Source organism: Arachis stenosperma, chromosome 6, assembly GCF_014773155.1.
Source record: "Arachis stenosperma cultivar V10309 chromosome 6, arast.V10309.gnm1.PFL2, whole genome shotgun sequence".
Classification (NCBI taxonomy): domain Eukaryota; kingdom Viridiplantae; phylum Streptophyta; class Magnoliopsida; order Fabales; family Fabaceae; genus Arachis; species Arachis stenosperma.
This window is the reverse complement of record NC_080382.1, coordinates 143,269,365-143,326,398: the sequence shown is the minus strand read 5'-3', so window position 1 is coordinate 143,326,398 and position 57,034 is coordinate 143,269,365. Positions and strand designations below refer to the sequence as shown.

At 31.5% G+C, this 57,034-nt stretch overlaps 5 protein-coding genes across 5 annotated transcripts; 2 read left to right on the top strand and 3 right to left on the bottom strand.

Moving 5' to 3' along the window:
• The first annotated feature begins 16,097 nt into the window (after positions 1-16,097).
• LOC130936716 (60S ribosomal protein L10a) lies at positions 16,098-18,212 on the top strand. Its single transcript, XM_057866855.1, has 6 exons — positions 16,098-16,165; positions 16,299-16,343; positions 16,526-16,745; positions 17,210-17,375; positions 17,607-17,812; positions 18,033-18,212. Exons 2-6 carry the CDS (start codon positions 16,339-16,341, stop codon positions 18,084-18,086), a joined length of 651 nt encoding a protein of 216 aa, XP_057722838.1. The 5' UTR covers positions 16,098-16,165; positions 16,299-16,338; the 3' UTR covers positions 18,087-18,212.
• A 7,438-nt stretch (positions 18,213-25,650) lies between these two features.
• On the top strand, positions 25,651-27,954 carry LOC130933944 (uncharacterized). The gene is made up of 3 exons (XM_057863541.1): positions 25,651-25,933; positions 26,408-26,478; positions 27,511-27,954. The coding sequence occupies exons 2-3, from the start codon at positions 26,445-26,447 to the stop codon at positions 27,918-27,920; spliced, it is 444 nt and encodes a 147-aa protein (XP_057719524.1). The 5' UTR covers positions 25,651-25,933; positions 26,408-26,444; the 3' UTR covers positions 27,921-27,954.
• Positions 27,955-28,068: 114 nt separating this feature from the next.
• Positions 28,069-37,493, bottom strand: LOC130933943 (pre-mRNA-processing protein 40A). Its single transcript, XM_057863540.1, has 28 exons — positions 37,381-37,493; positions 36,994-37,042; positions 36,419-36,757; positions 36,146-36,331; positions 35,298-35,365; positions 35,062-35,131; positions 34,107-34,159; positions 33,921-33,978; positions 33,525-33,835; positions 33,378-33,444; positions 32,825-32,923; positions 32,643-32,711; positions 32,491-32,568; positions 32,291-32,377; positions 32,185-32,219; positions 31,977-32,082; positions 31,346-31,426; positions 31,145-31,237; positions 31,014-31,067; positions 30,812-30,928; positions 30,629-30,727; positions 30,235-30,282; positions 30,044-30,136; positions 29,365-29,472; positions 29,207-29,271; positions 28,997-29,099; positions 28,521-28,829; positions 28,069-28,430 (listed from the first exon to the last, which is right to left on the bottom strand). Exons 2-28 carry the CDS (start codon positions 37,024-37,026, stop codon positions 28,296-28,298), a joined length of 2,964 nt encoding a protein of 987 aa, XP_057719523.1. The 5' UTR covers positions 37,027-37,042; positions 37,381-37,493; the 3' UTR covers positions 28,069-28,295.
• Positions 37,494-39,823: 2,330 nt separating this feature from the next.
• On the bottom strand, positions 39,824-40,643 carry LOC130935742 (uncharacterized). The gene has a single exon (XM_057865626.1). The coding sequence runs from the start codon at positions 40,561-40,563 to the stop codon at positions 39,967-39,969; it is 597 nt and encodes a 198-aa protein (XP_057721609.1). The 5' UTR covers positions 40,564-40,643; the 3' UTR covers positions 39,824-39,966.
• Positions 40,644-51,763: 11,120 nt separating this feature from the next.
• LOC130935403 (growth-regulating factor 7-like) lies at positions 51,764-56,642 on the bottom strand. The gene is made up of 4 exons (XM_057865133.1): positions 56,142-56,642; positions 54,603-54,854; positions 53,608-54,022; positions 51,764-52,513 (listed from the first exon to the last, which is right to left on the bottom strand). Exons 1-4 carry the CDS (start codon positions 56,623-56,625, stop codon positions 51,865-51,867), a joined length of 1,800 nt encoding a protein of 599 aa, XP_057721116.1. The 5' UTR covers positions 56,626-56,642; the 3' UTR covers positions 51,764-51,864.
• Between the last annotated feature and the right edge of the window lie 392 nt (positions 56,643-57,034).

Below are 57,034 nucleotides of genomic sequence, written 5' to 3'. Positions count from 1 at the left end.
AAGAGAAGGGAGGGTTGAATCTTAGCCCCCTTTTTTTGCTTGCTGAAACTTGCTGGACTTAGAGAAAGCTTTTCTGTTTTTAGCTCGTCCCTAGGCACGAGACATTTTCATTTTGTCTCGTCATTTGACACGAGACATTTTTGATGTTGCATCTTGAATAATAAAAACAGATTTGAGGTAGGAAGAGGGAGAAGAGAACACCCAGATATATCCTGGTTCAGCTGCTAAGTGCAGTGCAGCCTACATCCAGTCTCCATCACAACAATGATGGAATTTCACTATAATCATCCAGATTACAACTTGTAAAGTGCTAACCCAACTTACAAGGGGATTCCCACAGAATCATGAAACACAACACAGATGTACAAAGGAACTCTAAGACATCTATGGCTTTTTCTTTTAATTTTGCACTCTCTGCCTTTTTCTGCTCTATGGCTTTTTCTTACAAACCTCACTGTTTGCCTTTTTCCATGAGACTCAAGACATGACAAAATTAAACAGAAAAATACAAAACAGAAAATATTGAAGGAGAAGAAGAACTGCTAGCTTAGGTAGCTCTGAGAACTCTGTGCCTTGCACTCTCAAATCTTACTCCTTGAATCAAACCATGACTATTCACCTCTTTTATAGAGAAGTGAAGCCTTCATAGTTGAGACCCAAACCCGAGCTCAGCTTCTTTTCCTTCAACCAAAAACCGGTTCGGCCATACAGAGAGAAGAGGTAACTCATGCAGAAACCAACATGCAAATACCTCTAGTCCTTCCTTGATCATCACTCTTCATCAATCCGAGCGCTCCATCCTTGGCTTCCTCTCCAAGATGGATTTCTGGCCCTTGATGCTTCATGATGATGATGACTTCATCTGCTTCAATCTCTGCCTTCAACCATCACTTCGCCACTCTAGCTACTCCCTGTGGTGGTTGAGCAGAATCAAAGACAAGCCATGCCTCCAAGGATCTTCCCTACTGGCCGAATCTTCTTCCTTCTTTTTGTGTATGAAGGATCCGAGATTACCTCACCAAATCTAACCATATTTGGTGATTATCTCAGCCACTACATACTTTTTGTTTTCTTGCCATCATTGTGATGGACTTGTAGCTTGTCCTCTCCTTGCTTTGGTAGCTCCATTTTGCTTTCATGGAAGCCATTGTTTCCTGTGTATTAACCGAAGAGAGGAGAAAAGAGATGAGAGAGAAGAGAGATGGTGAAGAAAAGCAATAAAGTGAGTTTGAATAAATTAATCAAAATGAGTTGCTTTTACTTCCCTTTGCTTTGAGTAGCGTATAATCATAATGATTCCCATCAAATCAAAGTCAATTTCTCTCTCATAGTTCCAAAGCTAGCATATTAAATTTGAAATCCATTCTTAGCAAGCAATGGAATCCGTTGGAAGCTTCATGGATTCGGATAATGCATGGAAGCATTCAATAATTTTGGGCTTGGTTGCAATAAGGATTATTCTTGGCCCAAATAAAAGCATTTGCTTTCCTGATGCATATTGGATTCGGATCATACAAGTTGGTTATACACCAACAATATATTTTTGGGCTTGCTAGTATAAGACTGGCCCAAACCAAATCAGCTTTAATAAAAACCATTTGTATTAATGCTGAATAATCTTTAATCAAACTGGGCTTGCTGTATGTTTTTATTTTCGGCCCAATTGATAACCTACATTACAAAATTATTAGTTAGCATATAATTTATGAAGATTGAACTAATAATTTGCAATTAAATATATTTTAATAATGTTTGTTCATCACAAAATTAATTTGGAGTTTTCCAAACTCATCAATCTCCCCCTTGATGACAAACATTATTAAAATTGAAATGGAAAGAAATTAAAGAATAGAGTACAAGTACTCCCTTTGAGAATTGAATTTCTTCCCTTTCAAAATGTCATATGGCTCCCCCTTAATATGTGCTACTTTTACCAAGGGAAGCATAAACCTGTAACATTTTAATCAAGCTCCAAAAATAACAATGTTATTCAACATATTTATTTGAGAATGTTGAATGCTTGATTTATGAGCAGAGTTTGGTGATAATCAAAACTCATTTGTTATCATAATTGATTTTCTGCTCAAACAAAAAATTACAAACTTCAAAAAATCCAAACATTTTCCTGTTCAACATATCAGAGCAGAATAACATGAAGAAAAATATTTGTAGAGCAAAATGAGGCAGTTTTTGATACTTTATACAATTTACAGGAACTGCCAAAAATACATTTTCAAACCAATAAGTCTATCAATGATTAATCAAGCATTATAAATCAGATGCCAAATCAGAATTAACTAAACATGATAAACCAAATGCAGTTTGAACAATGCAAATATTATCATCAACTAATACGCATTTTTTGAACAAGGGAGATCATGAATTTTTGAAAATTTCATCCCTGTTCTTATCCTTCTTATCCCCTGTTTTTCTTTATTTCCTATTTCAATTTTGGAAACTTATTTTCCTCCCCCTTTTGTCATCATGGGGGCACCTGCACAAAATATGAAGAATACCACAAAATAACCACAACAACAAAGTAACAACAAAAGATAACAGGAGTGTATCAAAGTATCACAGAGCAGGGAGTTTGAAGTTACGCTCATACAAAAAACAGATTGAGCCTAATAGAGCCAATATCAAGTAAAGGAAAAGAGTCATTAATCATCAGACAAATTGTAATCAGAGTCTGCAGCATCTTCTTCACTGCCAGCGCCCAGATCCTTTTCCAAATTTTCCAGCATCATACCCACTCGCTCTTTACATCTCCCCCAGGCACGTTCATTTTCATAGGCTAGCTTGCGAGCAGCTCTATGGAATTGAATCATGAGAGTGGACATATTAGAGAATTCGGTGAGGATTTCCCTTGTTGACTCAGTTGCTTTAGAAGACTCAAACTGGCTTTCAAGATCACTGTCCATTGGCATTGGTTTCTTGCTCTTTGTTCCTTTTACCGCACCACCACCTTTGATCATGGAAATTTTGTTCTCCACAGACTCATTTGTTAAATCTACCTTATAGTACTCAAAAATACACGTGAGAAACATTCCATAAGGTAAATTAGCTTTTTTTTGTACTTCTTACACAGTCCCACATATGTCTGATCATAAGATAAGCAAATGAAATAGGAGTAGAAGTAACAAGGGCAAAAATTATTAAGGAATCAGATACAGTTACCCTATTGTGAGAACCACTCTGTGGAGTTAAAATGTGGGTAATAATGCGATGCAGCAATGAATTAGTTGGTCCAAGAGCTTTATGAGTAGGGACCGTGCCATCTAATCCAGACATGTTTGCACAAATATGGGAGAGAACCTGTTTGTAAGTAATCCCAACATGATCATCCCATTTGTCATTCATGTATACCCTTGGTCCCTCGTCCGTGTACCCAAGGGCAGCACTGATGGTTTCCGTGTTCAGAATCATATGCACACGTTTCACATAAGAGTGAAGAGCACCATCAATCATTCTGAGATTCGCATAAAATTGCCTAGCCAATTTTGGGTATACCATTTTGTGAGTGTGTAGCAGTGGAGTCCACTTGAGGTTATCAAACAGGGGTTGCAAAATAATTCCTTTAGTTGACAGTTGATCAAGATTCACCAGGTAGGAAAGACAGATATGCCTCTTTTCCAGAATTTCTTGATGAAATTCATAAAATGCACATGTCAGGAATCTGGATGGATCAAAATGAGAATGAGGCTTGTGAAACCTGTTCTTGAACTCCAGTGACTCAAGATTTGCTGGTTCCCTGGTTTCATGCAACACGAAACCTTTGGGCTTCTGAGAGCTTTTTCCTGATGTGTGTGGTGTTGCCTTCTTTGGTGATCGCGGCGGTGGAGAAGGAACGGGTGAGGTTTGAGACGACTCTTCATCAACACTGGGCTCCTTGTTTTTGCCACGGCCAGAACTCTTGTGAGCAATCTTATTTCTCATGGTTGGTGTGTGCTTGACAGATTGAGAGGGAGAGGAAGAAGATGTAGAGTGAATGTGTATATGAGTGTGTGTTTGTGGAGTGAACGGTTTTTGAGAGAGATTGATTCTTCCACTCTTTCTTGATGCAGTTTTCTTTTTCATTATGGAGAGAGAGATAATGGGGGTGGAAGAAGAGAGGTTGGCCGAAGGAGGGAGGTTAAGGAAGCATTAAATGTTGATTGGAGAGAGATGATGGGAGTGGTTAATAGTCATTATGTGCGGTTATTAACCAGGGCGGTTTCCCAAGGATTTGAAAAGAAGATTCCTTAAATCAAGGGATTAGTTGGAGAGAGAAAGATTTGATTTGACACTAACTACTTCCAATGAGATTTGAAATGACACTCAAAAGATTTGATCATCATAAAGTGAGGAACCATTAAAAATTCAATGAGGGGTCAAACTTGATTATGTGGGGCCCATTAGAAGCTAAGTCCGCGCAGCCTCCCCCTTAATCATAGCTCCTCCATCATGCCTTGTTTTTATCTCGTCCATTCCTTATTCTTGTCAAATTGAGCAAGCTCCTCTTGCATGGCCTTGACCCATGATGGATCTTCAAGAGCTTGTTTGACATTGTTGGGCTCTATTTGTGACAAGAGAGCAAGGTTGCTAGGTTCGGTTTGCTTTTTGGTGGAGGATCTTGTGGTTACACCTTGAGAGGGATCACCAATGATGAAATCATGAGGATAACCCCTCATGGATTTCCATTCTCTAGGCTTTCGGACAGGTGTTGAGCTTTGATGAACTTCTGATGGTCTCACTGTTTCAGTTTCTCGTGTCTGCTCAGGAGACAAAATGGAAGTTTCTCCTTCATTCTGAAGAGATAAAACAGGGCTGACAGATTCTTCATTTTCCACAGTTTTGGAATTTTCTTTACTTGTTCCATCCTCTTCACAGTCTGAATCATTTTCCTTTACAATACTGGGAATTAAGTTAGAATCACAAAAGGTAACATGTATGGATTCCTCTATGGTCCTATGTTCTTTGAGATAAACTCTATAGGCCTTGCTTGTGGTGGAATATCCAACAAACATTCCTTCATATGATTTTGGATCAAATTTTCCAAGGTTTTCCTTATTGTTAAGTACAAAGCATTTACATCCAAAAACATGAAAGTACTTAAGATTTGGAGGAGTTCCTTTCCATAGCTCATAAGGAGTTTTCTTTAACCCTTTTCTAATGATTGTTCTATTCAAAATATAACATGCTGTGTTCACAGCTTCAGCCCATAAAAATTTGGAAATTTCATTCTCACATAGCATGGCCCTAGTCATTTCTTGAAGGCTTCGATTCCTTCTTTCAACCACCCCATTTTGTTGGGGGGTTCTAGGGCATGAAAAATTATGAGAAATTCCTAAGTCATCACAGAATTTTTCAAAATCTTGATTTTCAAATTCTCTTCCGTGATCACTTCTCAAATGGGCAATTTTCAAATCCTTTTCATTTTGAATTTTCTTACAAAGGGTGGAGAAGGCATAAAATGCATCATTCTTATGAGCAAGGAAAAGTACCCAACCAAATCTAGAGTAATCATCAACCACCACAAGACCATAGTGTTTACCTCCCAAACTTTGAGTTCTAGTAGGACCAAAAAGATCAATATGTAACATTTTCAATGGCCTTTTGGTTGAGATTCCATCTTTTGATTTAAAAGAGGATTTTACTTGTTTGCCCAATTGGCAAGCATCACAAGTAAGATCCTTATCAAGCTTGATGTTTGGAATTCCTCTAACCAAATTCTTTTTGACTAACTTAGAAATTTGGTACATGCTAGCATGACCCAACTTTCTATGCCAAAGACATTTTTCAGATTCAAGAGAGGTAAAGCATGTTACATTTTGTTCCTTTAAATCCTCAAGAGTTAATCCATACACATTATTACATCTTTTAGCTTCAAATAGAACATCCCCAGTTTTCTCACAAACCACTAAGCAAACAAGTTTCTTAAAAATAACTTCAAAACCCAAATCACACAATTGACTAACACTAAGCAAGTTATGTTTCAATCCATGTACAAGAAGGACATCATTTATACAAGATGAGAGATTTTTACCCACTTTCCCAACAGCTACTATTTTTCCTTTTGCATCATCACCGAATGTGACAAATCCTCCATCATATTCATCAAGCTTTATAAAGAAGGTTGTCTTTCCGGTCATATGCCTAGAGCATCCGCTATCCATGTACCACGTGTTCTCTTTTCTTTTGGATGCTAGGCACACCTGCAAAACAATGCTTAAGAGCCCTTAGGTATCCAAATTTTTTTGGATCCTTTAACGTTAAACCATCTTCTATGTCCTAAGCCATTGTAATCAAAGACAACTTTACAAACTTTGTCACAAATCATTCTTTCACCAAAGAAACATTGGATAGGAAAGTGTCCATTTCGATTGCATAGTCTACAAAATCTTGGAGTTGTTGTTTTGTTAAAGCAAGTTGGGTCTTGATACTTTGCATCATTTGAAGATGAAGCAATGTTTTCAAAATGTGATTTTTCAGATTTATAAAAGCCCAACCCAGCTTTATCATAAAGAGGTTTTTGACTAGCCAAGATTTGATTCAAATTTTCAGAACTTTGGGTGAACTTGGCTAAGTCTTCTTTAAGTCTGTTAACCTCTTTAAGCAACTCTTCATTTTGCTTAAAACAATTCACATATGCAAGGACTGAATGGTTACTTTCACAACTTTTAATTTGGGCTCTTAACTGCTTATTCTCTTCAACAAGATCACAAGCAGTTTCGGCCTCTCTCACTTTTTCTTTTAGAAAATTGTTTTCAGCTTGAAGAATGGTGACTTGTTGTTCAAGTTCTTGATTTTCCAGTAGAAAACATCTTATTTTTTCAGAAAGGTGGTCTATCATAAGATGAAGATCTTCAGTGTCAGGGTTATGAAAGACTACCTGATGTACATGATCTGCCATAAGGCACTGTTGGGACTTGGTTTCAGATTTTTCATCATCATCATCTGAGTCATTTTCCAACTCTTCCCATGAAGCCATTAGTCCTTTCTTCTTTCCTTTTTTCGGCCTTTCTTCCTTCTTCAATTTGGGACAGTCAGATTTGAAATGCCCCATTTCCTTGCAATTGAAACAGGTTACATTGCTAAGATCTTTCTTTGTTCTCCTGGAGCTGCCGCCTTTGCCTTTGAGCTTTGCCATTTTCCTGAATTTTTTTGCAAACAACACAAACTCATTTTCAGAAGAGTTATCACTGGATTCATCATCCAGAGGGTTAGTCACAGAAGAAAATGCAATTCCTTTCTTTTTTGAATCTTTTTTCAAATAGGAGTTTTCAAAAGCAAGTAAGTTTCCTCTCAAATCATCAAGTGTCATGGAATCTAAGTTACTACTATCAGAAATAATTAAAGCTTTTGTTTCCCACTCTTTTGTGAGACACCTCAACACTCTTCTCACTAGCACAGATTCTGAATGTGTGATTCCAAGAGCATCTAAGCCAATAGTGATGGCATTGAACCGTTCGAACAGTTCATCGATGGACTCTCCTTCCTTCATTGTAAACATTTCATATTCCCTGTTTAACATGTCTGTCCGAGTCTTTTTTACAATGGTAGTTCCTTCATGAGTGATTTGCAACTTGTCCCAGATTTCCTTTGCCGTTGTGCATCGTGATACTCGTCGGTACTCCTCAAAGCTGATAGCACAATTGAGCAGATTGGTTGCCTTGGCATTTAACTCCACCTTCTTCCTATCTTCCTCGGTCCAGCTTGCTTCTGGTTTGATAGAGGTTACTCCTTGAGCATTTGTGGTAGTAGGAAATTTAGGACCTTCCAAGATGATCTTCCAAAGTCTGTAATCTACAGCTTGTACAAATATCTTCATCCTCTCCTTCCAATAGGTATAATTTTTCCCATTGAAAAGAGGAGGTCTGTTGCTTGATTGTCCTTCGGTCAGATTATAAGACACCACATTTCCGCCACTGTTTTCCGCCATTAGGATCTTTACTCCAAGCTGCAAAGCTTGATCTCTTTGAGACCAAGCTCTGATACCAATTGATGGTTTTAGTGGCTAAGAGAAGGGGGGGTTGAATCTTAGCCCCCTTTTTTTTGCTTGCTGAAACTTGCTGGACTTAGAGAAAGCTTTTCTGTTTTTAGCTCGTCCCTAGGCACGAGACATTTTCATTTTGTCTCGTCATTTGACACGAGACATTTTTGATGTTGCATCTTGAATAATAAAAACAGATTTGAGGTAGGAAGAGGGAGAAGAGAACACCCAGATATATCCTGGTTCAGCTGCTAAGTGCAGTGCAGCCTACATCCAGTCTCCATCACAACAATGATGGAATTTCACTATAATCATCCAGATTACAACTTGTAAAGTGCTAACCCAACTTACAAGGGGATTCCCACAGAATCATGAAACACAACACAGATGTACAAATGAACTCTAAGACATCTATGGCTTTTTCTTTTAATTTTGCACTCTCTGCCTTTTTCCGCTCTATGGCTTTTTCTTACAAACCTCACTGTTTGTCTTTTTCCATGAGACTCAAGACATGACAAAATTAAACAGAAAAATACAAAACAGAAAACATTGAAGGAGAAGAAGAACTGCTAGCTTAGGTAGCTCTGAGAACTCTGTGCCTTGCACTCTCAAATCTTACTCCTTGAATCAAACCATGACTGTTCACCTCTTTTATAGAGAAGTGAAGCCTTCATAGTTGAGACCCAAACCCGAGCTCAGCTTCTTTTCCTTCAACAAAAAACCGGTTCGGCCATACAGAGAGAAGAGGTAACTCATGCAGAAACCAACATGCAAATACCTCTAGTCCTTCCTTGATCATCACTCTTCATCAATCCGAGCGCTCCATCCTTGGCTTCCTCTCCAAGATGGATTTCTGGCCCTTGATGCTTCATGATGATGATGACTTCATCTGCTTCAATCTCTGCCTTCAACCATCACTTCGCCACTCTAGCTACTCCCTGTGGTGGTTGAGCAGAATCAAAGACAAGCCATGCCTCCAAGGATCTTTCCTACTGGCCGTATCTTCTTCCTTCTTTTTGTGTATGAAGGATCCGAGATTACCTCACCAAATCTAACCATATTTGGTGATTATCTCAGCCACTACATACTTTTTGTTTTCTTGCTATCATTGTGATGGACTTGTAGCTTGTCCTCTCCTTGCTTTGGTAGCTCCATTTTGCTTTCATGGAAGCCATTGTTTCCTGTGTATTAACCGAAGAGAGGAGGAAAGAGATGAGAGAGAAGAGAGATGGTGAAGAAAAGCAATAAAGTGAGTTTGAATAAATTAATCAAAATGAGTTGCTTTTACTTCCCTTTGCTTTGAGTAGCGTATAATCATAATGATTCCCATCAAATCAAAGTCAATTTCTCTCTCATAGTTCCAAAGCTAGCATATTAAATTTGAAATCCATTCTTAGCGAGCAATGGAATCCGTTGGAAGCTTCATGGATTCGGGTAATGCATGGAAGCATTCAATAATTTTGGGCTTGGTTGCAATAAGGATTATTCTTGGCCCAAATAAAAGCATTTGCTTTCCTGATGTATATTGGATTCGGATCATACAAGTTGGTTATACACCAACAATATATTTTTGGACTTGCTAGTATAAGACTGGCCCAAACCAAATCAGCTTTAATAAAAACCATTTGTATTAATGCTGAATAATCTTTAATCAAACTGGGCTTGCTGTATGTTTTTATTTTCGGCCCAATTGATAACCTGCATTACAAAATTATTAGTTAGCATATAATTTATGAAGATTGAACTAATAATTTGCAATTAAATATATTTTAATAATGTTTGTTCATCACAAAATTAATTTGGAGTTTTCCAAACTCATCACATGTCTATCACATTATATATTTATTTATATTAGTAAGATCTAAACTAATCAAATTTACGAAATTAAAATATTAAAACTGTATGCAAAGTAGGCTATTGCAGAAATATAATCACATAAATATATTGTTTCCTTTTATACCTTTTCCAACATAATATATATATATATATATATATATATATATATATATATATACTATTTTAATTAAAATACAGATAAGTTATTATATGTAATTACATCTATATATATGGATTTGTCTAAAAAAATTTAAAAAATTGAAAAAAAAGTTAATATTGCCATGTATTATAGATAATTTTTTAAATAAATTTATTTTTACAAATATTTTGATAAAAAATTATATTATATAATAATATATTTAACAAAATAATTAGTTAATAAATTTTAAATATAATAATTTAATTATTTATCAAATAATATAAAATAAATTTTTATTATTTTATAATTGCATTGTAGTTTAAAATATCATTTTAATATAATTTTTTTAATATTATAAAAATTTTCATATAAAATAATTAATTTTAATGAATAAAAAATACTTATTTTTTTGTATTTATCTAATTTATATTTTTGAAACAAAAAACTTCCACCATTATATAATAATTTTTTATATATTAAATAATTATAACAAGATAATAACATTAAAATTAGATAACCTATTAAATTTGTTACAATAAAACTAAAAATTATGTATTTTACTCTTGGATTTAACAAAATATATTTTTAATAAATTATATATGATAAAAGATATTTTGTGAAAGATATACACCAATTTCTCATATATATATAAAAGTCTGGTTAAGTTAAAAAATAAAAAATTTAACTAGAAAAATAAAAAAATATTCGAAAATAATAAAAAATAAAATATGATCTTATTATAGATATATAATTATAAATATTATATATATGAAACTATAAATATTAAATTTAAAAAATAATTTTAAATTATTATCTACTTAATATTATTACAAAATAAATAAAAATAAAAAAGATTAGAAAAAAAAGTCTTAAAGTGGCACATATATTAGAGAGTCTAAAAAAAAAGAATATATACCAATCATATATCAGTCACTATTACATATACGTATATAATACATATACATAATTGATACATATTATGTATTCAGTTTTTCTAAAAACAAATAAAAAAAATATATCATGTATTATATATATTATTTTAAATAAATTATATTTTGACAAATATTTTATAAAAAATTATATTATATAATAATATTTTTAAAAAAAGTTTGTTAAAAATATTGAATATAATAATTTAATTATTTATCACGTAATATAAAATAAAATTTAATTATTTTATATTTTTATGTTGCAGTTAAAAATATTATTTTAATATAATTTTTTAATATTATAAAAAAATTTTGAATAATAATTAATTTTAATGAATAAAAAATATTTATATTTTTTGTATTTATATGTTTTATATTTTTAATTACGTAAGTTTGATTAGTTTAGACCTTAGTAATATAAATAAATATATAATATAATAGGCATGTATTTAGAATTATATTATTTATTTTATTTTCTAAAAAAATTGAAAAAAATGAAAAAGTTAATATTTTCATGTATTATATATAATATTTCAAATAAATTATATTTTTAAAATATTTTGATAAAAAATTATAGTATATAATAATATCTTTAACAAAAGTAGTTAGTTAATAAATTTTGAATATAATAATCTAATTATTTGTCAAGTAATATAAAATAAAATGTTAATTATTTTATAATTTTATGTTATAGTTTAAAATATTATTTTAATATAATTTTTTAATATCATAAAAATTTCTTGCATAATAATTAATCTTAATAAATAAAAAACTCATATATTTATATTTATATATTTTATATTTAACTATTTAAGAATAAAAATTTTTGTTGCCATTCAAAGTATTGTGTATTAAAGTATTGCCATTTAAAGCGTTTATTTATGTATTAGAATATTTTATATTTATTAGAGTCTATCAATACTCTTCTTCTATATTAGCCTTTGATTTGTATCTAGGAAAACTTAATGATCTATATAAATATGGCACATCCAATAATAAGCACATAATTGTTGTGCTCATTTTAAACATACCCTGATTAGATGATTGATTTTTTTGTTCACATAGTATTTTTTAGATTTAATTATTCTATTGGTCACTGTAATTTTATTAAATTTATAATTAGATTTTTATACTTTTTTTTCCTTCTCATTTAGGTTCATTCATTATTATTTTTTTTTGAAACAAAAGAGCTCGACACAGTAGAGTGGAGCAAATAGAAACGTAAAACAAAAACAGACAATCAACTCCTAACAGGCCCTAAGAGAAGAAACTCTCTATGTCATCTTCGGCATAGCCATCAACAACATGAAGAGACACCTTGCCACTCGTTGTGGTTAACCATGGACATGTTGATGATTTCTTCTACACCTCTGCTTTTATTCTGAAATATCCTCATATTCCTTTCCATCCAAATATTCTAAATGATCGCACAAAAGCACCTTTATTTTGTAGTTAAATCTTTTTTTATGTCAAAAATATTAAAATATAATTATAATATGTATTCTACTTTTAGTTATGAATATACTCTCTTTTATTTTTAGTAGATTCAAGCATTTCTTCATCTTACTCTCACTTTTGATTTTTTTGTTTGTACGAAATTTGGTGTTTGGATCTGTTCAAATGTGTGTGTTTCATTTTTTTGTTTTTTCTTAAGATTTTCCTTATCTTTACATCGGAAAAAGATTCTAAAAAAATGGATGTTGTAAGTATTATAACCTAGCTTAATATATTTTAATTAATTTTGTTGTAAGTTATGTGATGATGCAAATGTAATTTTTTTATATAAAATCCAATCTTTCTTAAGTATTTTTGAAATATTGATTTTGAAGATGTAAGTAGAGATAGGGCAATTCTTACTGCCGTTAAAATTATTACAGTGAAATTGTTTATTCATCTTATACAATTAGCCATTATCATAATATTTACATATTCAGAGTTCATACTCAGTAAAACATATTTGTTATAAATGTTGTTATTGTTTAAATTATTAGTGATGGTGGTGTTGTTATTAGTATATACTAAGTATGTGTCTCGTGTTAAAATCTTGCGTATCAAAAATGATCCTGTTGATAACAAAAAATAAGTTATAGAATCTTGAATACTTATAACTCTATTTATTATTTTATTATAGTTCAGTTATTTCGGTTAAATTAAAATTGAACTTTTAAATTGGATAAACTAATAAATAGAGTCACTCAATAATCAATTCAATTTCTAAAACTTTACTTATAACATTGTATTTCAATATATATGTTATATTAGGATTGATTTTAGTGTATATATAGTCTTTTTATATTGATTAGTATGATTTATAAATAATACACTTATACGGATTGAATTACAACCATTTAATAATTTATATTATTTCACATAAATTCAATGATACACATTTATTTATTTAACTTACTTCTTTTTATTTTATCTTATTACCTACTTTATTTTATTGTAGGCCTACTACACATACAAGCTTTTTTGATTTACAAGTTATACATGTTGGGTCAAGTCCAACAATAACAACCCTTATATATGCGAGCATTTAAACACGCACTAATTCAATAGTTTCAATAGTGCGTTCACTCATATTATGAAAAATGGTTCTTCTTTTTCCTCAATCAAAACTCCAATCCTGAAGATTGAAACGACACTCAAAATCTCTCAAGAAACTGTCAAAATCGTTGCCAAAACGCAAGGAAATCAATCTTGTAGAATTTCATTTCCCTTCTTATTTGTGCTCAAAACTCCTGTAGAAAAACTTGCAACTTTCGAATAATCTTTGTAGAATTTTGCAGCATCTTCAAGCATGTTAAACATCCCAACCTTCGGAACAAACTTCTCATCAACATCGCACAGAAACTACAAAATACACAAAAAATAATCCACTATACACCATATTAAAACTAGGATAAACTATAGAATGCAACTACAACTATAGAATCATCATAAAAAATAACAAAAATAAGATTCAGAATTCATCATTAACTAAAACAATTCAACTATAGAATCATAAACGATAAACAAATTATATTATCTAGATTCAAACCACACCTCACTACTTGATTCGATTCAAAACAATAATACAATTCACTCTCGTTCAATTGAAAATGTTAGAACCTGTAAATACACTGAAAAGTCCCTCCAATACACCAAAATATTTATGATTTACACAGAAAAATCTGATATATAATGCAATAGATTCATCAGAACTACTACATTACATTCAATTCAAACAATCAACAATGAAGAGCAATTTTCACAAGCAAGATTCACAACATTATTCACCTACATAATCATAAACTACTAACGAAAACATTAATTGGAATTGAACCATACCTTAGACGCTTCATTAGAATCAAAACAATAATCCACTTTGCTCTGATTCAGTTGACAATCTGAACTTGAATCATTCATTATCTTCAAAATGATTTCGGATATTGATTTCAAAAACGAAGAAAGAGAACGCAAGAAAACGACGAAAGAGAACACACGAAAACGAAAAGAGAAGGTAAAATGCTGACAAGATTCGAAAAAGAAAATGAAATCTTTTCAAAAAAGAAAGTTATATATTCGCACGTTGATTGAAAAATTAATTAAATTAAGAGGCGCGTGGATTGTACGTGTTAAGAAGAGGCGCGTGAGATGAATTAGGGTAAAATAATTTGTATGGACTTGTATGAAAAAATAACTTGTATGTAGAGAATATTTGTTTTGAAAATAGGAAACCATATTTTTTTATAAATTATATATAGTTAATGAAAATATTTTTAGAAAAAAAAATATTTTCTATATTCCTAATTATATATTGTATACGTAAATATATAGATTATATTTTGAAAATGATATTTTAAAAGGATAATTGCATACAAAATATTTCCTATCTTTTCATTATCTACTAAAAAAATTTAATGGCAAGGTCGAAAGACAAAGTATAACAATGAGTTAATACTCAATTTGGTCCTTGAACTTGTACGTCAGTCTCAATTTAGTCCATAAAATTTTAATTTTCTCTATTTAGTATTTAAATTTTATAAACGTGCCTCACATTAGTCCCCAAGATAATTTTTAGTTCAAAAATGTTAATGGAGCGTTGAAATGAATAATCAAATGCCATAAAATGCTGTAGTTTTGGTTTTGACATTTAAATAACTCAAAAAATGGTGTCGTATCACTTGTTTTGTTAAGTAAAGTTTCAATAAACACCACTTATGATATTGTTTTTGGGTTATTTGAGTGTCAAAATCAAAACGATATCATTTTACAGAGTCTAGTGTGGCGTCCGCCTATCCATGACAACATTCTATTAACGTCTATACATTGAAAATTGTTTCAAGAACTAACATGAGTCATGTTCGCAAAATTTGGGGACTAAATAAAGGCAATTGAAACTCATATACAAATTTAGAGATCAATTTGAATATTATCTCGTATAACAATATTATTAAAAATATAAATAAATAAAAATTTAAGTGTAAGATTTCATACTTTAGTAATCTAAAATTAATATAATTTATTTTATTCTTCTAATAATTCATTTTTACTTTTTAAATAGAACTGCACATCGCCTAGATTGAATTGAATATGACCAAAATTTTTATTTAGTCCTAAATAAATTTATTAGATTAAATCGGATATAATATTCGTATATACTCAGATTCAATCCGATTTGCACATTTGCGAATCGGATATTAAATATATAAAAAAAATTCAAAATGCTTATTTCTATTAAAATCAAATACAATTATTATATAATAAAAAGTATAAATAATTAACTTATCAAAGGAAATAAAGACTGATAACAAAAGAAAATAATATAATCAGTGTCAATGAATAAATATATCTTTGCAGTGAAGTAAAATAAAAACATTATATTACTTCAAAGAGATTATGTGAGAAAATTAAAATCAATAATTAAACGATAATTCAATAATTCAGCAGCAACAACAATAATTTAATTCAGCAACTAAGAACTAAAATCGTAACAAAAGCAACTCAGAACAAAAAAAAAAAAAAATTCCAGTCAACAAAATCGGAGCACCCAGCGCTGCCAACCCTCCGGGTTCATACCCAATCCTCCTTTGAATGGCAAGGGGGCTTTTTGGACGATAGAATTAGAATAGAAGAAAAGATGCAGTGTCTGATTTGTAATGGGCCTAAGCCCAATATTAAATTAATTTGGAAGCTTAACCCGGCCCAACTCGGCCCAACCCAGCCAATGCTCATATGTCATATCCATAACCAGCCGAAAACCCTAGCTGCTGTCTTCTGTTCCATTCCGCCTCACACAGACACAGGGTATTGCTACTTTCTGCGTCACTCAAATCGCTACAATAATACTCCTCTTTCCATTTTGATTTGGATTCGATTTTGACGTTTAGTTTTTCCTAATACCAACTTTTTCTTTTTCCATTTCAATTTTTGTTCGCAGTTTTAGCAGCTCTTGATTCCACAAAACCCTAGCTTCAACCATGAGGTAAATTTTAGCTTCCACTGTCAAAGATTTATGTTTTCCCCTCATTTTCGTCATGGATTGATAATAAATGTTTGGTTAAAACGAAATGAATCTCTTGAATAATTTTGTTTTTGTGAAATTAATTAATTGGCGATATGAGTGTTGATTTTATCTCTGTGTGTGTGTGCGCGCGAACTGTATAGTAAGCTTCAGAGTGATGCGCTGAGAGAAGCCATCACAGGAATTGTGGCTGATTCGAAAGAGAAGAATAGGAAGTTTGTTGAGACCATTGAGCTCCAAATTGGACTCAAAAACTATGATCCACAAAAGGACAAGCGTTTCAGTGGTTCTGTAAAGTTGCCACACATCCCAAGGCCCAAGATGAAAATCTGCATGCTTGGTGATGCTCAGCATGTTGAAGAGGTAAGCTTGTCTTCCAATTCATTTTCTGTTGTTGTATCAAGACTTCTTAGTTATAAAAGTAAAATGGTAGCTCCGTTTATTTTTGTAATTTGGTTATTGTCATACATGACCCTTGATTATATTGGATATGATAGAATAAGTTGATTCGTAGAAATTACATATTTATGTGAGAAAATGATGTATCTAATTGAAGTTTTTGGCTTAACATTAACGTTTGTAACAATCTGGTATTTGAAGTGTGTAAATGAGATGCTTGATTTGAATGACTTTGCAAATGCTGTGCTTTCCATTTTGTTGTATGAATGGAGTATCTTGAAATGACACATTGGCTGCACTTGAAGAGAGCAATAACATTTTATGATTTGATGGAAGTGATATTTTGGTTGTGTTTCAGTGCTGCTTGTGTGATTGTTGTGTGTAATGGTTGCCATGTTTGTTATGTTGATTGAACTTATAATTTGCAGGCTGAGAAAATAGGATTGGATTGGATGGATGTTGAAGCATTGAAGAAGCTTAACAAAAATAAGAAATTGGTGAAGAAACTTGCCAAGAAATATCATGCTTTCTTGGCTTCTGAAGCAGTCATTAAGCAGATTCCTCGTCTCTTGGGTCCTGGTCTCAACAAGGCAGGCATGTATCTTTTGGATTTTAAACTTTTGTGCATTTCCAGAAACTTGTTAAATTGTTATGATTTTGATAATTTTATTCATGTGTGACATTGTAGTCTTCCTGTTTATAGTTCTTTTGATTGTCTACTGAATGTAGTGTTCGTTTTGTTTCGTAGACCTTATATGTTGTGCATATCTTTTGAATTTCAGTTTTCACCTCTTGCTGCTTTTGAAATTCCTCCTGACTTTGCAGGAAAGTTTCCCACACTTGTTACCCACCAAGAATCTCTCGAGTCAAAAGTTAACGAGACAAAGGCTATGGTCAAGTTTCAGCTTAAGAAGGTGCTCTGCATGGGAGTAGCCGTTGGCAATGTTAGTATGGAAGAAAAGCAAATCTTTCAAAACGTACAACTGAGTGTTAACTTCCTTGTTTCCTTGTTGAAAAAGAACTGGCAGAACGTAAGTATTCCTCCGACCTCCGATGTTTGATGCATTGCTATTGCATTCTTCATCTATCTCTGACATGTTCATGACTTTACCCCTTTTATTATTGACTTAGTTTGCATGTTTCTTGATTAGTGTTTATTCCCTGTATTGTTATTTTTAATCCATGGGTGTATTTAAATTCTTTCATCTAGCCAAATCATATAACGTGCAATATTTATTTTACTTATTTCAGGTTAGGTGCTTGTATCTGAAGAGTACCATGGGAAAATCTTACCGTGTGTTTTGAGAGACTTATTTTTTTATCTTTGAAATTAAAATTCTGTGAAATTATGATCAAGATTTTGAGTATCTCACTAGCATGACAGATATTTTCATATTATTAAAGTTTTGTCGGATGAATTTTGTTTATTAATATTTCGTTCATGGTTTGGCCTCCAAAGTCTAAAGTGGTTACCGGCATTGGATCCTATTTTTAGTACTTCCTTCCTTCTTACCCTTCTCTTAATCTTTTTATTCCATTTCGACGTGGTCTGTGACTTATTTAATAGTTAATACTTGTAGCGGAAGGACAATCGTAAACTTGGTGAATCATGTACAATAAACTACCGTTGTAGATTTTACTATTATTTTACATTGGTGCTTTCTATTTCTATTAAGTTTATTACTTTAGATGATCATAATGGAATTAAATCACAGTCGATACATTTCATTCATATAAGGGGGATTACCTATTAAGAGGTGTGAGAGTATAAAGAAAAAAGCTATGAAGTGTTATGACATGGGTCAGTTCTGTCATCCAACAATTCATTCGAAAGTCGAAACAATTTAGTTGTGAACCCCCAAGTAATATCTGTTTCTTTTTCTTTATTTTTTTCATGATTCCTCGAAGTATATGCTTTTATGGATTTATTTTTTTAGTTGGAAGTTAAACCTTTCGCAGCCCAAAAAGAATGAAATGATTAAATGAAAATAGATAAAGTTATGCACCCGTAGTTTTTAATTTTTGATGATAAACCAAACATAGTTGATCATCAATAGTATTAAATTGAAAATATTTATATATTTAATGTTTTTTTTTTAATTGTAAAAGGTCTTCTAGTAATTATGACAATAGGAGGATATATCATTTTACATAAAATAAACAGCTTCCGCAAAATCCGTTTTCTGTATATCCTGACGAAAGAAAAAAGACAATAGGACAATTTAATTTATAAAGACAAAACATTCATTGAAAAATATAAGTTACAATATGTGGCTTGTATAATGATATAGTCCATTGATGACCCAATCTTGGTGGGTATGCCTTGTTATCTATCAAGTCCTAATCTCACGAGTTATTCTGTTATTCACATGATTAAAAGAAATTAAATTATGTTTCCGTATAATTTTTAGATAATAATGTTTTAGCACTTAACAAACCCCACAATAAATGTTTTATAACCTTAGGACATATTTGTGCATGGTCCTCATTGAATCATATACGGTTGATAGCGACACATCAAAGCAATTATAAAGTATAATAACTAAGCTTTGATTAATATAGATACTTTTTTTTTATTATTTAAAAAAGGACTAAGATTGGATTTAGATTTGAAGGCAGACAATACAAAATTAGTGGGTGCTACTATCTTTTCAATTGAGATTACTAAGCCAAAAGTACCACTTTTGATAAAAACCAAATAGATTGGTACTCCTTAGATGTTTCTTTAAACAAGAACTAAAACCAATATATATAGCCTAATAATTACATTAATTGAGGAGTGAGTACTATTTCATTTTCCAGTTTTCTTACCCACACCGCATCTGAAAATAGAATTGTCGTTTGCATTGCATTTTTGCCATTTACTGATACCTTTTTAAGAATTTCGCTAAAATGGAAATAATGATTCTGAAATTTGAACTAATAAGTTAGTTTTCAACATAAGTAGAAAGCTTAAAAAAAAAGTGCACTTGTATTTACATTGAGAAATTAGAGGTATCTAACTTTTAGATTATTTTGGAGGTTTAGCACATAATACACTTTAAAGATCTTAGAGTGAATATTTTTCAGTTTCTCATCTTTTTAAGAATTACTTACTTTAAATGAGTTTATCCTTTCAATTTATACTAAAATGGATGTGTTGATTTTCTTTTTGAACAAAATCACTAATTAAAAAAAATGGCAAGAAATAAATAAATATTTTCAATTATTGACAAAAGTTGACCCCAAACCTTACTGAAAATAAATAAATATTGAATAACCAAAACGTGTGGATAGACAATATCCTCCATCTCTCTCCTCAATTATATCCATTAGACATAAAGTTAAAAAATTCTAATCTTTTAAAAAAAATATATTAATTCAATTTTCATAGTTAACAAAATATAGTAAAGGGGAAACTTCTTTATGTTTTCTCTAACTTAGGCTTCGGTATACTTTGATTCTTAAATTCTTATAAACATAGTATAATACAACCTATAAATCTTCTCAAATGTGCATTTTAATTTTAATTACAATGTCAAATAAATACTAACCAAACTTATCAAATTTATTTAGGTGACCATTAGTTGCGGTACATAGCCGATCCCAAGTCCGGATAAAGGATAAGGGTTGTGTTAGGTCTTCGGCAATCAACATAAAAATATAGCCGAAACCCCATGACATGACCATTAGTTGTACTAAATTTCTTTAGAATTTTTTTTTAATTTTCAAACTTAGTCATATAATACTTTGGATTCTGAAAAACTAGAATCGTTTGAGTTCCATTTAAGAGTTTGCCGGTGGCCAATAGGTCGCTTTATATATAAAGTAGGATTCGAACCCCTAACATGTGTTTAAATGAATTAGTGAGCTAACCACTAGACCAACCTAAAAAAAACGACTAGATATTAAATTTATATATTTACAAAATGAATATATTTCTTGCTAACTTGACAAGTCACATCTTTACCATTGAAATCAATAAAAAGTAAAGAAACTCTATTTATTTGGGTAAATAATAGAGAATTGAATTAATTTTTTTAAAAATAATTTTAACAAGATTTGAATCCTATGCAAAATTGCAAATATCAACATTGTATAAATTACCGAAATAGTGTAAATGTTTTGTTGTCTGTCCGTGATGATTGTTGAAAGTAACATGAGTGAAAATAAAGTTTCAACATACATGTTTGTATAAAAAAGACCAAAGTGACACCTCATTTTAAAATATTCTTAATATATAACTACCATGCATGCATTTTATATTCTTTCTTAGCTTTCTGTCCTATATGATGCTACTCTGAATAATTGTTCTCTTTGTATGGACTGAAATTTTGAAACCAAGATTCTCTTGATCATTGGAATTAATCATTCTTGAATGGACGATACATGCAGTGAAATCCATATGAACTAATAAGGGTAATTGAATATCATAGGCTGGAGAAAGTTTTTAACCTAAAAAAAATGACTGCTACATTAACATCAGACATACATGCATCCAAAAAATCTCTAGAAAGACACACATCAATATTACATCACTTTTATTATGTATTCCATATTTTTTAACTTTTGGCCGGGACATTTCAGTTAAACCACCATAACAATTACTAAATGTGTGTTGATCACTAATGCACAATTCTAAAAAGAAAAAATTTAATTTAAATTTTATGATGAGTAAATCGATTATTTTGTTTTCAACTAAACATGAAGGATAGGCCAACGACTTATAATTCAAATGGTATAGTCTCCACATATTTACTTAGAGGTTGCGAATTCGAATTTCACTCATAACTTTGAAAAAAAAATAGAAAAGGATAAATCGATCCTTGACTTTTTAGTCTCATCTAAGTCCTAAGAATTTAAAAATATATTTAAGTCCCTAAAATCTTCAAAATTTGGACATATCAATACATGAATCTAATTTATCCAATTTTAAAAACGGGCCTGCTACACATACAAGTAAAAAGGCCTTACAAGTGTTACAAGCCCCCAGCCCATAAACATTTCACACGCGCACTGAATTATATTGAATGGAGCGTAACATTCACGCGCTCCACTCAAACGGTTACGATTCGCGTAAACCGCCCCTTAATGGCAGACTCTTCCACTTCTTCCATTTCTCAAAGCCATTCAGAGAAAAAGCAAGCGTTCCATTTTCGAGCATCATTCGATACTGAAAATATACAACTCGTCGCTAAGATTCGAAAATTCCATCAACACAACATAGAACTCTCGATCAAGAATCTCCAAAGAAAACAAAGCTATAATACTCAAGGTACGTTACATTACCATTCCTGTATATTTTCCACATTTCGAAATTGAAGAACTAAGTTTTACTGTTCTTCTACGTTGTTTTACGTTTTACTGTTCTTCTTGCTCTACGTCTCATTTTACAGTTTATGATGTTCTACTTGTTCTAGGTTTTACTGTTATTCTTCGTTCTATGTTACACTGTTCTTCTTAGTTCTTCTAGGTGTTTCTGTTCTTGTTGTTCTACTTCTTCTGGTAACTAATTTTTGGGGGTATATTCCGTAGTTTGGTAGGTGTATATTAGGTAATTTGTTGGGTGTATATGGCATAAATTGTTCGGTGTATATTTTTGAACTGATATACTGTAATAGTCAGCAGTTGCTTATATTTGCTTGTCCACGGGTGTATATTGCTTGACCTTGTAATGTTGCTTGACATTGTATATTGATGCATGTTTGAGTGATATCTGACTGATATATATGAGTGTATCTGAATCATATCTATGGGTGTATCTTACTGATATATATGGGTGTATCTAACTCATATATATGGGTGTATCTTACTGATATCTTTGGGTGTATTTTTCATTTCAGAAAAAAAGGCAGCGAGAAACCAACCTGGAAGAAATGTAAGAACAAATATAGTAGGAGGAGGTGGACCACTATAGAGTAGAATATGCCTCGCGGATACTATTCAGTGAATTGAATAAAGAGAGAGATCAAGCAATTAGAGCGAGTAATGCAATAAGACTGTCGAAGCCATCATCAGTATTATTGAGTCCATTTTGTCAAATAAATTCTACTGATATAGAAACTAAGTAATCCAACTGCTAGCTAATTTGTAAATTGAACAAATGCTGTAAAAATTTGCCATTTATAAACAACTTCTATTAAATGAAATTTTTTCCATAGTTAAACTGTCTGTGCTATTAAACTGTCTGTGCTGTATTCAAAAACTCTATATTACAGGTGGTAAAATATGAAGAAAAACATCAAGGCAGATCTAAACACAAATTATAAACTTTTACACCCAACGGAAGTTTAATATACACCCAAGATTGCTTAAATATACACCCAAACTGTCTGTGCTGTTAAACTGTCTGTGCTATATTCAAAATCTATGAATTACAGGTACTATAATATGAAGAAAAACATCAAATCAAATATACACTCATAACTTGTAATTTTTTACACCCAAAGAAAGTTGAATATACACTCTGAAATCTATCCCCCCTGATGCTTTGAGCCTAAAACCCTGAACCCTAAACACTTAAAACCTAAACCCTTACCCCTAACCTGTAAACCCTAAAACCCTAAACCCTAATATTATATATATGTATCTATATGTAAAATGTGAATCAAAAGAAAATTCACAGAAATACACCCAAAAGAACAGTGCTTTTACACCCATATTCTGTAACTATACACCCAAAGAGTTATCCCCTTCTGCTGGTACCCTGAACTGATAATTCATAACATGTCCTTGATATTGGCTGAAATTTGAATGCACCACTGATGCAGCATCAAACAAGTTTATCTGAATATAAGAAACTCACATATTAGCTAAACTATTAACGAAAAAAATAAACTCAATCACCACAAATTTAAAGAACATTACTTTTACCTCGCTTAAAACTTTTGTTTTCTTCTTCTTTGTGGCATTTGCAGGGGTGTGAATGATCCAGCACAACTTTTGAAATGATCCAAGCACCGACATCCTTCAATGTGTGTATATAAATTCTTGCAGGACAGTTTAAACCGGCTGTCGGATTGGTCTTCTCGGTTGGAGATATTTTAGTTTTCTATTTTTTCTCTCTGCTACATGTAATCAATTGATTCTTAATCTCGTTTTCCTTCCTATTTGTGCTCCGAACTCTTGTAGAGAAACTTGCATCCTTGTCATAGTTCCTATAAAATTTTCCAGCATCTTCAAGGGCGGTAAAGGTCATTCCAACCTTCGGAACAAACTGGTCATCAACAACAGAGAGAGGCTGCAGAATACACCATGTCAATAACTATAAATACACCCAATCATTGCTAATATAATACACCCGAACGGCAACAACTCAACTAAAATGACAATAAAAGCCATAAACTGTAAATACACAGGCTGCAGAATACACCATGACAAAAACTAAAAACACACCCAATCATATCTGATATAATACACCCGAACGACAACAACTCAGCTAAAATAATAGAAAAAGCAGTATACTGTAAATACACCCATACTTCCCGCAAAAATACACCCAAAAAAGTTCTGATCTACACCCGAACGTCTGCTATAAATTTCAGATAATTAATCAAAACTAACACAGATTCATGTTAACGTGTTATTTTCACAGTCCAATGTTCACGAATTATTCAGCTACACAATGCTATTCAAATGACTGCAACAAAATTCAGAGTAATCATATGTAAAATCAAACCTTAGGAATTTCGTTAGATTCAAACTCATAATCCACTTCGCCCTGAATTAGCTGACAATCTGAAGTTGAATCATCCATAATCTTCAAAAACGAATTCAAACTTTGATTTCAGAAATCGAATAGAAAACGAAGCTAGAGTTGCAGAGAGAGGAACTAACGTAAATGACAAAGAACATACCAGTGAGAAAGGAGGGGAAAAGAACGATCGAGAAGAAGGAGGGAAGACGCGCGAGAAGAAGAACGAGCAAATCTGAAAATAAGGAGAAGGAAGAAGGAAACAAATATTTTAAATTTGGTAGTTATATATACGCGGGATCTTTATATAGCGCGTGTATTGGACGTATGTGTAGCAGCGCGTTTTTTTGGGTTTATTGCTTAATGAACTTGTAAAGCATACAAGCCCTAATGGCTTGTATGCAGATCTTTTCTCTTTTAAAAATTCTCTCAAGTATGTATCCGTATCAACCAGATTAGTACAACGGAAGTCACGTTTAATTTTTTTGTTGAGTCTGACAGACCCAAGTGAACATGAAAGATTGATACGTCCAAGTTTTGAAAAGACCAGGGACTTAAATGTATTTTTAAATTCTCGAAAATTTAAATGTCTGTGGATCAAAAGGTCAATGATCCATTTATCCTTTTCTCAGAAAAAAGCATGGAGGATAGAGTTGTGTTTTGGATATTAAAATGACAAATTCATCATTGATAATGTAAAAAGTTGACAAATTAATTCTTTCATATAAAATTTAACACAAAAAATATACTATGTTTGACCTTTTTGAAATTGTGAAAAATTAGATGGATTATTCTTAAACATTTTTTACTAAATAAAGAGTGCTGCCCTTGTTAATTAAACAAATCTATAAATGTACTTATTTTTTTGGGAACGTATTAGCAATTGTCAAAATGAATTTCTAACCAATAAGAATTTGAATCTCTATCCTTATTTTCAAATTCTAAGAAGCTAATTCTATCTGGGGAAAAAAGGAAAAATTTTTTGAAGGACAATTTGTGATTACTCTTATAATTAATATTGTTTGTACCTAATTACATTGTATGGTATCATTGCTTGTGACTTCATTAACTTTCAAAACATTCCATATATTAGTGTGACTATATAGTGTCTGTCCTCAACTTTCAGATATGCTAATTGCAACATCTTTTATTATTACTTACTTACCCTTCAAACTTTAGCCTCCTTCTATGGCTTCATCAACAACCAAACCACAAAAAAGGATTAGAGATTTTCTCACTGAGCAACAAGAACCTTTCATATTAGAGGTTTACCTTCTTGAGAGACAACACTCTTCAAAATGGTGGAAAAGATTCAATGGAGATTCTGATGGAAATAAGAGTTCTAATGATGAGAAATCAAGAAAGAGAAAAAAGGCTATGCTTCCTTTTTACAAAGTTCTTCTACCATATGGAAAGAAAGGAAATCCCTTATGGTCAAATAATGAAGATCAAATTTGTTTTCTTCAGAAACTTTTCAGAGGTATATATCTAATCCTTAAATATGTTTTTAACTACAAATCTTTTAAAGTGTTTAATTTGAATGCATCAATGTAAAAAAGTTTAATATAGATAATAATGTATTACCAATTTATCACGTCAACAAAAATATTTGCCTTAACTTTAACTATCTCTTATTTTAAGAGTTATATAAATTTACAAAAATACTATATGCACACAAAAAATTAGTCATTATGTATTTATATAGTATTTGTGTATGTATAAATAATGTAATGTTTAATTATTTACAATATGTATTTTATATTTTAATATATATGTTATACTAATTGCATGCTGATTTTGTTGTACATATAACATAGCATGGTTGATAAATTTAGAAATTTAATTGGATGACAATGTTCTAAGGTTTCATATGTAACATTTAAACTCAACCTATCTTTACTTTTAATTTTTAAATTTATATATTATTTTCTTTTGCTGTTATAAACATTGGAAGGCAGCACCAGAAACGCATAGAGAGTAGCCTTGTTTCAATGGGAAAGATACCTGTATACAGAATTCCACATGGTAAATATCTTTGCCATTATCATATACAAACACAGCTTTTACTTTTATTGCATCAAATCTATATTATTATTGTCTTTATATAATATTTTGTTTCCAATTTATTGATTAAGATATTACTAGTTGCGGTTTTTTCACCGTGGATTTCAGTATAATCTCCCATGTGCAAATATTTCTTTCTTTACGTGTATATTCCCAAAGAAGAAAAAAACGGAAATAGTAAAAATATTGAGTCATGTTCTTTAATAGAAAAATTATATTCACAATTTCACATTGTGTTTTAGACAGTCATTGAAATCCGTGAACAATAGCTTAAATAAGTATGAATTTCATTATGCAAGTTGAATATGATTATTAAGGAGAAAGTGTATAATTTGGTCCATAAAATTACAATTAATGCACATTTTACATCTTAAAATTTTAAAAATATCAATTAGTCCTTAGAGCATCTTCAATGCTTAGTTTTAATTTCATTTTATTTTGGATCTCGCATAATACCACATAAAAATTTGTGAGACCATATATCATAAAAATTGATTTGAAACTTTATGTGAAAATTGAAATTCTTCACTCTAATGCTTGATTTCATTTCAATTTAACGACCTTACATAACAAAGTTACAATGTTCATTTAATAGATTTAATAGATATATAAATGACAGTATTTTACTAATCTTTTTTTAAAATAATACGGTATTTCAAAGATTATATCAAATGTAAGTTTCAATTTCAAATCAGTTCAGTTACTATAAAAATCAAAATTGATACTAAAAAAATATCTTATTGGAGTTGCTCTTAAAATTATGTTTTGTAAGATATTTTAGTCTCTCACAAATCGGTACTATTTTGTTAATAAATCGCATTGCATGCTAATGTATCATTCAACAAAATTGATGGATTTATACTGTTGATGAAACCAATATGTTATTTTGACGTTTACATAACTAAAAGTGACATTTAATCTAAAACACTATGTTAAAATAACATGACTTATCATTGTATATAAACTCATGAGTATGATGTGCTGATGAAACAGTAGCTGCCATATGGAATTTACTTGGAGAGTCAGTGAAGAAAGAGAATTGTACCAATACCAATAAGCAATCAGCAGAGTTTCTTATTCGGCCAAATACGTCCAAAAAGGTAGTTCAAAAGATTAAAGGACTGCTATGTGCCCGTGAGAGAGATATTTCCATAGTGGCCATTCCAACTAAGCAAGAAAAGGTAAAACAATGTTACAATGGACCCATTTGTGAGGGAAAAAAAGAATGCGGTCGGCAAGGTGCAAACCTCAAGACTATGGATTACTTGAGTTCAATAAACGAATGGAGGAACATGGAGGAACAAGTGAAAGCCATTGGTGTTGAGATTACTGATCATATATTGGAAGGTATTAACAATGAAATTGTATTAGAATTTATAGCAACTTGGGCAGACCAATCCTAGCGTAGAAATCAAACACACAAAGAGCTCTCCTACTTTGGAGCAATGATTTTAGTTATAATTGAATTGATTTGGAAAACTAATTTAGATTATAATCTGCTTATTACTTGCGTTTGGAAATAATTGTCAAATTATCCGCACATTGTTCAGCTTGTAGAACTAAAGTTGATTTTTTAAAATTTGGACTTGCAAATACACAAGTACTCAAAAAACTTGGTACAAAGTGGACATGTTAATTGATAAATCCAGGGAGAAACAACAGATTCTAATTTTTTACATTTAAGTCAAATATCCTAAACACAAATGTTCCCCAAGTCTTGAAAGGATGCAGGCAAAGTTCTGTATCTCATAACTGCAAAAAGGTTAGCAACCTAGCGTCTAAATCTCTGCATCATCGCCGAGTTCCCCGTCTTCAAGTTCTTCATGGCCCCCGGTTTTCCGGGAACCATCACGGTGCTCCCTCTTGTGTCTTCTATGCCGGGTTTCATTGTCTGATTCTGGAGAGTTTGCATGCTGCAAGATAGTTGCATTCATTTCACATGCTTATTCTAAAATGTTACAAGTAAAATCTAACAATCAAGATGATGCAGAAATATCAATGACCTTTCGAGATTTCTTTCGGTCGCTGCCGTGCTTTCGTGATTTCTTAGACTCTTCTTTTTCATCCCTCTCGGAATCCACATCCTCTACACTGCTGTGTCGCCTCTTCCTGTGTTTCCTTTCCTTATCTTTGTCTTTTTTCTTCTCTTCCTTGAAACCATGGCTTTCAATATCTTGGTTTTCACTATCTGTGTCGTCCTTCTTATGCCGATCTTTAGACTTTTCTTTCTCGCGTTCTCTATCCTTCTCTTTTTTTTCCTTTTCCTTCTCCTTCCGTTTCTCTTTCTCTTCTCTCTCTTTCTCCTTTCTGGCCTGCAGATAATTTTTTTTTTGTAAGAAAAAAATGCGGTGTATTGACCCTAGACCCTTAAAATAAGTTAATAAAGAAGACATATTTCTAAATTATGAAGCCATATCTTCTCACAACCAATTCAAATAAGTTATGAAACCAAAAACTCAGATAAATAAGATTTGCACACCTTTTCCTCTTCACGCTTGCGTTCCTTCTCTTTAGCTTTTTCCTTTAGGTAAGTAATGTACTCCTCAAATACTTCTCTACTGTAGTTCTCATCCCCCATCGATCTATAAGTGTAGGACAGAATCATCAAGAACAAATACTTCCAGGATGGACAACAACACTATTCATGGCACAACCGACTCAGTAACTTGAAACAGAGAACAACATGTACCTGTACTCTTGTGTCTCCTCAACAAGTGGCTTGCAATCCTCCCAAGTTGAAGAAGTAGTAATATCCTACAAAATTAGATGATGACACTTTCTAGTAATAATTTATCCAGCCAAATAATGAGAAACAAGAATTAGATAACCGGAAAAATCTTAGTTTACCTTGAATGTATATAACAGGTTAGTTAAGTCATCAGCAAGGCGCTGGCGCTTCTTAGCTTCTTTCTCCTCTTTCTCTTTAGCTCTCTCTAACAAGTCTTCGAATATAAGCTTTAAAAGAGAGAAAGAATCAAAATCTGATAATCCATGTTGCAAAGGAATACAATCTCCAGCATGCACATGTGACTCTAAGTTTATTGAAGTTGATCAAAAGAATCAGAGAGAGACCCATACAGCAATTTAGTGAATGGGAAATTTCAAATCGAGGTAACTTACTTAGACAACGGAATCATTTCATTTTATTCTGAGATAGTGTTTTTTCTTTTCTCTTTTTAAATATCAAATATAAATATCCAAGCAAATCCTCATAGAACAATATCCATAACGAACATAGAGTTGAAACTAATGTAATAAGTTTCTTCACCATGTTGCTGAGAGTATTAAATTTATGTAAGATTTCTGAAAGTAGTTTCCAATGAAGTAGCTAAATATTATACATCAAAAAATATAATACCCACAATTTCTTGCATTGTGTTGCCTCATTAAATTCCCTCTTTAGACATTGGGAGAGTAACTATTAATCTCTGATTTCCATAAAGTAATTTAACTACTCTTAAATTATTATATTTTTGGAGCAAGAAATGAAACTAAAATAGCAGAAATTACAACCACAATACATTACCTTCAAATTGATCTCTGATATTGTTTCGCAACTAGCTTCTTCCAAGATAGCAGCCTTGAATTCCTCAAACACCGAAGTGGACACTACAGTGATCTACTTGATCAACACATGAAACAGAGAAGCAGGTTGTTCATCAAAATAAAAACTACGGATAAAGCAAAAGAAAAATATATTTGATGCTTAGACCATACCTTGCCTGACTTAACTAACTCTTTTACCAGTGTCTTGTCTTCATGGTACTGTCAACACGGAAATTTAATACTTTAGGTTGATGTGAACATTTCAAAAATTTTAACAAATACGGTAAGTTAAACAGATCACTCACAATACTAGAATTTATTCCATTCCCAAATCACAAATTACCCGAGAAGATTCAATCAAAGAAATTAATGGAGCTGGAAATATATGAGAAATCGTATTTTCTTAAATATATTTCAATTCAGAAAATTATTGACATCAAACTCAGAATATTTGAACAGAAAAAAATAAAAAACATAAAATACAGAATTAAGTCTTGCTCCATTTGATCAGGATAAGAAACAATAAATATTCAAAAGAAATTACTCAAAATGGAAATTAGATAACCTGATTTTCAAGATCTTCTACTACATCCTCAAATAAATCCTTAGGAGTGGAACCAGATGTGTTTGATGCGACAGCTTGATATTGAGGCAAATCCCTAACCTGGGAAAATGTGAACACAAGAAAAGCATTTCTGTTACCATATTATTCCAGCTTTTCATCACAAGCAATGAAAATATGTACTACCTTCAAGCAGTATTCTCTCCATTGAGTTTTAGCATTAAGAATTCCAGCAGCAACATGTTCTTCCAACAACTTGCGGAATGCATCACGATTTTTCCTTTCACCACGACGAACTCGCTCCTATACGTAGTCATATAAATAAATACACATGCGAACATATGGGCCAAGACACAACAATTCAACAAATGACATTTTAAGGGTCTACCTTCTGTACTCGTTTTTGCTCCTCTTCTTCCTTTTCCAATTCACGAATATAGTCCTGGCAATGCCAATCTCAGCACACAGATCTATGATATATGCCAACTATAACTATAACTATAACTATAACAGCTGTACCTGGAAAACAAGCAAGCGGTCAATTTTTTCAAGCCGTAAATATCTATCATCGTCCTCTAACCGATCTTGGACTTTTCGCCATGGACTGTGAACCTAAAATGAAACCCCAAAAAGAGAAAATTGACTAAATTAGGACACGTTGAAGAAATAGAAACAATTACAAGTTTACAACAGAGTTAAACATTTTTAAATAATATGTACCTTCACATAATCACATGACTCCAAGAATTTCCTGTATTCTGCTAAATTCCGTCTGTGTTCCTCAGCAGCATTTTCCTTTTCCTAAACAGTATAACAAGGAATAAAATTTTAGACATCTTTGACTGCGAAACCCTAACCTCTGTATTGTTATATTTTAATCTAAACAGCTGTTTCCTACCTAATATTTTATAATTCTTCTCCCTACACCCAATATATAATCAGACAAAATCTATACAAATTTGAGGAGAATATGAAAAAAGCTGAAGTGGAACGCAGCGACAGCAACTAAGCATTTCAGTAAATATTTCACTCTAGCCAACCATAACCACCCCCCCCCCCCCCCCCCCCCCCACAAAAAAACAAAAAAAAGGGGGGGGGGGGGGGGGGATTTTTTCCCCCCAAATTCGGCTAGCTATGTGATTGAATCCCATTTCCCACATACTATCCCTTATTGCTAAGGGCTGTTGAAGGAAAAATTGGCATCACTAAGTAAGGACAATCCACACAAAGCACTCAAGAAAAATTTTATGCAGGCTTCTTGAGTTTATTATATATATATATAGACTAAAATGAAACATAATACCTAGAAAGATTCAGACTACACATGTAAACAAAAGATAAAATCCGTCACCTTTCTCTCGAGTTCCACCATGTAGCTCTCAAATAAATCTTCCCTGTCCCTCATTTTGTCAACAGCATTGAACCGCTCATCATTTTCAAACATATTGATTGCTTTGCTGATCATGACAAAATAAATGTTAGGCATCTCAAGAAGGATTAGTTTAGAATAAAAATCATCTTAGTAAATTCATTCATAATCAACGAGGCAAGAAAGGTACCTCCATCTCATGGATGAAGTTAGCTCCTTGCACTCCTGAAAAGAGAACATGCATTAAGAATTATTTCACATCAGCAAAACAACTTGAGATCATGTCTGTAACTTACTTCCAACATCTTTGTGAATTCTTCTCGAGCTTTTTTCTGCTTCATGCGTCTCTCTTCAGCCTCTAGCTTCTTCCTTTGGCCCAAATACTGAATATTTTAAATTGACCCATGTCAGACCCAGATGGTCATTAATATACATATAGAATATATGCACAGCACAAGGGGCACATGCAATGTGCCACTGCAAGCTAGTTTCTCACCTCATTAAAAGCTTGTTTCCGCTCACCAAGTGTTTTTAGAGCATTGTATCTTTTGTCATTGATTATTTCTCTCATCGCCTGAGTTACAATTCAAATATAGTAATTAGCATTTGAAACAAAAAGAGAAACTTAGAAAAATGTCCATTATTTACCTGTTCCCATGTCCAATCAGACTGAACATTAGCAGACTCCAATAGTGCCTTAAATGCAATTTTTGCTTCCTAAAGAGCATTGTGATTGTAGTTAATACAATAAAAATAAAAAGATAAAAACCGTGTCATACATTCCAAATTTTCATTTGAATACAGTAAACAATATCATTTGGAGCTCTTACCATCTTATTTGCATATGCAAAGGTTTCTTTATCATTTGCTTTCTCCTCCGGCAGAGTCACATTAACTTTTCCAGCAACTGGCAATCCTTTTTTAGTTTCCTGCAAGAATAGCAACAAAACTCAAAATGAGAAATAACTCAATGCTACTTCTCAATCGCACAGCAAATCAAGAAGACTGTCACATAGGAATATTTGCTCACTTTATGACCTGGTTTTGTGTGTGTGTGTGTTTGTTTGTGTGTGTGTGTGTGTGTGTGTGAGAGAGAGAGAGAGAGAGAAACTTTTCCTACAAACAAAAGATCTAGGTGCCAATTAAACAGTCCCAGTGATAACAAAACTTTCTATTCGGCTGTTACCCTGCCATACATGGTTTGGTACATTTTTCAGTTGCTTAAATATTTTACAAAGGATCGAACCAAGGGTGTAAATTTATTCTAGTGTTCTGTTTAAGTTATCTTTTCTTTTTGAAATCATTAATTCTTTGCTCTTGTACACTTGTAAAAATGCAAGAAAACCTAAAAGCTGAGAATAGAGTTGGGGGGCGGGAGGTTACCTCTATATCTTGAACAGAAGCTCCACTGGTAGATGCAGCAAAATCCTGAGATGCTTGATTTTCAACACTGCTCAGGTAAGTTTTAGACACATAAGTTAGCAACAGAAACTACCAAAAGGATAGACGAAAACAGAACAGAGTTTATACCTGGACGGTGTAGTGGTGTCAAGAGGATTTGCAGGTCCAGCTACTGCCGTAGACGCAGTTACCACAGTACTCAGTTCAGTCCCAGTGGTACTTGATAATCCAGAAACCAACTGCTGAGGACCAGTTGATGATGCAATTGGTGTGACAGAAGCTGGACTTGAAGCAAGCCCATTTGATGTCAAAGGCGTGTTTGAGCTAGCAGTATTAGTCACTGTTGATGGTGCAGCAGATGAAACAGCAGTATTGGATGTATCACTTGTTTCTAACTGCATTCCCTGGTTGGCAGCTTTCAGCGCCAATTCACGAGCCAACTGAATAGAAATATTGTAATTTGGATTGAGAAACTTGATGTTTCCATGTATAGTTATAGAAATTTATAACATACATAATTATTACCTTAAGTTCCTCTGGTATTGACCATGTTGATTGCTGAGTAACCTTGTTGTAATAATACCTACAAGAAATCATGGTCAAAATATAGATCATAAGTAAAATTTTACAAATACGTGCCACAGAAAGTTCAGAAAAAAGCAGCAGAAAAATAGACTTTCTTAATAAAATTATACAAGGGATAAAACGCACTTTCTTCCATCTGAAGATGTGAATTCTTTCCAAACAGTTGATGCATCAGCCCTCTGTCAAATCCAGCAAAGTTAGAGATATTTGCAAATGCTAACCATAAACCATCCACAACAGATTATCATATCAAGATAATAAATTAAACACATGCTGCTGTTAGAAACTAGAGGCATTAATTAAACAAATCAAGGATCGAAGATAAAATGCCTGGAGAATACTGTAAGAAGACAGTATTGCCAACATTAAGAGTTATAATATAAAATGCATAAAAGCAAAGCAGAACTTTTGACATGCTCATGCCTAAATACATAAGCATACCTGACTGCAATTAAAAAACCAATTAAACAAGATCACGAAATGGGAAATGAGATACATAAACAAAGAGGAGTTGGAAGTGGTAAAACAGCAATAAGATAAACACATAAATGTTTTATATTTATTTTATTTTTTTGTACACGTAGGAAGAGCCAAAGAAACTTACAAAGGGAACAAATGATATCATTCACACATCCCATATTGTTCACCCTTAAGCCACTGGAGGAAGGGGATGTGAAGGGTACAGACAACAATCAATTAATGGTAAATGGTAATTCAGATATACACCAATCTTGCATTTTAAGATTGTAAACCAAAATAAAAAAATAAAAAAAAAGGGGTTATAAATAGCAAACTGTTGCCTGCCTCGAGAAAGTGTAACCACCGCCTTCACAGTGACCATATAGAGCAGTTGCTAAAATTTCGCCTGACTTGCCATGATATCTACAAATCAGTGGAAGCACATGCACATAAAAGGATATTCGCACCATAAACCTTTTTTGATGATTGAAATATTCAGATATGGTCAACGATCACATTAGAAACCAGTTTGATTGGCCACACAACATTTTCAAGCATGTCGAACATATATAAAAATGGCATTCAAATTGTGTCAGCATCAGCAATCATCCAAACAACTCACCTCAATAGGTGACATCAGTTCCAATGGTTTCTCCCAACTAGATTGCCTTGTCCTCTTGTTGTAGTAATATCTGGTAAAGATGATCAAAGAACAAAAACTTCTTGTTATGATTCAAGATAATGCAAACTACATAAGCAATCCAAATGTTATCATAAACTGTAAAAGATATTTTTCCAATAATGTAAACAGTAAAAGATATCATCTGTTTCCTCGAAAAGCAAGATATTAATCAATACCTTCTGCCATCAGCTGCAGTATGCTCTTGCCAATCAGATGCTGACTGCTGGTTAGGGGCACTTGTTGCCTAAATTTGACAAAGCAACAGACCAAGAATTATATTAGATCATATTTCTCAAAAGCTATAATATGAAAACATAATAATATTTTACCACCTTTAGTTGAAATCTGAATCAATGAATCACGTCTAATGTAAGCATCATAAAAATACTTTATGAATTATAGAGATTCAGTTAGCTTATAAGCTATGCTATCAAAGAATCCACTTCAATCCAATGATATCATAAGTTCATAACAAAAAGCCGACCTAAATTGATTGAAGTATACTAATACAAATCCTGGGTAATACATGCCACAACCTAGAGTAGAGCCCAAGGCCATTATAAACTGTTTCATTAAGTTCTCATACTTCAAATGTGAGACTCATGTCCAATACCTTCCAGTGGATCCTAACAATACCTCCAAAATTATGCCCATGACAATGATAGAATTGGTGAGAGATATTGAGAAAAAAAAGAAGATATACAAGGCACGCAAATGTACATGTACATGAACACTAAACCCGACATGGAGACAAACACAGCCATATCAATGTCTAAAAATGGTAGGACATGGTCATAAAATATAAGAACATAAATTTTCAAAACTTATACAATATTTAAGCACTCATAAATGTCAAACTACCAATATTCACTACTATCTAAGCTCTGCCAAAATTTTTGAAACATTCTTAGCATATGTTATTTGTGTCAATACTTGTTACAACTAGGTAAATAATAAAAATTTATTAACGTGATAATAAAACAAGTAATATGCATTAGAAACCAGGTAAGGATCAAACACTTACAGAATCAGTTGACTGAGTACCAGATGATTGCACTCCAGCCTGTTGCACTGGTGTAACAGTTGCAGCACTCTGAGAAACAGAGGACACCCAAGGTTGTCCAGCCGGAGGAGCATGCATTTGGCCCGATGGCTGGTACTGAGCCATTGCATTAACATTATCCTGCTGCTGACTATACGGTGGTTGAAACTGAAAAGAGTACGAAATTGTATATCAAACCGGACTCTAATAATGTACAACCAATGTAAAACTACAAAGAAAATACAGCAACCATACAGTATATGAAGAATGAGAAGTTGCTGCTGAAACACCCAAGCTGGGCATATGACTGCTTAGGTGGGGAACGGTTGGCTGTGAATGTGGTGGGACGGATGTCGGGGGCCTATTTGTTTGGATATATTGCATAGGTATAACCTGCGACGAAGGTGCAGGTTGACCAGGCTGAATATGTCTTGGAGGCAACTGCTGCATTGGTTGTGAATACTGCAATTGCTGACTCTGACCAACAGGCATTGCAACATTTGAAGAAGGAATAGCATGTCCTGCAAGTCCAAATTGTTGGGAAGCCATTGGAGCAAATGGCTGACCTTGCTGGGCCTGAATGACTGGCCGAAACTGCAGATAAGGAGTTGTAAGAGTGATGCAAACTTGCAAAATATTCCCATATGAGAGCAAGAAGTAGTAGTTAACAAAATGAACAGCAAAGAGCAGCTAGTTCCATAAATAAGCACAATTAAATCCTTCAGCTGAATGTCAAATAAACTTGCTAAAATATGGAATGATAGCGTAGCTGGTACATAGAGAGAATAGATTGATAAAACATTAAGAACTACTGATGAGAACATTTGTACCTGCATACTAGGAGGCTGAGAATTATTGGCCATTTTAACAGTATAATCCCTGTGAAGCGCAAATATATAAGTCAGTTAACACAAATTCGTGAAGCTTAAACACGAGTTTAGATGAACTTGAATCGTAAAGCTCAACTCGTAATACAGAAGAAACATTTGCAGCAAAGTCAATCCCTAGTTTTGATTTTCCAGAAGAAACATTTCCACTCGTTATCACTAACTCATTATCACCAACTCAAACAGAAAGAGCTTTTTATGAATTGAAGCATCAATAAGTGATAAGAAATAGTGCAACAATCATCGCAAAAGATGAATAATTCTCGTTAAGAGAATAATAACATGAACAATTTTTTATAAAAAGAAAATTCCTAATCAAATTACACATACGATTGGTTTGATTGCGTTACCAGAAGAATTGCTGGGACTGCGAGAGAGAATCTTCTCGTTCTGTTTGCGGAATTAGGGTCCTCTTTCACTCTCTTTCTCTCTCTGCGCGTTTGAGGGTGAATGAGTTGTAGGTAGTCCAACATGGATGAACGGTTGGATCTAAGTTACTTAGCATCCGACGGCATATATTGACCCTCTGTGTTTGGGAAATTTAAATTAATATTTTAACCTCCGTATTGTGATATATTTGGAGAAAGACCCCTTTCTACAAAATTCTTAGAATTACATGATTGGGATTTCTTAGATTATAAAAATGTAACATTTTTCTAATTTAATTCCAAATATCACAATCTATAAACAGCTCCTTTTTTTAACCCGTATGATTGTACTTGAATTTTAATTAAATTTACTATTTTATCTTTAATAAATTATTGTATTACCATTTAATCTTTTATTTGTTGAAAATATTATTTGTGCACTATTTTATACGAAATAATTAATTTAGTGATTAATTTATAATACAATGGTTGTTTACTTTTTTTATATGTAATATTTTAATAAATGATAAAATTATAAAATATATATATAATAACCTTCAAAACTTCTTGAAAGTCCTTCCTTTTTTGGAGAAAATTGGAAATTAGAAGTTTAGAGAATTTTGCAGTGCTAATAAAAATCTCTAAATTCTTTGTTATCCGAATAATAAAACTCTTAAACAGAGTTTAACGCTTCAAAGTCTTTTTTTCTTTTCCTAAATTCTCTAAAATAAAAAATACCTAGAGCAGGATGACAAAAAAAATAATAAAAATAATTAAATATAAAATATATATTCTTAAAAAGTATTTAAAAATTATATTTTGATATCACTTCTTGCAAATATTATTAAAAAAATAATATTTTTCATTTTTTAAATTTTTTCTAGCATCTAAACATTTACACAAAAAGTTAAACTAAATTATTAGTCACTTGTAAGTCATTTATCTTTTATGTTTTGAAATTATTATTAACAATAATATAAATTTTCGGGTATAATTTGAATAGTATATCCAAATGCAAATAAGAAAATTTTAAAAATTACTTCTGATTTGTACTTAAAAACTATTCAGTAAGTTTTTTTCTTGTTCTTTTTTTTTCGATCATCATTTTTTCAATCAAATATACTGGGTTTTAGATTTTGATTGCTGAATACATAGAAGCCTGTTCAAAAAGCAGAACCATATTCTTAGGAAAAGTTCAAACGATCTTCAACAAAAGGGTATTTGTACCCGGAACCATATTCTTAGGAAAAGTTCAAAAATTAAACTGATTTTGGTATTCACCAAGGATCGAACTCTTGACCTTTCGAATCTAGCGCTCTAATACTATGTTATGATACCACTCATCCCAAAAACTTCAACTGATGGGACAAGGTAACACTAATGATTATATCTCTAATATTCTATAAACCTCCATTATACACATATTCCATTGGCTCCTCATACTTTCCCTTTTCAAATATGTGTTTGCTTGCTTATTCAGGGAAATTTAATTTGAATATGGAAGTAAAGGAAGGGTTGGACTCGTGTATGGGGAAGAGGGGTGCTTTACTTTGTTGTGGGATCAGAAGAAGCAGAACTCGGACCCTGCGAGTTGTGTCTCTCAAGATGTAAAAAAAAAAATTACGCAAATCAAAGAAAACGGAGGATCCGAATTCCACTTTTCAGATTTCAAATTCCATCAGCTGCAAATCGGACCATGCGATTTGTGAAGCCAAATTTCATTACCAAAGAACTCGCATGGTCCGAGTTGTGTACTCTGAGTTTTTTCAATTTTTTAACACAAATCGGACCCTCCGATTTGTGTACTCTGAATTGTTTTCAACTTTTTAAACACAAATCGGAGGGTCCGATTTGTGTACTCTCATATTTTTAAAAAATACCAAAAATTACCATGTTAAAGTATATCACTCATGTTACTTCCATATCAAAATTTTTTAGCCCTTATTCAGCTTATATATCCTACCAAAAAATCAACTCAGATGTTACTGCAACTGTGTTTGTGCAGCTGTTGAAATGAATCGGTTCAGAAAAGAATTCACAATAATGTTGACAAACTTTCCGCGTGGTTGCTTGGAGTGTGGGAAAAATGTTTAACCTCTTTGATTTGACTATTGGTATATTAGAGATAAAGAAAAAAAAAATGAAACATAATAAATAATATTAAATAATAGAAGGGATAGAGATAAGAATAATATGAAAATTTTGAAAAAAAGGAGTAATATGAAAATTTAAAAAAAAATTAATAGAATCAACTTTAAATTTAAGAGTTAGACACTTTATTTTGTCAAACAAAATTATTTTTTTTATAAATACAACATTAATAATTTCATTTTTTCATAGTTAATTTTGTTAATTTTATTGGCGTTCAAATGTTTACTAATATTTATTCGAGAACGAAAATAGGATTGCTCATCAAACTTTCTATACTCTTACATAATTTCACAAACACAAGACAATTTGAATTGTAGATAGAAACTTTCCCAATAGTAAAACATAACTAAGAGAATGTTAATTACCTATAAATAAAAACATATACATAATTATGATATCAATCTCTATCTATGATGTTGTTGTTGTTGTTGTTGTTGTTTGGGAAGCTAGAGATTGTAACCAAGTTATTATTGTCATGAACACTTGAAAACTTCTTACAAGAGAAAAAAGACAAGCCCTTCCTCAACCTTGATTCAATCATCAATCCACTACCTTTGTTGACCAATTTCTTGTTCTTCTTCTTCTTCCTCTCATCACCACCATCACCACTTCTTTGATGATGATTATTATCATTCTTTGTGCACTCTTTGTAAGCTGCTAGAAAGGGATCATCTTGATGATCTTGACCAACCCAAAGTCCTTTCTTTGAAGATGTTCTATAATATGGAGGTTGAAAAGCACATGGGGGAAGTGGAATATCTTGAAAATCATGATGATTATTATTACTAGGAATAATATTAGTATCTTCTTTCTCTAATTGTTGTGTGCATGATGGAGGGGGTGGTAATAATAACTTAGTCAAAATTTCATTCTCCTTAATGGGAATTTCATCACCATGATTTTTAAGAGTAGTAGTAGTAGTTACCTTGGAGATACTAGGCTTCTTTTCCCATGAGAATAATACCTTTCTTGATGAATATGGTTGACTACTCATATTGATGATATAGAATTTTTAGCTATAGTGGAATAATAATAATATGATGATAGATAGGGCCTATATATATATATGAATGAATAAGATTTTGATGTTACTAGACCCTTTATATACTATAGTCTTAAAACCTAATAATAATAAATGGTTTAGGGTTTCATCATATGTGAATGGACAAGCACCAAAAACGTAAGCATAGACAAATTCCTAAACCAAATTGGAAGTAGAGATAGAAGTTTGTGGAAAAAAATGGCCATGGGTTTGCATCATCATCATCATCAATCACTCAATTGGTGAAGACAAGGAGAAAAGGTTAGAAGGGTATAAGACAAAATAATTAAGATGGCTTGACTTGTTCTTCATATATAATAGTATAATAATTTATCAAGATTATATAAATAATTAAACAACTTGTGAATGATAATGCTTGGTGTGCAAGTGCACCATGTGTACCACCACCTCTTATGTGAAGTGGAATAAGATTCAAGTTTGGATGCACCAATTGTGAGTGCGGATTAGGATTTATTTTTTAAATAAAATAAATTAAATTCTATATTTACATATATATATAGTCACAATATATATATATATATATATATATATATATATATTAATACTTTTACACTCTATGTAAAAAAACACATGACGACCGAATTTAAGAATCATGCGAAGTGAAAAAATTACACGTCATCATTAACAACATCTAAAATCAAACTATTAGTATATTTTATTAATTTTTTAGTAGTAGCACTCAAAAGGAAGAAGAAAAAAACCAACAATTGAAGAATTGGAAAAGCCTGATAAATTAAATTTATCTTAGGTTAGGATTTAAATTTGGAAAAAGTATAAACTGCATAAAAATATTTTGAGATGGATGAAGGAAAAAATCAAATTTAGTGCGGAATTTAAAAGTAAAAATCCTTCGATTTTGTCACGGTGATTATTGACAGAACTCATCTCAAATTAACCACAAACAAATAAAATCGTCAAAAAATTTCACAAAATTTGACCACAGAAATATAAGACATTGCAAATAATTACCATGATCATATAAATTTACCACTAATTTTAGTTCGTGGGAATTTTTTCGTTGGTAACGTCCGTATTTCTGGTAGTGATTGGTCATAACTTACTTGCCTAACGTATGCTACATATATATGGGTCTCATAAAAATTCACATTTACTATGATGAAATGGATTTACAATTTTATATCCACTTTCGTGACTAGATGGTATATCGGTATTGTTATATGCATTAATTGAAAAATGGATCCTCTTAAGTCTCAATTGTTAAAAAAATTGAAAAAGTAAAGAATGATTTTTAATTTTTTTAAATATTTTTTTTAATTTTATTTATAAGATTAATAATAAAAGATCATATTTTACTTTCTCAATTATTAAAAAAAATTAAAAGAATTCATTTTCCACTAACGATTTTACTTTTGCTAATTGATAAAAAAAAAAAATAAATTCCTGAGTCAATATAATTAACCATTATTTGTCATTGTCCCCGTAGAATTTCTTAAATCGAATACAGCAACTATTTGGACCGTTTACTTGGAAAAAGAGAGAGGTAACAAAAACAGAATAAAGAAACGGGGTAGCTAGGAAAAAAAAAAAAAATGAAATGTTGTTACATGGATTATTTGATTGGCTCTAATGGAATAATTAGAGAACACATTAAAAAAAATGTTCATAGCAGTAGCAGGATAAAGAACGTATATAGTTAGGAACTTAATTGGCTTTTTATTCCCGTCTTTTTTTTCACCAATCATTTTCTTTACCTTATACAAACAATCATTTTCCCTACTTTACCGAAATGTCATCATAAAAAAAATCAACTAATCCAACTCGGAGAATATAATTATGAATATTTTTAGCACAATTTTTTTACATTTTCTTATTTGAATTTGAGATTACTTAGAATTTGACAAATTTATTAACCATTCAACTATCTTAATATTAATATTATAAAAAATATTGATCATTGTACCAAAACTGAATTAATAATTAAACTGGTGATCATGTCAACGAACTATAATTCAAATGGCATAACCTCTTCATACTCATTTAGAGGTTACAAGTATCATTGATCAAAATTGAATCCTTTATATTAAATTATTTATTTCATATTTTTGACAGATTTACCTTGAATTTAATCAAATTGATAAGATCTCTTGCACATTCAATTGATGAGTGATGAATTTAATCAAACTGAAAGGGAAACTATACAATTTTTTTTTATGGAAGGGAAACTATACATACATAGTCATTTTACATACATATATAACATAAAAAAAAATAAAAGAAAATAAAATTTCAACATGATGACATACATTACCCTAATTTTTGAAGTGCTTTAATTTCACATATTGCAAGAAAAAATATGCATATACTTCCTTATGTTATTAGGCCATGATGATGATGATGATACAAGAATATTATTACTACTATTAACCATAAAGGGGCTTTTGGTGCATCTCTTGTAAGCTTCCACAAAAGGATCTTCTAATTTCTTTTCCACCATCCTAAAAGAATTACTACTAATTCTAAGTGAATTAGGTTCACCCACTTTCATAATCTCACTTCTTCTTCTTCTTCTTGTGCCATATGATGAACATGGTGGAGGTTGAAACACTAACATATTATTATTATTATTATTATTACCCATTTTGCCCTTGTTTGACACTTTGGAGAGTCATGGCTTGTGTTCCCATGAAAAGGGCACATTTATAACACACCCTTCACAACAACAATAATAAACATCATGATCACTATACCTTCTAGTGCTTAAATTTGTGTGCTCCATTTTGGTGAATTCATTCCTATGCAAATGTATGAATATATAGGGGACCCTATGTCACCTTTTTCATGCTTAGTAACGGCTTATTCAAATTCTGTTAGAGGAGTTATTGCATGTAGAATTGTCTATCATATATCATATAATATTCATATTTAGGGTACTTGTTTTGACTAGTGGCTACAGATAATTAATTAAATTAAATGAAGAAATTTCTTTTTAAATATCTAAAATGTTTAAGTTTTTAATTGTATTTATTATTTTTAAAAAAATAACATTTTTAATCTTTGATATCCTTAAAAAAGTAAATATAATTAAGTATTTTGCTAGTAAAATTTTAAAAAATATTATGTATGTATATTTATAGGAGATATGTGAAATACCGTTGCATCTACTATAAGATGTGAATTTAATTAATTAACACGCAATTTATACACTAGGGGTGTAGATAAGTGGGGTGAAATCGGGTTTATCCTAACTTAGATTTAGCCATAAATATATATAGGGTCTATTTTTTAGACCCTAACCTGGTTTTAAATCCGATGAAACCTAAATATTTTCGAGTCATAATTATATCGAATCTAAATCGGACCTTTAAAGATTTAACAATAATTTATAAAAAAAAATTATTTATAAAGAAATTTATTTTCGATGCACTTATTTATAAAGAAGAAACTTGTTATCGAGAAGTTGATATCTATATTTGAACTTGAATTTGTCCATAAATTCTAATTTGATACTTCTTTGATCTTTTTTTCTAATTCAACAAGTGTGATTAAAAATAAATTAATAAACTTATAATTAATATAACATAATATTGGAATTAATTTAAAACATATATACCTTTTTTAGTTCCTTAGGTAGTGTTTGTTTTGAGGTACTGGGACGGAGACTGGAAGACTGTGACTCAATATCATGTTTGTTGGCTCAGAGATTGGTACTAAAATTTTAGTATCTATCTCTAAAATTTCAGTATTTCAATACTTCCAAAAAGTGGGGACACAGAGGAGTGAAATTTTTGGAAACAGAAAATGAAACTTTAATAACATTTTAGACCTAAAATACTCTTATTTTAATTAATTAATTTCAACTTTACCCTTTGTGCAAATTAAATTAGAGCTTCATTCTTATTTAAGTCTCTGTCTCTCACTTTATACCAAACACAATACTGAGATTTATTTCAGTTTCAGTCTTTTAGTCTCTGTCTCTCTTCCAAACGCTACCTAAATAATGATTGGGTTGAGTGAAGCCGGGTTTGCCTTGACCTGTACCCGATCCTAAATAATGACTGGGTCTATTTTTGAGATCCGAATTTAACTCTAGACCCGATAAAATCACATCAAATTAGTCTCTAAAATATTTGGGTTCGGGCCAAATCTTTGGACCGGACCATGTACACCCCTGTTACACACTCTAATTATAGTGTGAGTAAGCATGCACCATATCTTGAATATTACTTATAAACATATCACAAATTTATATATATAATGTTGGAAATATTGTAAGAACTCCGCTAAGGAGACAATGAGAAATCTTGACAATGTGTACAATGAACTGGTTTACTGACCTACAGTGGATAAAAAAAAAACACCCCCTAAATTCTAATAACAAAAAACTTTTACTCCCAATTTCTTTAAACCCTAGCAACGCTCTCCCTCAGCAGCCCCAACAGCGCCGTGACTCCCCCAATTAAAATAACCATTCGGTTACATACAAAACTGATCACTCCTGAAAATGTTAAGTCTGTATGCTTCAACCAAATCCAATAAACTAATAATTCAAATGCTCATTAAAACAACTATCTGCGTATCTACTACATTGAACATTCAGATTATTTTAATTATACTTACATAAATAACCATCCGCATTAGACATAAAAATAACCATCCGTCGACTTAGTGTAATGAACATCTGCATTAAAAAAAGAGACTCAAGAGTAGGATAATCAAGCGCAGGATAAGGGAGAGAAGAGCGCAGAGACCTGCAACTGCATAGGAGAGAACAACGGCAAGAACAACGTAGAGGTGACTGACGCGTCCGGTGGTGACAAAAACGTCGGTGCCAACCATGTCACCGACACCGAGGTCGTACCAGCGGAGAGTGCGGCGCATGTGAGAGCCGAATCGGGCGCGAAGGCAGGTCATCTCGTCGTAGGAGGTGGAAGACTGCGACGACACGGGTTGCAAAGCGAGAAGGAGTGTGAGGCTACGACGATGGTGATTTGGAGAAGAGGAGAGAGGGCTTTGCGGTGGCTGTGTGTTGGTGAAGCAAGAGCTGGCACGAAGACTCCTGTGCTCGGCGGAGGTCCTGGACTCGACGAAAAACAGGAGAAAGGCTCGGATGCGGGAAGGTGGCACAAAGAAGAGATGAAGAAAGGAGAAGCTCGCCGGTGGCTGTGGGGCCTGAAAGCGTGGACGGTGCTGATAGCGGGAGTGCTGGGAGCAATGATTGAGGTCTGGTGTCTGTAGCAACATGGTACTGGTGAGAGAAAAAGAGACTAAACGAAAAGGCAGTCACATCAGATGAAGAAAAAAAAAAGTCATTTTTAAAATTTACTTAACTGTTCCAAATCTTTATTTATTTTAAATTTTAAATTTGATAATTATTAAAAATTAATTAATTATTTATTATTTGATGTTAATTTTAATTTTATTCTTATTATACACCTTATACACTAAATTAATTAGCTTCCCATACTTTCTCACATTGTAAACATAGAAACGAGGCTTAGCTTTGATGTTAATGGAGGAGCGACAGCACTATGATATGCCACAAACTACGGGTAGCTAGAATCATATATCCACCTCTAAATTGATATTCATATCTTCTTTTAATATAACTTATTAATATTTGACTAAGATAGTTTTAAAATTTCCCTAAGGAGTTAAGGTAGGCTACTTATTATTACCTGCCAGATCAACCTTTTTTTATATTGAAAAAACATAAAATAAAATTAGTGCAATTTAGAGTCACATTTTATAAATTAATAAATTTTAATTTGTGCATAGGATCCCTTACTAATTCTCATAAGAAAACTTAATGTAATTTGCCCTAATGATAAAGTATGTAACAATTAATAGGGTTGTGTAGTTTCATTTGCTGTATCAAGGAACATTATCTACGATGATGATGATGTGAAATTTAATAATAGTATTTTATTTTTCTTAACTTGTAATATTGCCGTATAGTTATACCTAATGGTAAAAAGTCAATGCTGGAATTCTAGAGTTTATACACGCATAATATATGGTATGCCATAATTGTCAAGATGCAACTATTCTAGATAGTTTAATTTTATTCAAATTAAAAATAATTTTGTGTAGATAAATAATAATCATTTAATTTCAAGCTTTCTACGTCTTTTGTTGCTCCAATGGCCTTGAAAATATATGAGAGATTTTATTGGCTTTTGGGGTATGAATTAATTTTTTATTCTTAGATAAATTTGTGACTTAAGACAAAAAAAAAATCTTTAATTTTCGTCAATAATTTAAAAATCCGCGTTTCTTTTTGTCATAAAACCACTTTTTTTTTAATTTAAACTGACAAAAAATTAAAAGACACGTAACTAATTATATTTTTAATATATATCTTCACGCAAAGAATCTAATTTTGTATTTATCTAATTTTTTTGTATAAATTTATTTTTATTTATTTTATGATATTTTTTTATTTAAAAATAATGAAGTTCAAATTCTAAATTTTTCGATCACAAGAAATTTGATACTATATATCATAAAATTACTTCTCTTAAAAGCTTAAATTAATAAAAAAATACTTAAATAATAATTATATTTCTAACCATTAGTTTCTTCTTTTCTTTTGTTCACCAATTAATATGTGGTTTGATACTAATACAGTGATATAGTCAGCATCGATGGAAAAACTTTAGGTAAATTTGACACTTGAATGATCTACTAAAACTTTCATATTATTTATTAAAATAATTAATTATCACATAACAAGGATAGAAATTCAAGTTGCACTGATGGAATATGGGAAATTATTGTTGCTTATCAAATATGCTATTCTTATTTTATTTTCACAAGTTATGTTATATCAAACACAAAAATAACTAGTTAAATAATATTTCGTATTTTTTAACAAAGACTTAATTAAAAAAATTAATTTATCTAATATAAAAATTTAATTACAAATTTTTAAGCTAAAAAGACCTAATTACAAAGTTAGTGAAGTTATAAAAACCAACAAATTAATTAAGTTATATTAGTAAGTATTAACATACATATAATTTAAATTGATTTAGATTCAAATCATGACAGTGGGAACAAGTTAACTAAAATTACATTGTTTATATATTTTACACATAGAATAACGATCACTTGTTATAAACATTATTGTACTAAATTTTATAAAAGTTGAATATCATAAAACTATATTCTAATAAATATAATATCAAAAAATGATCCATAAAAAAATGTCAAATGAGTTTATATTAACACAAATTGGAAGAAGAATATAATTACAGTCATCACTCTATTGTTTAGATAAATAAAGAAAAATATTTTTTTTAATTATTTTCCCAATAATTTACTCAAACCAAAGAATATTGTACCATCTATTATTTTTATATTTTAATTCTAACGAAAGCTAGCGTGTAATGAAAAAGGGAGAAATGGAACTAGACTTAGACGCATGTCTTAGAATTCTTAAGAATATTTAATATTAATGGTTGGATGTTAGGTATAGATTGAGAAGCACAATGGAATTTTATGAGATTAAAAAATATCAACTTATATGTACAAGGACGAATATATTAATTATCTTTTAAAAAAAAGGATGAATATATTAATTAATTTTATTATGTAGTGTCATTATCTGTATCCCTAATTCACACCAACCGAATTAAGTTTCATTTTGGTCTTAAGATTGGCGAGTTGCACTGATTTAATCTTTTAGATTCCAATTACACTAAATTAGTCCCCAAATTTAAAAAAATGCACCACATTAGTCCTTAGCCTATTTTCCGTCACCGAAGTACTGAGGCTGTTAGTAACATGGCCAAATATTGCCACGCTAGACACTATGAAACAGCGTCATTTCTAATTTGGCACTAAAAAATCCATTTGAGCAACGTCGTTTGTATGTGATGGAAAACAAAACGTTTGTATATCCCTCTTTTGTTTCCACTCTTCGTCTTCAACTCCTTCATGAGTGACACAGTGAAACATAAGGAGAGAGACAAAAGAGAAATATACAAACGTTTTATTTTCCATCACATACAAACGGCGTTGTTCAAAGGAATTTTTTAGCGCCAAATTAGAAACGACACTGTTTCATAGTGTCCAACGTGGCAATATTTGGCCACGTCACTAACGGCATTAGTGCTCCGGTGATGAAAAATAGACTAAAGACTAACATGGTGCATTTTTTCGAATCTGCAAGACTAATTTAGTGTAATCAGAATCTGATAAATTAAATTAGTGCAACTCGTTAATCTCAAAGACTAAAATAGTACTTAATTCCACACCAACCAAATATATTGAGAAGATTGAAGCTGTGATACATATCGATTCCATTCCTATTTGTATTAAAAAGCATTAATTAAGCATGCTATACAACTAAAATATTAACAATTTATAGTGGCATCAACGAGATCTTTGATTCTGAAAACATTCTATTTTTTCAATTTATGATAAACTAAAAATGAAAGGGCTCATTAAATATTCATGTGAGATTCATGTGATTATATTTATAATAACATATTATTAAATAATACTAGTCATACCAATTTGTTATCATATATAATTCAGTTTCAGCACTCCTATCTTTTAGAATAGAAGAATTGTTTCCTTTAACTTAAAAAAAAAAAATCAGTTTTGGTAAATTTGTATAAACTTTATAATTAAATAGAGTAGTATATAATTAAAATTAATTTTCAAACAGAATAGCTTCTTATCAAAATTATTTTTCAGATTTTGGTGCGCTCAATATATGAAATTTTAACATAAACTAACCAACAACTATTTCAATTTGTGCTGGTCGGGTGGCCAACTCACTCGTTTGCTTAAGTAAGCATCGGGATTTGAATTCAGCTTTATATATGCAATAAGTAAATCCTTAAATAGAGCTTAAATTCGCAATAAATTAATTTTTACTTATCAAGTTAGAAAAAAAATGCTATTTGAACAAGATTTGCAGTGCTCACCGATATAAAATTTAAATTATTAAAAAAAATTTATTCAACAAACTTTTATTTGTTCGGACAGAACTAAACTTTTCTTTAAGAATAAAGGTATGATTTTTATTTTTTTATTTTTGGATAAGAGAGTAGGATGGACAGTCCCAATTATAGACATTACAATGTCAGAAACATTGATCCAATAGAAAATCCCTTTTCTTCGAGGACTTGAATGAAAAATCCTTTAGCTTTGGGTTATTATCATTTTGGATCATAACTCCTCATGACTATGGTTTAAGGTTTGGGAAGTCCTGAAGAATTGATGCCCAGAGTTTTTTTTTTTTGGTTTTTGGTCATAATGCCCAGAGTTATTTTAAAAGTCAAAGTAAACCCCAAAATGGCCAAGTCCAAAAACAAAACTAAAAACACCTACCCATAAAAATGGCCATGAAAACATCAAAAGTAATAACAATAATAATAAAAATGATTTGGGTTGGTAAGTGGTTAATTTAATCGTCTATTTAATTAAGTATCCGAAGTTTGAATTATATATTGTATATATATGTAGTAATTTGTTGGTCGTCTTTAAATAAAACTCAGATTTACGACGAATTAATTGTTGATATATCGAACTAGAAAATATCATGAACAATCCAAAAAAAATTTAATGTGTATAATCATTTTGTATTTTCATATGTATGTCTAGTGCTTGATTCGAAGATGACATTGTTTTGAAATTTTTTTTCTTTTGAATTCTTAGGAAATAAAATTACATATATCTAAAGGAGAATAAGTATGAATGAATATTCTCATCCTTATGTTATCATTTTCTTTATCACTTTCTTTTTTTATTAAGAATTGCATGACCAAATCACCTTTGGTTTTCTTACCATGGACCAATAATAATAGACGATGTCATATTATTTTTTTTTACCTTCTTGTGTTGTTTTATATTTTTATACTAACTTAATTAGAAGTTTAGAAATGTTCTTTCTAAACTAGTTTCGGTTTAATTCTTTTTTTCTGAATGTTCACTCCGTTTTTTATAAAAAAATATAACAATACACTTCTTTAATTTTGTCTTATTGGGGTAATATAAGAATCAAATTTGGTGATTAATTATTTTTCAATTAATATTGGTTAATTTTTTAAAATAAATTCTAAATCTCAAACCTTCTAAAAATTAAGTGTTAAAAAATAAATTTACAACGAAAAATGAACTAATATTAACTAATTAAAAATTAATTTTCGAATCCAAATGATCAATTTGAAAAGAAAAAAAAAATAAATTAGAACTCTCATGTCTACTTAAATTAAAAGAAAATTATATTCACGTATACTTCTCTTAACAATTAAATGAAAACATGGTTGAAAGGGACTCTAGTTTCTTGTTTTTATTTACTCTAGGGTAAAGTATTAAATTGATCTTTTATGTTTAGATTTAATCTTATTTTGGTTTCTAAAATTTAAAGTATCCTATTTAAATCCAAAATCCTTTTGTTTAGTTTCAATATAATCCTGCCATGAAGTCAATGTTAAATAATTAACGTCACCGTTCATCCAAACTTAAATGTTCTTTTCTTAAAAAGAAGTAAAAACTCTGAGAGGCACAGATTCAAGAGCGGATGCATCACTGCGAGTCACTGGCAAATGGAGAACATCTTCAAAAACTCGCTTTTTGCAGGAAAATTCACCGATGGCAACAAAGATAATGCCATCGTCACCTCCACCGCGGGAAACTCCACTCGACAACCGAAGAGTTTAATTATATAAATATTCTATATCTAAAAACTGAATTTCGTTAATTATTTAATATTAACTTCACTTCACGACAGGACTACATTAAAACTAAATAAATTTTTTTTAAATTCAAATAGAACACTTTAAACCTTAAAAATCAAAACAAGATTAAACATAAATATAAAAAAGACCAATTTAATACTTTACCCTTTTCTTTATTTTCAGTCCCTCTCATTTTTTTTTTGGTTAGTGCAGTCCCTCTCATTTTTTTTTTGGTTAGTGCTAACTTCTTCCAGCGGAGTACTTATATAACTCAAAATTAATATTTACTGCCATGTCATGCAATCAAAGTCCCCACCTTCAAAAAAAAAAAAATTCATCACCTTGAAAAAAAAATACCATATCCACACACTCCAACCATCATCATCATTTGCTGTTAAATACAACCAAACAAAATCACATTTAATAATTTAAAAAAAAAAAGAAAAAAGAACACATCTCATCCAACTTCTAAATTCTAATATTACCATATATTATATAAAAATAAATAAAAAACTTAATATTAATGTGAAGCATGAAGCAAACATCCACACACAGTACTTTGTGTTTACAAGAGATGATTTTACAAGATTGCCCCTCCTTTGTTGTTGTCTGCTGCCCTTGGACTACTCCCAGCACTGCTATTAGAGAGTGAACCAAATGCTGTTGTCTTTTGCAACACCCCAGTTGGTGATGACCCTATTGAAGGACTATTGTCCCACCCATCACTACTAATAAGGTTCAAAGATCCCTTATTATTATTGTTATTATTATTATTATTAAGGTTGAGAACCTCACCAAGTGGACCACCCATTGAACTCTCCCATGAAATTGGAATCCAATTTGGTTGTCTAACAATGTTGTTGTTGTTGTTGTTGACACCAATTCCAACTCCTAACCCCATTTGAATAGGGTCTACTAATTCCAATTCCAACTCCCTTGATGATGATACCCTTAAAGGTGAGAGTGTCACTTTCTCATTGGTTGGCATGAATTGATGATTTGGGATTGAGATTGACAATTGTGTTGACTCATCAATGAATTGCCTTAGGGAATTGTTTTGTGAATCATTGCTCTTATTATTGGAAGAAGGGTTAAGGAGTGAATCACAAGTCACAACTCCAAATTCATGGTGGTTGTTATGAATCATGAATGGGTTTTCCTTTGGTGGTAGCATTGGAAGTAGTGAACAACTCTCATTTGCATTATTGTTCTCTTTCTTCATAAACATCCTGCATTATAGGGTGTAACAAAAAAAATAAAAGACTTAAGTTTTAGTAATTAAGAACTTAAATTTAATTTTAATATATTATTAGCATAAAACAGTTTTACATAACATCTAATTATATAACGCTACATCAGCAAAAGTAATTTCCTTTCACATTGACCAATTGGATTTCTGTGTAAAATGTTTTATATTATTAGTAGCGTTAAAATTAAACTCTAAATAACATTGAATAATGCAGAGTTGAAAAGGCACACTTTAAACATATGGGTAAAGTAACAAACAAAAATTGACATGCCTTAAGACCATCTTTTTCTTTTAAGAAAAATTAAAAGCATATGAACCACCATGTCAAAATTGACTAGTCACTATCTGCCAAAAAAGATGAACAAGAAATACTAGATTCTTTGATTAGAAGATGAAACACATGCATAAGGAGGTAGGAATGAGTGCCAAGAGAATTTCTTAGTTGCTTCCAAATAAAGAAAAAGATGGTACTACATATAATGTGTGCAATTTAACACATCAATTATTATTGCATAATTAAAAAAGGATAGGAACATTAACGTCTCCCATTTTCACAACATTTTTAAAGTTAAATTGCACAAGACATCTTTTTCTTTTTTAAAAGTATACTCTAACCTAACTCGTCCTATGTTCACATAGCCGGTCTCAAGTCCGAAAAAACAAGGGTTGTTCGGTTTGTGCGACTGCCAACGTAAAACAATGTCACATCCTAATACATGGCCACGACGCAATGACGTCCTTGAAGCCATATTAGGCTGTGTTAAGCCTGCGACAGCCAACGTAAAACAAAGTCGCATCTCAAAGCACGGACATGATGCAATGACATCGGACCCCACCCCACTTAATGGAAAAAAGGTTTAATCTATGTCATTCATTGATTGACATGTCAACCATGTAATAATAATAAATTCACATTGCTGAAATGTCAAACAATGAATAACAAACACCTAGGAATACCTAAAACCTTTTTCTTGCCCTTTCTTTTAAAACCATGCAAGCTAAGAATTTCAATTATTATGTACGAATATGCTATAAACAAAAGAAGAAAAAATAAATTAGTAATTAGTGGCGCACCTGCTGATATTATTGGCAGCAGAAGCATCAGATGCAACAGGCTGCTGCTGCTGAATAACATTCTTGTGTTCATGGCAGTTTCCAAATGAAATAGTGTTGCTGTTGTTGTTGGAAGCAGTGTTCCCCACAATGGAGAATGAAGAACTTGAATTGTTGTTGTTAGGCAACAATAGCTTTGAGTTAGAAGTGGTGGTTGTGGTGGTGGTGGTGGTGGTGACGGCAGCAGCATGGCCTGATTGGCCTTCCACAGGCTTTCTTGAACGATGGCGGCCTCGGTTCATGTGACGCTCGCAGTACTTCTGGTCCACAACTGCGTCCCTCGAGCACCGCCATTTCTTCCCATCGGTTCTCCTGCACCGACCCGGCTCCGGATCGGTGCTGCTCGAGAATCCCAGATGGAAACCTCCCCATCCCACTGCAAAGAAATATTTCGTGTACTCATTTTATTTAAAACACAATATCTAGTGACAAGGTTTGTGTTAGTTAACACACTCACTAAACTTACACATAGTTGTTTTTATGTGAAATTGATAGCTGAAAACAGTTATCAATTTTTCATGAAAACAACTGTGTACGAGTCTCTACTATATAAACGAGTGAATTACCAAAATTACACCCTATTTGGATGCCTATGAAAATAACTTTAAAAAATGACAAGAAAAAGTGGTAGGAGATAATCAGAATTTATTATTTTTGGCCAACACTTAGTCATTAACTTAGTTTTTTTAGTCTAGTTTATTTGGTTTAGTAATCTAACAACATACTTTATACCGCTAACTGATGACTAAAAAACAATAAATTCTGATAATCCTATAACATTTCTCAATAAAAAAAAATGACCAATGTGAAATAGTTTTGATTTTGTTGACAAAAATGTGCCATGTATCGGCCTCTTCTGTCAACAAAAACAAAACTATTTAATGTTTTGGGATTATTTTCATCTACATCTAAATCTTAGAAATGAAGAAAAAGGAAAAGAAGAGAAAGATACTTACAAGTATTGGGTCTAAGAAGTGGATTAGGAAAGTTAGAGAATGGAGAAGTGGAATGAAGGGCTTTAGTGATTGGAATAAGAAGATGAGAAGGAACAGGAACATTTGCAGTGATATACTTGTAAATGAGTGCTTGGTGCTCCAGCTCCATCCACTGTGAGGGAGTGAATAATGCAGCTCCTACCACTCTTCCCACATTATTATTACTACTATTATTTCCCATCATCATCATTCCCCAATTACTGTTATTGTAACCTGTTTCATTATTCATCATTACTCAAAATTCATATAATATCTTATATTAAGAAAGTATTTGGTTTATCTAAAAAATTTTATGAATAAATTTATAAATAAAAATATTGATTTTGTTATGTACTTTTAGTGTAAAACGCATCTAATTATATATTATCACATCAATAAAAAGTTTAACTTAATCATTTAATATTTCAAAAATACTAAAAACACAACCATTTGATTGAATGGCCTTATAAAAGGATTATTTTGTGAATTTAATTTTCATAAAAAATTTATTCAAATAACTAATAGTATATTCTGACGTCAACAAAAATAACTAATTTTCAAACTCTTATTAAGTCATCATCCAAACGTATGAATCTCATTAAATAACCGTGTAAAATTACTATCAGTACATCAAAATTAATCACTTATTTCATTTCACAACTTAAAAGAAACATCAAAACAAATGCTGGCACAAGGTAGCATTTTAATTATTTATTAATTTTTTGATTATGCTACGTGTACAACAAAATCAGCCACAGTATAAAATACATGTTGAAATATAAATACACATTAAAAATAAATTAAACCACACATATATTTATACACAAATAGCTAATTTTAATATACAAATAGCATTTTTGATAACCGTTAAGGTCAACTTTTTTGGTTTGAGGAAGACATGGAAAAGAGGATTTTATAGTAAAGGAGTACAGAAGATAACATAAGGTAAAAGAGCCAATCAAATTATGTAGCTTTGTTTTTCTTTTTCATGCTCCCTATCTTAATAGCTTCAATAAGCTTCTCTCATATGTTCTTTTTTTTTCCCTTTTTCTCCTTTGGTATACTCTAGGTTTTAGTGCAAAATTTTGGTTACATCCCTCACCCTAAAACAGGAACAAGGAATATAATTTCTTTGGAAGAATTTCTTTTTTATTTATTTATTTATTTTATTCTTGACAAGACTTCAGAAAAACATGGCATATCTCAAATATATTTTTTTCCATGAAAAGACCTTCCACACAGGTACTGTAGGATGACCATCAACAAAAAAAAAAACACAAATTTTTTTACTAGATTACAAAAAAAAAAGAACCATTTTCAAGAAAAATACCAAACATCCAAATCAAACTCATTAACCTACAAATTACAAATCCAAATCCAACCATCCATAAACCCCCAAAAAAATTCAAATAAAAATAACCCATTATTAGAAATGACTTAATGATTAAAGATATTTGAGTAATATGCATGAGTAACAACAAAAAGACCTCAAATAAAAGAAATATTAATAAATAAATATACCTGCATTATTATTTATGTTGTAACTAGAGAAAGGGTGATAAGAAGTGTGCAATGTAGCATTTGAGGAAGCCTTTTCCACAATCAAAGTCTCTGACTTTGGTGTTGGTGTTGTTGAGAAACTCAGCATCTTCTCTTCTCCTTCTTGTTTGAAGAGAGCAATGGCAACATTGTCATTTCCATTATTATTATTATTATTATTATTATTATTAGATCTCAACAACACATTACAACAAGAGCTATTGTTGTTGTTCCTCTGATGATTCTGAAAAAACAACATTCCCTTTGATGTTGTTGTGATGACATCATCATCATCATCACCACTAGTAATATTAACCTTTGACAGTTTTGCCCCTCTTCTATTATTATGATCATTATTACTCACCTCCTCTTCAGATCTTTGATGCTTAAGGAACCCAGATCCAAATGGAACAAACCCAGCTTCTGAACCCACCAACCCATCAAAACCCACCACACCAAGATCCATATAACACCACAAATTAATACAACTATAAATATAACTATTCAAAAAAAAAAAGACTTAAACTATATAGGAGAAAAATTAAAATGATGCATCTTGTTCTTTAGTTGGAACAACAACAATAACGAGAATAAAAGTACACAATGTCCCTTGAAAGGAACATATTATAAATGGGGGGAATAGAGAAAGAGAGAGAGAGAAGAGAAGATAGATATGCTACTAGTTTTTGTGACACCTTTAAAGCTACTTAGCTGAAACTAGAAACCGGAATGGTTTTGTTCTTTGCCAAGGATAAAATAATTGGAGATAGAGATAGAGATAGAGATAGAGATAGAAAGAGAAATTTAAAGTATATATAATATGATGGAAGAAGAAGCTTATGACTAGACATGGTATATATCTCTCGCACATACTA

Excerpts from the sequence above, each read along its gene's own strand:
- LOC130936716 (XM_057866855.1), top strand. Across the intron at positions 16,746-17,209 it reads ATGCTCAGCATGTTGAAGAG|GCTGAGAAAATAGGATTGGA; the intron begins GTAAGCTTGTCT and ends TATAATTTGCAG. Across the intron at positions 17,376-17,606 it reads TCCTGGTCTCAACAAGGCAG|GAAAGTTTCCCACACTTGTT; the intron begins GCATGTATCTTT and ends CTGACTTTGCAG.
- LOC130933944 (XM_057863541.1), top strand. The coding sequence starts at position 26,445 with ATGGGAAAGATACCTGTATACAGAATTCCACATG. Across the intron at positions 26,479-27,510 it reads TGTATACAGAATTCCACATG|TAGCTGCCATATGGAATTTA; the intron begins GTAAATATCTTT and ends CTGATGAAACAG.
- LOC130933943 (XM_057863540.1), bottom strand. The coding sequence starts at position 37,026 with ATGGCCAATAATTCTCAGCCTCCTAGTATGCAG. Across the intron at positions 32,569-32,642 it reads CTGATTGGACATGGGAACAG|GCGATGAGAGAAATAATCAA; the intron begins GTAAATAATGGA and ends ATTGTAACTCAG. Across the intron at positions 30,929-31,013 it reads AGCAAAAACGAGTACAGAAG|GAGCGAGTTCGTCGTGGTGA; the intron begins GTAGACCCTTAA and ends GACTACGTATAG.
- LOC130935742 (XM_057865626.1), bottom strand. The coding sequence starts at position 40,563 with ATGAGTAGTCAACCATATTCATCAAGAAAGGTATTATTCTCATGGGAA.
- LOC130935403 (XM_057865133.1), bottom strand. The coding sequence starts at position 56,625 with ATGGATCTTGGTGTGGTGGGTTTTGATGGGTTGGTGGGTTCAGAAGCT. Across the intron at positions 54,023-54,602 it reads ACTTCTTAGACCCAATACTT|TGGGATGGGGAGGTTTCCAT; the intron begins GTAAGTATCTTT and ends ATTTCTTTGCAG. Across the intron at positions 52,514-53,607 it reads GCTGCCAATAATATCAGCAG|GATGTTTATGAAGAAAGAGA; the intron begins GTGCGCCACTAA and ends CCTATAATGCAG.